The sequence below is a fragment of the Phaethon aethereus genome, assembly GCF_964289735.1.
Source record: "Phaethon aethereus genome assembly, chromosome: 4".
Lineage (NCBI taxonomy): Eukaryota > Metazoa > Chordata > Aves > Phaethontiformes > Phaethontidae > Phaethon > Phaethon aethereus.
In genome coordinates this window covers 9,625,491-9,697,579 of record NC_138578.1, presented here as the reverse complement: position 1 = coordinate 9,697,579, position 72,089 = coordinate 9,625,491, and the positions used below count along the sequence as shown (strand labels likewise).

The 72,089-nt window shown below is 37.2% G+C and overlaps 2 protein-coding genes across 2 annotated transcripts; one reads left to right on the top strand and one right to left on the bottom strand.

The window, feature by feature from the left end:
- Positions 1 to 14,469: 14,469 nt before the first annotated feature.
- Positions 14,470 to 19,459, bottom strand: LOC309404853 (UPF0462 protein C4orf33; the record flags this gene model as incomplete). Its single annotated transcript, XM_081999475.1, has 5 exons — positions 14,470 to 14,569; positions 16,244 to 16,443; positions 16,552 to 16,603; positions 16,764 to 16,824; positions 19,273 to 19,459. The coding sequence occupies 5 exons, from the start codon at positions 19,457 to 19,459 to the stop codon at positions 14,470 to 14,472; spliced, it is 600 nt and encodes a 199-aa protein (XP_081855601.1).
- Positions 19,460 to 23,704: 4,245 nt separating this feature from the next.
- Positions 23,705 to 66,639, top strand: SCLT1 (sodium channel and clathrin linker 1; the record flags this gene model as incomplete). The annotated part of the gene is made up of 21 exons (XM_081999193.1): positions 23,705 to 23,738; positions 26,735 to 26,802; positions 27,507 to 27,559; positions 28,471 to 28,540; positions 29,646 to 29,701; positions 30,075 to 30,207; positions 31,001 to 31,123; positions 33,132 to 33,197; positions 35,808 to 35,878; positions 41,844 to 41,934; positions 42,107 to 42,198; positions 44,181 to 44,358; positions 47,836 to 47,934; positions 49,591 to 49,662; positions 50,628 to 50,702; positions 51,179 to 51,324; positions 52,226 to 52,418; positions 53,812 to 54,008; positions 62,484 to 62,562; positions 63,662 to 63,757; positions 66,454 to 66,639. The coding sequence occupies 21 exons, from the start codon at positions 23,705 to 23,707 to the stop codon at positions 66,514 to 66,516; spliced, it is 2,055 nt and encodes a 684-aa protein (XP_081855319.1). The 3' UTR covers positions 66,517 to 66,639.
- Positions 66,640 to 72,089: the final 5,450 nt, after the last annotated feature.

The following is a 72,089-nucleotide window of genomic DNA, read 5'->3' as shown; positions in this document are numbered from 1 at the left end:
TTTCCTCCTGTGAATTTAGAGCAAGGCACAATCTAACCCCAATTCTCATGCAAGCTTTACAGAGAAATGCTGTACTTACAAAAATAACTATGAAGTCAGTGACACTGCACCCAATTAGCTGCATCTAACTTATTTATAATCCAGTTATTGTCCCCTATTAATGGAGGATTTTGTCAGTATTTTGGGAAATTGACAATCTGTTGTCCTGAACAGAACTCTTTTCACATGGATCTCAGCCGCTTCTAAGCACTAAGAACACAACCAGAACTCCCCATGACCTCCCTACTCATGTTTTCTCCATGTAAATAAGTACCTTTTTTTCCACATATCTAGTGGAAAATTATAAAAGAGGGGAGCATTGTCTACAGAAAGCTTTCTCCATCAGGATGCCTTTAATTCAGTAAAAGTTCAAGAATGCAGTCTGGTTTTATTGTGTAAATTAAAGGGAAATGCAGTTCCTAATTAACAAGGCTATGAAGATGTGAAAACAATGTGAATTGTGTCTTTCCAAAAACCTGATCATAACCATGAAGTTCTTTTCCCTGAAAATTCTCTGATCTCATTGATAAGAACACAAATAAGAAGCCCTTTAACTCCTAAGAAAATTAAATAAAAATAATAATACCAAGACAGGAAACAAGAAAGTTAGGTTCAGATGGCATTTCATTATCCTTGCAGGATACTACTCACTGCAAAGTAGTTTCCTCCAGAGAGGATTCCTCCCTATTCAGTCAAACAAAATCCCCTGAAAACGGAATTTCAATTATAATGTTAAAACAAGCTCAGAGTCACCATTCATTAAATATTTAGTTTAACTTCACATCTAACCTCTTCTTCAGTCAGCAACTTGGCTGATCTATCCTAATTCTCCATCAATAACAAAAACCACAGGCATATGCAGCAGTCACATAAAAGATGGTGGTCTTTTATCCTCATGAAAACTACTGCAGTAGTTACCAGTTCAAATTAAAATGGTATCCAAATTTAAATTATGCACAGACACACAGACGATAAATCAAAACTTCATCAGCTAACTTTTTTGCTCCATCAGAAGTTAATTACTAAACAGGGAAGCAAATTTAAGGACCAGATGTTTGTATTCATCTTATTAGTTGCTCATCACACTGTATATAACTGGTAAAGAATTCTATATACAAATTTTAAGTCAAGTGAAGTTTCAGCAATCAACAGCCTCACAATCAGTGCAGTGTCTGTTACAGAAGCTAAGTTATAACTTTACTTATTCAAAACTGAAGGGAATGATAATTTATATAAATTCCTATCGACAAAACTAGTAAAGGTATTTTAACCCTGGAGGTTTTGCAATGGCCCTATCTTTTGGCAGCTGTATGAACTTTTGTCTCATTTTCCAACAGTGAAGCTTATACGGTTGCACCACTCACTGTATCTGTCCTGTTCAAGTTACTTTTGACTCCATGGAGCAACCTCGTCTAAAACAGGGGGCAGAGGAGTGGGGTGCACCAGGCAATGCATTAACAATACACAAGCTTTTACAATTGTTGTGGTGAAAAAGAGAGTGAATAGGTAGAAGGAGGTTCAAGTTACTGCCCCTACAAAGTAAAAGGGGTACAATGTGTAATAAGCAGTTGCTAGTCAATCAGCTGATGCATGTACCCAGTGTATCAAGCAGATCACCCATCAGCCCCAGTAGCATGTGCATAGCTCCTGGAATCGTCTGCTTAGGATAAGGCATCAGAGGACAGAAAGGCACAGGGAGCACAGAAAACAAAACTAGAAGAAACTACTCTCTGGAAACTGTTTGTAAGCAATATGTTCTAATTATGTGACAAAGGACTCTTGGTTCGTAATAAAAATTGATGTATATAATTGGCATGTTTGTGGGTTTTTTTTAATAACATGGCTCTGATCCAGTCAGAAATGAAGCAGCCACAGTTCCTAGAATACTAGACTGGACTTCTCGCTAATCACAAACTTGCAGATGCAGCTTAGCAAATGTCAGAATTAGGCCCAAATTTGATTCAGACTACAGATGCTTATATACTTTAAATCCAGTCAATATGTCAATCATTATAGCAAGGCAACTCCAAGAGACTTTTCTGGGAACAACAGAGTTGATTTAACAAAGCTGGAATGGATGTCTGAAATTACAACCTTATCATATACCACAGATTCCCTCCTGCACCCCATGCAAACTGTGGTATGGTTTTTCTGGTTTCAGTTTTCAAATTTACTTGCACTCAAGACTGCTTGAGACCAAATGGGCATTCTGTGCTGTATGGTACTACTCATTGCAACTGACATATCTAATCGTAAATACTAATATTCCAGAGTGGCATCAGGGGATTTCTTAAAAACATAGCTCTTCCAGTGTGCAATGTCTCCTAATACCCAGCCTTTCAGACCCACACATCACTTCAGATACTGCCAACTTTTAACCATTAGATATAAAAACAACCTTCGATACTAGTGCTAATGGAACTTAAACAAATGTGAAAAGCTTCAGACTATATTCTGCTTCAAAAAAACCTTCTAAGATGTCAAATGAAAGCTCGTAGACCTTACTGAAAGCTGACGATATGCATGCAAGCAAACAGTTAATCTTTTCACCAAAAAAATTTCAACATATCCCTGTTGTCTCCATTTGTAAGAAACAGATGACTGATACGCAGCTCATTCAGAGTCTGACAGCAATTACAAGCTCCTTAACTGTCACTCTTCTAACAAGACCTAAGATTCTTAAGTGATTTCTAATGCTGATAGAAGGGCTCAGGGAACACAGAACACAAATCCAACGGAAACCAGGCTTCACAAAACAGCTTGTAATTAGTATGTTCTAATTAGATGCTGAAAGACACACAATCATCCACAATTAATTCTATCCATGATATAGCTTAGGGAACATCACAACAAAGTTAGAAAAGACCACAAGTGCCAAAAAATGTGAAAGCAATGCTAGGGGTCCAATTATGTGGCCTACTGAAAAACAAAAAACTTATCTTGTATAGTACCTGGAATTTATTTTAAACAATCCAGTCCTTATGACCATAATTAGTTACATTACAGTTGCTGAAAAAATAGACAATTAGTAGTTCTAATGAACTAGCCATTAACTTGTACCTATAAATGCCTGATTTTAGGAGCAGTATATTTAATAGTTTAAAAGAATCATTACATTTTTCAATTAGCACCATCTTTTTTTATTAAATCATCTTTCCATGAGTGGAGAAGAAAAAATACAGATGTTTCATGAAGTTTAAACAGAGCAGACAATTCTTCTGACTAAAATCCAATTTTTAAGGGCTGTAATGGCTAAACCAATGTTTTGAGCTGTAATTGTTGATACACAAGCTACACAGAGCAAGGAGAGAAGTTGCACAGATCTTTGGACAAAGTTCTACTTTAAGAAGGTTATTCTGGTCCTGCTAATCAGGCAAAAAAATGGATTTCAACAGAAAAAACAGACATTGTTGAAAACTATAGAGGACTTTCAGAATACATTTAAGAATCACAGAAGGGGAAGGTATTAATAACCAAAGAGGGGAATTCAGCATCTCACATTACAGTGAACACAAAATTGGGTGAATACAGTCAATGCTTGTGATGTAATCTGTGCAACAGTCTCCATTTTAACAGATAAATTACACATTTTATAAGCAATGCTATCATGATTTTAAGCACTTCAGGCATTGTAGACTCAGGAGGATGAAAATAAAGACTTGGCACTGTGATACTAACACATGCAGAATGTGATTACTTTTCCCTATATCATTTACTAAACCTGCTAATTAATCTGGAGAGTCTCACCCAAGCATCAAATCCACAGATTAACTGAGATGGAAAGCAGTCAATTTGCTTCTCTATTAAAACTAACTAAACAGGTGCAAAAATAAAAAAATAAATTTCCAATTCTCATTAGCTCAGATGGTCTTTTCCAATCCTGAATGCTAAATCTCAGTAAGTCTTGACACCACAGAGATGCAACATGCGGAAATGGTCTCATGCCTGAAGGAACACAAGTATATTAAAAAATCCTCTTCCTTCAAAGGAACTCTAGTAAGTTATTCCTTTTCCCTGACCCCTTGTCTACATCTATATTCTTTTTGCTATGTCAATACTCATTCAGCTGAAGTTTATTTTGGTTTAGGGTTTTTGCAGATGTTTTTGTTCTAGGTTTTTTCGCCCTCTCAGAGAGAGGACTTGGGGTCAGGGTTGGGTGGCGAAAGGGCTTATTTGCTTCTTTATAGACAGAGTTGTTATCTATATTGACTCATCTCATGGCTGGAAAAATTACACTGCAAGCACAAAAGGAATATCAAGCCAGAGGCACTGGCAAGACAAAACTGTCCCCTTATAAGAAGCAGCAGCCTGCACTTAACTTTCAAAACCATCTTTCATCCCAAAGACTTCACTAATGACCATGTCATCAACAGTATCTGAATAGATTAGATATGGTCACCATTTCCTACCCAAAGAACAATATTACTATAACACCTGACAGAGTTTGAAGTATGAGGCCCCTTAAACAAAGATTTGACTTTCTTCCTCTCTACACAGATTACATCAACAATTTAAAAATTCAAATAAGATAGCCAGATCTATTTGACAATATACGGAAAACATGATTAACACTAGTTTGAAGAGTGATTTGTGATATACTGAATAGTATCACTTTACCTATTGTCCTCAAGGCAAAAGAGCCTTTAGAACAGATGGAAGGGATCCATCAAACAATAATAAAGAAGCATAAAAAGCCACTGTGGCATAAACTACTCAAGTTCTGAAGTGACAAAGTGCTCCATAGCCTTAAATATTTAATATTTAGTTTCTTGTCTTTGACTGTATGATCCTAAACAACATTGAACTACATATACCACATGAACTACCACATTCTGTACTCTCATTTTACATGAGGGACAGCGTGCAGGGAATGAATCTGTTTACCAGCAAAATTTCTGCATTTATTGCAGAAGCTGGGAAGAATATCCAGAACAAACAAACAAACAAAACAAAACAAAAGGATGAAATCACAGTTCAGTAACTTGAATTATATCCTGGTAAATGGAATTGTATTTCGTCCTCTGACACAGAACTGCATGTGATATTTGCCAAGTCATTGAAACCTAACTTTTCACCACTGACCACTAAATGTAATCCCATCCTGCTCCACATTCCACCACTACAATTTTATTCATCAGGTTAAAATCTCCCATACAGGTTAAAAGCAATAGCAATGAGAGGCTTGTTATGTTCTTCATGGTCCACCAAATGACAAAAGACAAATTCAGCACTTGGCTTTCATGGTCATCTGCTAACAGCAATACAATGGGAAAGTATTCCTGGATCTAAAGAGAATATCCTGTAGAAGTCACTGAAATTTTTACCTTTTTTTTTTTCCTGGACCTATCTCCATTTACTCTTCTCCTCCGAAACACTTTCCCTGGATTCTCCTGGAGTTTTTGCAAGGCCAAATCTACTCTCTCCTACCTTCTCTTAGTTCTTCAACCATGTATCCCCAGCCATCCCCTTTAGTTTTCTTGTCCAGCTGCTTTTACATTTTATATCCTTTTCCCAGAATTAGTCTTCTTTCATAGCTTCACGTTCAACCTGCATTTACGATTCCCTTTTCATTTCATCGTTCACTCTCAGCCCACAATAGCTAAGACTGAGCTTCCAAATTTCCTGAATTTTAGCAGCTTTCTTCTTCCACTTCTCAGTACCTTGGTTCAGCATGAGATTTTGAGAACGTAAGCAAGAGGAGCTGCTTTGCCCCTCAGTTACAGTAACACACAGTTCTAGTATAACTTATTAGTAATGAGAAACAACTGCAAGGAATTACAAAACAGTTCCTTCAGCTGGGTTTCCAGACAGAAGAATAAATAGTGTTTCAGACCACGAATCCACCTAGGACAGTGACCTTTATCCATAAGTAGATGCCTATGGAAGACTAAGAACAGGAAGTAAAGAAAGCATGTGCTTATCTTACTACACGCCCAACCTCAAATTATTTTCAGCTGAGGGGATTTCTTGAACCTGATTTCATATACTTAGAAACCTCCACTTTATCTTTCCTCCAAGTACCTTTACCAATCTCCCACCGAGCCCACAGAAACTTCGCAAACACACAGTGGCAATACAATGTTATGAAAAGTACCACCTTTCTCTGCTCTGAGCATGGCACTCACTAGCTTCATATGACAGTCCATCCTCCCATTAGAATAAGACAACACCCATGCAGCTTTTCTTTGCTGCTACATGCATGCAAATTCTATACAGTAATTTGTAGCCCTCTATCACATCCTCAAAATACCTCTTTTTCAACAGATGGCAATCTTTTCCAGATTTCTTCCTCTCCAGAAGTAGATTGAGATCTTTTCCAGAGCCTAACCAGTAGATGCTCATAAAAAAAGAGTATTGCCCATCACATAACCTGTCACTGGGAGGCAGAAAGATCACTCAACATAGAACATGTTAAAGCCTGCCAATTCTACTTGCCAGTGGTGTATTCCCACTCCCTGCAGAATCTTCAGAGAATTCACCTGTCAAGATGCAAAAACACTCTTTTGAAGATGTACAGAATAGTTTTTGAAAGGCCATTTCACAGAGGTTACAAAAGACTCCTCCTGACAATAATACGGACCTCTCACCAAGTCTTAAGATTTCAATCTAGAAGTCGTAGGAATTTAAGGAGGTACAAGACCACATTTTTGTCTTCTGACATCATGAAATACCTTCCTCTGAAACAGAAGTATTTTGCTGAAATTAAAAAAGGTTTGAAGTCTATACATTGGCATAAGAGGTTACAGACCACCATGTTAACATTTAGGAAAGTAATATGCAACTTTAAAATAAGAACCAATTATTTAAAGTGCCAGGCACTATTAAATATAAATACCATGGCTTGTATAAGCTATAAAGCACTGAGAAAGTACCAGTTTCAAAATGTTTAATTGGCTGATAGAAGCAAACTCAGCAGTAAGAAGGAAGTGAACCAATTGCACTGCCTAGAATTAAAGAGATGAATAATTTTATGACAGCTACTACTGGCACCAAGATATAAACTTCATTGCCTGCAGTGACTGAGTTAAGAGAGTGAACTCATGAAATGAGAGACAAGATTAAACTGGCTAAGATTGTGTTCTACAGAGGGGAGTTCTGTATTTTAGAAAGATGGCATCTGAAAATTCCTTTTTTTATTTTTCCTCAAGAATCTGTTGCATATTCCAGGAAAGCTACTAAACTAGTTTGTCTAGGTTGGTTTTAAAACAGCAGTGAAGGCACAGCAATTTAGATTTTATTTCAGTGCTATTTTAATACAAGTTAGTTAGTTTTGGTTTATCACGTGTAAGAATACATTTGTATTTGCAAATAAACTACATAACTGGCAGAGGGTATTTACACATACGTGGTAGTCTATAGCATTATTTCTGAAAATTAATCATCAACATGTTTTGGTATGTTCATAGCTAGTGCAGACACAACCAGTGCCTCCTGAACCATTACTTAAAATCCTCCCACAGACCCTGCAGCTAAGGCTTTTGCTTGTTTTAAACCAGAGGAAAGAAAACAAGGAGTGCCCAGCAGTATGTTCAAATAGAACTAGCTTCTAGAACTGAATTCTCCTGATAATACTGATACTAGTTTCAACAGATAGACAAGTAGATGGCAAAAGGCATAATTGTGATACACTTTTATGTTTGAACCGTTGCATTGATCTCACTGGGACTATTTGTATGAGCATGCGTATAGCTGTTTATACAACCAGTGTAAATAAGGGTTCTATAATCAGGCTTAAAGCACTTCCCAGTACTTTTGCTGAAGCACTATTCAGAGACACTGTAGTAAACTAAAGCACTCAATGAAAGCAAAAGAAAGAAATCATCAATAAAATAAATGCAGGTTAACTATCAAACTTCAACAACATTATTATAAATGTATCATAACTAAATGCAATGAAGTCCACTTTAGAGATGGCTTCGGCAGCATAAAAGAATAGTTTTAAATTTTATGTGCAGCAAATTATGCACTGTGCTGTTCATATTTTGAAAGTATTTTACATGGTCAGAATTTAAAATACAACAAATGTTCTGTGCTGTGCCTTTCAGAGACACAAAACGCCTCAGCCTGAGAAAAAGGAACAGCAAGCAACAGCATACTTAACATCACATTCATCAGTATTGTATTATCATAGTGCTGGGCAGTACAAATATTAACTGACTCGCATTTCTAATAAGTTAACTAGAACAGATAATATAAAACATCTATAATCCAGCATGAAGTTAGAGCTTACTAGCTCTAACACCTGAGCTGGCATATTACAGAAAATTCTTAAAAAGTATACAAAGACATCAGCAAAATTTTAGTTTATGCAAAAAACCCCACTGTGCAGTGTTAGATTATCACCTACCATACTGGACAGCCTAAGTTGCTCCATTTTTGCATGTAAAGACACAAGTCACTTCTGCCAGCAGGACAAATGACCATTCAAGTTTTCCTTAAAGAAAACTGTCTTTTTGCATTTTTGTATAGAAGAACAACAATTTTCTGGCCCTCTTAAGCTACAGTTTTCACATTGTTTCACATTCTTCTCTAAGCTTCACTCCAGAGTGTTCGCACCACTCAGGCCTCACCCTTGAAGGGGTGCACCATCTCTTAACAAACCAGGCTGTATTTAAAAAAAAATCCTTCACAATTCAATATAGCCTTTCTGGAATGTTTGCAAGAGACTATCCAACACATTTGTTAAAAAAAAAAAAAAAATTCAAAAAAAATATTTAAATAATTTGCATATCACAACACTATCTTTTCTATTACATACTGACACCTCATAGAATTTATCTTCTGCTAATTTTGCCTCAAAATTACTTACAGAAATAGTACTGTAGGAAAAGAAACATTAGAACTGTAACTACACAGCATGACATAGTGTTCCTTTTGACAAAGATGTCTCAAAAAAATCAAAATAAGCCACCATCAGCTTGACTGAAACATGTTTTTTCTAAAATCAAGGATATAGTACTAAGTAATGGATCTGGTTAAGGATGACTAGGCTGGTAGCACCAAGGCATAGTTTTGATAACCTTCTTCTTCCACCTAGTGGTAAGAAACATAAAAAACAAGGTCCTTGGGAGTGCAGTCATATGATGTTTTGAAACACCAACTCTATAAATATTCACTGACATTATAAGGAGGACTGAGTCATGTAAAATTGTGGTTTTCATGTTCAAGTTCACAAGTCATAAACATACTAACACAAGGAGCTTAGAAATGCACTTACGAGATAGAATTGTGGAAACAAACCTAAATTCTCTTTACAGGTATATTTTTCATTCATGAAGCTCAGTATTTTTGTTTTCCAGGCTATTCAGTCTGATCATCTTATAAGAGGTTGCAACTATGCAAATCTGCATTCTGCCTCAACTGCTGAAGTATTTACTAAGAAGATTTGAAATAAAAATCAAAAAACATTACAGCAAAACTGCTCAGCATTTCATTAAACTTAGTAAATCAAATACCACAATAGTATAAACTAAGATAATGCTATTGCCCTATAGACGGGGGGGTGGTTGTAGCAGAATATAAGAACTAATTAAAAGTTTCTGTTGAATTATCTGGCCACAGTGGAAAAAACATGTCTATTGAGCACTATGTAAGCAATAGAAATATTTATCTCAATTGGAATTTTAAGAGCAGTGTTTTCAATCTCACATTCTGCTTCTCTTTAGGATCAACATTCTCACCACGGAACCTAGTGAATTAGAAAACAGATTAAACCAGAAGTGTATTTTCAGAGGCAGTGACAAGTTGATACCACGTCCTTGTGTTTTCAACTAACCTTGGCATTAAACTTGGGGAAACTCTAGCCCTTATACTTTGTGTAGTATCTTCTCCTGAAAAAGGACAGCAACAGGGGGATTATTTCCTCAAGTTTCAAAAGAAAATTTTTTTAAAAAAAAGGAACACTGAAAACATACTTGGATGTTTACCATGTCTGGCATCTGTTGGCAGTAGGACTTAGAAACATGGGGTCCTCATACATTTATATTCCATACATACACTCTGTCTCCTAAGCTTCATACCTCAACACAACACTAGGGCATAGGTCTAGGAAATCTAAGCTCACCTCTGTGACAGCACCTCATATACCCCAAGTTCCACACATTTCTGAGTTTCCTAATCAAAGTCTAAAGGTCCTACAGCTGAAGCTAAGCATGCACCAACTGCTTCAATTATTGGGCACTACAACTGCAGGAGAAGGGCTAAGAGATGATCCCTCCTTTTCCTCAGTTTGGGGTGCTATACTGAGGAACTGCCTCTAGCTGTTCATGTCAACACATTTTGCAAGAATCCAGTATCTTCTGAGACTGCCTGTTCTTCTGTCTGATTCAGCTGAAATTGGCTAATGGATTTAAAAATTGTTGTGGCAGTGGGGGAAAGAGTGATGACATTGCCAGAAAGGCAAGAAGGCAGAGATAACTCAACAGCCTCATTTCCTTACGGAATTCTGGCCAAATATGGTAAAATAGTTAAAAATTGCCACAACATTGACATTTTCACATGATAAGGTTATCTAAAGCATTTGCAAAGCTAAAAAAAAAACCCCAACAACAAACAACTACTGTGCACCTCCCCATGGGTATTCCCCATTTCCAAAGTAATAAAATTCCTGCATCTTAGACTCAGTATGTCACAGGATATAACTGGCACAAGGACAAATATTACCCACAGGAAACATTTATAAGACAGGTTGGTTTTCAATCCTTTTTTTTTTTTTTTAAGAGATCTTTTTTTTTTTTTTTTTTTTAAGAGAGCAATGGATAAGAAGTGCTCACAGGGTTGAAGTGTTTAAATCCATTTCAAAGTGAAGTTGATTGTGGATAGAGTGCTTTCATGATCTATGCCTTCTATCATGGAGCTCTGCTTTTTATCAAAATGATATCCTACATAAAGTATATCCAGTGTGACAATTTAGAGCATTTATCCATATTATTCTTGATACAAATCTGACATACAAAACGGCACAATGTTGAATGCTTTTATATATGTATGCATGTATATACACACATACACTGAGCTAGACTGGCGTGAATCACATTTCTTCTAGACCAGGATTAGCAATTAATCAATACATACTTAAATGGAACTCATGCAGAACAATGCAGAACAGAGTCTGTTTTGTCTTTTCCTCATGTCTACATGTCATCAAAAGAGAGACAATTCAGGAAAGACAGGCTACAACCAGACTCCACAGTGTAAAACAAGGCCTGGTTAAAAAGCAGATCACAGCAAGAAAGCTATGATCCAGCTAGTCATCTCAATGATCTTTGATACCCATCCCTGCAAAGTCCTGGGAGCTGTAAGTGATGCTGTCAAGCACTGTATTGTCCATTGATGAGCCATGAACTGTGCACCATGTGCCAAGACACTGTGCTTCCATCTAACATATGCCTTATGTAGACACACCCTCCTACAGTCAGTTCCTACCAAGGGATTAATTTAACTTCAAACCTTTAGCAACAAGTCAGTGCACACGTTCTAAATCTGCACTCCATGAACCCATATGGAAGCCTTCTGATGAAAGCCAGTGCTTACAGACTCTTAAAGCTTAGATACATGCAAGTGAACCAACTGACAGCAGTGTGGAGTACCATGTGCCTTGAATAAAGTCTGTAAGATAATTTCCATTTTCAGAAGCATCTAGCATTACATTTTGTACTGCAGAGAATTATTTTACTTTATTTATTTAGGGAAAGTAATCTATTTCCTTCAAACTTTATAATTTGCATCCAAAGTCAAATCTGAAATAGGTTGAAGTGGGAACGAGTATGAGATGAAGCCTCTGAATAAATGGTTTGATTTACTGTCCTTTACATACAAAACATCATTCATCATGTGAAAACAACCTTTGTGAGAAAAACAGTAAATTCAGTTTGAACCTTAGCACGCACTTTTTGACAAACTGTTTAAATGAAGTCTAAAAGTTTAATGAAATGTCTTTTGCTTTTGACTGAAATTTCAAAAGCAGCTTTGAGATGTCAGTATCTAGACAATGTTTTTAATCGACATTTATTGGATTATTCAATATTTCAGACTGATGCCATTCTTTAGAAAACTGAGCATGGATTGAAGGTAGAAAAGAAGCCAAAAAATTGAATGTACAATACTTATAATTTTCAACAGATGGCACTTTATAGCAAGGAATCCATAGTGTCTAATTAAAAGATAGCAAAAACAATTGAATGTCTGAGTGCATTGACATGCCAAAGTCTGCATCCGAAAAAGCCCAATATCCTTAAATTTGAAAGTATAGTTCTAGAAAACTGGAAGTACAGAGAATCTAAAGACAAACAAAAACTCTGAAGTAACATTCTATCTCAGATATTAATCACACCAAGGTGTTCTTCATAAAGGCAGGATATTCCCATCTTTTCTTCTCAGGCAGAATTTGCAGGTAGAGTTAAGTTTAAAGATTACAAGGAAAACATGACCATCAGACTATAGTTATTACTGCGTATGAGCTCAGAAGAGAATAGAGAAGCCTTTTAGTAATGTCTTGTGCAAAACTTTACAGGCATTTCAATGTCTAAAGCTACACAAAGATTTTTTAGAAGTATTTATGAGCTAAATAAACAAGAAAGGCCTGGGAGCATTGCTGCCTCTGAGTTACAACCCAAGTTACACTTTTAAATTGTCTGTCAGTATTATCTGAGTGGAATGTGCTTACTTATGGGAGTCACTAAAGGCAAACTGAGAATGACAACATTTTAAAGAAATCCATGGGGAGCTAACAGTACCTTCAGTTACCTAATTGGTAGTTACAGAGAAGAAGTCACACTTCTTGGAGATGCACAGAGAAAAGACAAAAGGCAATGGACACAAGGTACAGCATGGGAAATGGCAATTAGTTAAGTTTTTATAACAGAACTAGTTGGGTATTGGAAGAGGCTACCCGGGGCATTTGAAGCTCCATCTTTGGAGTTACTCAAAATTTGACAAGGCTCTGAGTAAACTCATCTAGCTTCAACAATAGCCCCGCTTTGAGCAGGGATGTTGGACTACAAGAACACCAGTCCCTTCCAGGAACTTGCAGCATTCTAAATTGTTCAGTAGAAAATGCTACACAAAAGGATAAGACCCAACACCACACCCTCAGGGCACAGCTTCTGAAAGATACTCCCTCAGTTATGACTGAGCCATAGTCTCTCAGACTCCCAAAACAATTCTTCTCACAAAACTAGAGAACACAACCACTTTTTAGGCTGTGATGATATTTCAACAGGATGCAGGAAGTCCTCTTTCTAGTAAACGACTGAGGACCATGTCTTGGTCTGAATCCTCATTCTGAACTAAATCAAAGAAGTTTGATTTTTAAGTTACCTCTTTTTCAAATGTATGATCTGGTTAGTGGGTAACCTTCCCATTTTCTAAGTTAATTTATATAGGATCAAGTCAGCAGCTACAATCAAGCAGCACTTACTATGCTAGACAAAAAAAGGAACATCTCGTTTGCAAATCCTGTGAGTTTACAGATTAGATGTTACCATCTAACAGTATTCAGTACTGTTAAAAATATTTATGCCCATACATAGAAAATGTAGGCTTATACAATTAGAGTATTTCCCATGCTAGGTGGCATGCAAACAAAATTCTCATATGTCTGAGCTGAATCCTTAAGGTGATGTGACAAGGTCTTGCAAGAAACAAGCTTTTGTAGGCATACAACTCTATCAAAAGGTTTTACTAAACATTATTTGTCCCAGAAACCTTTCCTGGAATACATAAAAACTTTTGTAAATCTATCTTCTGTACCTAAATATCACTAGAAATTCCACACATATTTTGAAGCAGAGAGGTTTGCTACTAAAGTAATACAGATTAAGTTCCCCCTTCAGCACTGTGCAAGGGAAAACTTCAGGTATAGGAAGGTATAGGATAGATATTGTTACACCTCCACAGCATCTTGCAATGCAAGTATTGGGCCACAAAATGCCACGATAACTATATTCTTATCTGTTCCTGAAGGAGGCATTCTTTCTCCTGATTGCAATCAAAAAATTTAGGCACATCAGAACCTGATTCAACAGACAAGAAACAAACAAGAAGCAGTGAAAAATACTGCAGAAATGCAGCAACTACAGGGAACTGAAGATTCCAAGATAGATAATTGGCCTTGTAAGGCTTAGAGTTCTTATGAAAACACAGCTATAGTTTTAGCACATTTTTCCCCTTCATTGGTAGGAGCAGATTCATCTCTTGCATAGATGAAAAACTCCATACCCAAATGAACTGAAACACAAGCCATTACATACTTCACACATTTAGAATCAACTGGCCTAGATACTTTACAGTTGATTTTAAGATTGTCAATGACTTTGGTGTCCAGGAAAGTCTTACTAATCTAGTATTTACAAACCCTGCTCAGAATGAAGAAGAAGTTTTCATACAGCTTCATCCAGCCTTAATGCTATAAAAATTTATGCCTTAATCCATTTAATTAGGGAGAGACTTCCATATATCTGATTCAGGCTGCTTCCAATCTTCTCCCATTAGTCCTTTCAGGTTCAAATCTTTGAAAAATTCCAGGCGATGACTGCAAAGGGAGGAGAAATAAACAAAACAGTTGTAAGTCTTGTAGTATGTATCTTAATAAAAGGCAGTATCGTCAATAGTTTCAATTAATCTTTATTTTCAGGTTTTCTTGGGCAAGAAAGTAACCAGCATTTCATGTGTTCATTTTCCAAAACTTGAGTTTATAAATAAAAAAACACTACTGTGTTTTTGAAAATCTTATACTGGAAAACACAGAGCAAAATACTCAGCTATTGAACAAGTATCACACAGCATAAAATGAAGTTAACAAAGTGCTCACCTTTTAAACTCCCTCAACTTATGTGGCCTGAAACTGCAGTCAGAGCAAGAGCACAGGAATATCCTGCTTTATGACTTATCCGCACTCCAAGAGAGAAAAGTTTACAACTCTTGACCAATTGAAAAATCGTATCACAGGGGTATCCTTTCTTTACAGAAAAGAGGAAGACTGGATAGATAATGAAGCTAGTAAATATATTTTTTCTGTAAGACTGGAAGTCTTGCTTTCTTTTGGACATTATGAATCAGTTCTTGATAAGAATTTCTCCTTTAGGTTACCACACAGAAACAATAGAAGGAAGACACTGAAGCCAAATGCTAATTAAACTGACATTAAACAACTGCCAGACAGCAGATAGAACATCTAATACTACACTAATAATTTTAAAAGGTAAATGGAATTCTCTTATTACAAAGTAATTTGTAAGAGTAAAGATGAACTAAGAGCAATGAAAGTAGCAAGGAGCAACCTCTTACATAATTGCATCTGCTACCAATGTCTGAAAAAGTCAAGGGTTTTTTTGGAAGGGATACTACAGAAAAATAGAAAGAATCCCTTCCTGAAAAATATTACAGGCATTCTCCAGTTTACCACAGAAAAATAAAAGTATCTATTTCTTATGGAACACTGATAAAGAGAATGTATTTTATTAGGAATAGCTTTGAATTTTTTTTAAATAAACAGTTGCAGAAGCTAAGATTTTTTTTAAATAAAGGCAAAAAAGGGTAACTTAGCTAAAATTTACCTTACATGGCTGTCACTGTATGTTGCATAACAAGTTTGCATAAGGACTATAGTGTACCCTCTAGACCTAGTTCATTTATCCACAATGCCCAGAAGTAGCAGGTTTCACCAAATCATCCCAGTCTCAGAGTCAAAGAAAATAAACAGGTCCAGAACACCATTTAAAAATCAAGATATTCTAGTTTTCTATTGACACTGGGTATACTTTTATTGTACTTCTCAGTTTAGTCTGCCTCTTCAAACTTTCCATAATATGGAGCCATCTGTAGAGGTGAAGTTGTTTAGAACAGTAGGGGAGAAGCAAAAGATATTTACTGGAAATGTATCTGGTGAAATTAACACTAAGTGGCATTTCAGGAGGTGCTGGAGGCAAGGAAAAAGTAGAACAACCTATCTATGATTTAGCTGAGAAGGGTTATAAAACAGATGCCAATGGTGTTGAATGCATCATTTTCTATGCACCTGGGGATAACACAGAAATCAAGCACTAATTACAGCTATCTGCCACAATGCCTTATACAAAGTACAGTGCCAACAGATCTGGGCCTAAGCAGTATAATTAAAATACTAGTGGCTCTGAATCAGAGTAGCTTTTTTAATTATTCCAAGAATAGTGCAACTATATTACAAAAGATCTAATTTCATGCTTACAAATCCGGTTTCTGTCCTTCCTGTAGTTCATGTCGAGGCACAGGATAAAGCGCTTCATATTTTCTCTCTTCTCCTGAGCCATGAATTGCAAATGCATTGAACTTGCTAGTATGTGGTGGAAAATAATTCCAAGGAAGATGAGCTTTACCCTCCCATTTGGTTTTCATTCTTGTCACCTCAACCTCTAAAGGAAGTTCTTCCTTTAAAAGAGGTTAAAAAAAAAGAGGTAGTGTCACCTTCCAGTCAGGCAACATGTACCAAAAAACATTTAGTTTTTCTGTACGTTATGACTGTACTTGACCACTTACCTTCCATACTCTTCTTTTGCCAGAAAGCAGCAGTACCAAGTGTTGTCCATGGCTGTCAAAAAAATCAGAGCACAGTTTTCTTAAAGTGATGCCAAGTTATTAGTGTACTGTTCTGCCACAAATGTGTACAGTCCCCATATTACAGCAATTTCTGTACCCAGTACTGGAAATGCAAATTAACATTTGTAACTTTTTCAGAGTGCTGTACTTACGGACAAAGTTCAACTTCTAAATACTGTTCAGTTCTGTCACTCAGGAAAAATGCTTCTACAACTGAAAAAAAATAGGCTGTCAGGATTTTATACTAACTATTTTGTAATATCCTGACACCTTCATATCCCACTAAAACAATTCTGTTCTCACAATTTTTGTCCTGTGCCACGCCAGAGTTTGTCTAGCTGCAAACATGCTAATGACAGCTTCCTAACTATTTGAAGAGCTATGCCATAATTGTAACTTCAAGAGCTTTTATTTTTAATGCCTATCATCATAAAGAGTTTTATAAAGCACTGTACTGATTTTATTTACTGAACCAACTCCAGCTTTGGAAATGCTCATCTTGATGTAGCAGAAAAATGGCAGGTCTACTAATGTTAGCTGCCAGTGCACTAAGAAAAGCATCAGCACACAGATATTGCTGTGAACAAAGCTGACCCAAGACAGTGATCCCAGTCAATCACACTCACAGCGTGCACTCCAGGTCGAGCACTTAAGTACAAAAGTCTGGTGTTTGCTGCTAACCTGAGGATCCAGAGCACCAGAGACCAGAAAAAAAAATGAAAAGTGGAACATATATTCCCAGCAGAGCACAGACCCCATAACTAAGACTGCTAAATCTCAGAAATAATATGTCCTGGTTTCGCTCAACGTGGGGCACAACAGGTTGAGATAACAACAAATCCGACCAGACCACATTAGAACATATTTGTTACAAGCATTCACTATATTAGTTTGATCGTTGCTGGTCACAATGTTGACTTATTTGCTCTCAAAGTTGTTGTGCTTGTTCTCAGGGGGTGTGTTATGCAACACCTTACTTGCTGCATATGTTTCCCATTGTGCTGTTTATCATTTCTGGGAACTGGGTCAAGGTTATCATTTTTCTGTACTTTGTAGCACATGCTTATGATATGATAAAATGTCTGGATGTGACACTAATCTGGTATTTTGTACTCAGCATTGCCATCATCTCTGTACTTTGGGAGCCATCTCTCAGAAATGATTAATAATTATACTGTTTACCTTTTCTCCTCAGAGAGCAAATTTATGGGGGAAAGACCTTCCTTCACCTTCCCCTTCTCCTCCAGGCTAGTTACAATAGTTCTTGAGAATTCTGAATATCCTTGGGATGTTCAAACCAGCATGTTCCTGTTGCTCTTACTCCTGAATGTGTTTCAGGTCTTGTTTAAAGCTAAACACCTATTTAAGAATATCACCCAGAGGTCTATTCTGAGGCTGCATAGTTATGAGTGGCAGGGTGTGTGGGATAGTATGGGCAAGTACATAGGGCAAGTAAGAAAGCATTTAGCTCTTAAATGGCTTTCCGCTGTAGATGGCTGATACTTTGGACAGGAGATTACTGTTCCAGGTGTACCTGAAAGCCATGTGTGACTGCTAAATCATCTTTCAGGAACACAAAGAAGAACTATAATGGTGTTTCTCACAGCAATAACATTATTAGAAAGCTGTAGGTAGAATTATAATTAGATATGATTGGTAACCTTATTTTATTTTTACATAAGCCTATTTGGTATAATGATATCAAAGAGGTGCTAATACTGTTCCAGTAGAGCTTTAATCAGAACAGCTCAATAATCAGGAAGTAAGAGAAACATTAAATTCTTGCATTATTCAAAGCAACAGGTAAAAGTGAAAGTATTGACAGGAAAGGAGAAAGAAAACAGCATTACACTAAGTACATTGCCCATTCCATTTGGGTACAGTTTTGAATCATAAGCTGCCCTTTGTTTCACATCTTCCTATTCTTCAAATATACTTTGGAAAAGCGATTACAACAGACAAATATTTTAGCTATTGCTCCCTACTTCTTAAAGCAAAAGTAGAACCTATCTTTAGGATTCCACTTCTATTTACCTACTGCAAATGCATTCTTATATACACAGCACAAAATTATTTTGATATTCGAATATTTCCAGCTTCTATTATCCCACAAGTTATATCAGTAACCCAGATCAGGAAGAGTCAACCTCACCATTCTTAAAATCAATCCAGCTCATCATACCCCATTTCTTTATGGACACCAAGTGACATATTTGCTTCTTTTCCCAATCATTTGTATTGTTGCACTGCAATAAAACAACCACTCACCTTGCGGCCAGCAGTGTTACTGATGAAAATCAATTCACCACCTAGAAAAAGAGCATCACTCTTGATACAGTTTGGGGTGGTTTACAGCTGACTATAATAGGTGGTTTATAGTTACTTAAAGAGCTGTTTAAGGGTAAGGCAGTGATTACAACTAAATCCTTTCCTTCCCCACAGAAAGGAAATTTTTTTACTTTACATTTCAAATATGATCTTTAAAAGCAGTACTGTGACAAAAGACCGAATTGAATTAGATGTTATATACTCACAACCTTTAGATCAGTTTGAAAAAATAACCATCGTAGACTCCTAAATGAAGACGAGGCATATTAACTACAGAGGAACATCAGTGTCTACACAAATCAGACATATTTGCAGCAGAACAGTTACACTTACCCTCATAGTCCCACAGTCTACTGAAAGGTTTCCCTGGCTTTCCAAGTGGTGCTGAAGGATCATTAAAGAAGGGAGCATTCACTTCCATTAGCAGTCCTGCATTGTCCAACTTCAGCACAACTGTCACTGGCTCATGGCTCACAGGTAAACCATCCCATGTGTATTTAATTGTAAATTCCATCTTCATGCACTGCGTAAACGAGAAAGGAAGTTTCTGTCAAAGATCTCAGATTCCATTTCAGCACCAACTAACTACACTGTTTGCTTGGCCAGGAAAAAAAGCACACTTTTGTACAAAGTCAATCATCAAACCATGTTTTTAGACATCAGAAGAGCTGGGATAGTTTAGCTTTATCAAGCAATGAAATAAACATGTTACATGAATGCTTTTCATAGGTTTTTATACCTGCATGGTTACAAACCACTCTGAAGTCTTACCAAGCTTAAGGTATTTCAAATATGTACCTAAACAAACACCTTCCAAAACCCTCAGAAATATTTATCAAGAGAAGAGAGAAACAAAACAAAGTCTCCACTACATGATCTTAGATGGTTTGGTAATATGAGAAAAATAGATTGAGAAAAAAATTCCATGAATCTGAGATGCAAGAAGATGAAACAATTAGATAAAACTTTCCTTTGTGGTCATTGCAAATCTGCCAAACTACAGGATTTCACAGAAAATGGCAAGCACGTCTCATTAAACACACTGAATGTTTGCAGAGCAACAAGAACAGAAAACACTAGATTGCAACAGCTGTTGTTACTTAGAAGCAACTGCACAAACCTTAACAATAGCTTAAATCTATTTAATAACCAAAAGAATCAGTGGAGCCCAGTTTCCAACAAGTTTATGGCTCCTTATCCCTCCCCTCCTCAGTATTGCAAGTTCCTTCCCAGGTCCACAAAAGTGATCCTTGGTTTGCTCCCTTACAAATCTCCTAGCCATGCAAAAAGGGAACTAGCACTACATAGCCTGACTGAGAATTCTGCACATGCTGCTAAGTCCTGTGACCAGAGAAGTCCTAGCTCAGTAGCTAAGTTGTAACCACATTTCCATCAACAGGGAACACTAAATTGTGTTATTTCATCTCTACCCAGATATCCATTTTCTTGGGACTCACAGAAAGGTAAGCATAACTTACCACATTCTGCAGGTGTTATCAACAGGTGTACTACATGAGACAGAATGTAACCGCATGCATCACACTTCCTCATGTGCCATAGCCTTGCTCCTATGACTACACATTAACTGTGTCTCACAACCTCTGCTAGAGCCATACCAGCCAGTTTCCATTCTTTGATGTTCATGCTGCAAAGCACCAGATCTGCCCTCTTTGAGTTCAAGTTGGTAAAATAGCTAGAATGATGTTAGGTAAGCATATACTCATCATCAAGGAGATGATGATGTGAACAATGAAGTGTTACAGATTAGAAAAAGTCTGAAGCGACAGATTTTGTAATTAGGCACCTTAATTTGAGAAATACAGTAAAAAAGGAAAGTCAAATATTGGACTATCGCTTTTGGCAAGGTTATATTTAAATAAACTGTAAACTAGTTAGATTCTTATGTCAGCATTTAAACTGCATGATATGCTAAACAAGCATCAGATGCGCTATATGCAAGAGACCTGGGATAGGCTTAGAAACTATGACAGACTCCACCATCATTAATGTTTCCTCCAACTCAAGTGGCAAGTTTCTGGAAGCCAAATGAAACAAGCTGAAAAAAAACAGTGTACAAAGCACAGGGACGGAAGACAGCCAATAGTGTCCTAACAGCATTCTTAAACCAGCAGCAACTGGCTCATAGTCCAGTATTTAGTAGTAACTCAGGCAAAGCTAAATCATTCAGCTTTAAAAAAAAGAGAGAGAATAGTAAGAAAAGGTATTCTAAGCAAGTACAGTGACAACTCTTCTGCAGTAATTATGAAGTACACCACCAAGTAAAAGAGCACTATGTTAAATAACAAGCCCTTTTCACAACACAAACAGCTGCTGAAACATATTCAATGGGCTATTTAGCCTTAAACAGATCTAGAAAATATTAATCCACAGGAAACATAGGCAAGTGTTGTGTGTTTAATTTCCTGAGCTGCAAACACCGAGCAGCAGGAACATGAAGTATCCACAGATGGCAAGACCCTTCCTAGACTTTTTGGAAATGAACAAGGGAATTCCTGTAAATGGAGTGCACATGCCTTTATGCATACTTACTGTGAAAGGAAACAAGGAGGAACTTACTATAGTTAAGACAAGCAGGATCAGTTACTCAAAAGAGTAAAGTTTAAGAGTAGATGGGTGCATCTAAGAAAGTGTTACAAACGCGTTTTATACTACACTATTAACAATATGCACTTAGAAGTCAACATTTCCTTCTATTATTCTATTTTCAGTTTGTGCTAATATATTTAACTATTTGCATTCACTGGTCAAGGCAAATATCTGAAACACCTATTTGAAAATACTGCCAGATTTCAATAGTGGTTTAAAATAATATAGCTTTCTAATAAAAGTAGGCTGGGAAGATCTTAAAATCCAGGGAGAATTACATGACTAGCTATTACAATTCCTGACTGAAGTAAGGGATGTGAAGCTTCTCCTTGCACGCAAGATTTTAAAGTTTGTCTCAGGAAAAAACACCATAGCAAGTTTAAAAAAAGAACCACAGTGAAATATAACCTGCTAAACTACTTTAGACACTGCTGTAACTGTCATGTCTAAAATGCAGATGAGACACAAGATGGATCACACATTTGCATCTATGAGAGACAGATGACTTTTTGGGGTAAAAACCCTAACTCCTGCAAGGACAGCTTACAGTGTACTGAAATGAAGATACTGAAGATTTATCCCACTGTTGTAAACCAATATTACTCATGAATTAGAAGAACATGCAATTTTAAAAAGAACCATACAGTAATAGGGAAAATTGCAAAACACTTAGTAGCTTTTGTTAGAGGTCTACCTAGTGCTAATGGTTACTCAATTCACAGGACCGCAGATCTAAGATTTTCCAAATTAATGGCCCTTGGTGCAAGTTTTAAGTTTATTACATTGCATAGACTTAGGTAAACCGGTTACTAGTATGCTTTTCAGTTACAAAGACGACAGTAACACAAAGCAATGGTGTAAAAGTAACTTAAAACAGCAAGAGGAGACCTTTCATTACCTTTTAACACTACACCTCAGCCAGTTGTTAATACACAGTAAAGATATGCGAAGGGTAAGTGAAATAGTTTTACAGCAAGTACCTCGCCAGCCATTTAAAAGCACTCACACTACATGGCTTCGAGCTACACAGAACTAACAGCACCTGGCTGGTAGGCTCAGACCTCAGCCACAGGAGCGTCACACCTCGCCAAAGGTATTGCTGCTTGCCGCTGTAATTACCTCACGTCTCTCCTAATCGAGGGGATTTACGTCGTCCATCTCAAGCCCTATGGACGTCGGTAACAAGGTCAAAAACAAGCAGGAAGTAATTACACTGGTGTTTTTCTTAATTGCTTCAAGAGGACAGGGGAAAAGTTGAAAACCGTGTGAGAAACAGCGGCTTTTACTATAGTTAAGACTTCATTACTAGATACAGGCACGAACTCCCAGAGGGCTCGACACTGCTCCCGGTTTCAGTTACCCCTCAGCTACCCCAGCCGCTGGCAACAACGGCGGCATTTCCTGAAGAGAAGTTTAACGCGTAAGCGCCTATCATTCACCTATAAATTCCTTAGAGAAGTTAAACAAGGGATTTCTTACACCTCCACGCATCCGCTGCGACTGTGAAAGGAACCTCGGTTGCCCCCTCAGCAAGCCGAGTGCCCCCAACTCCCGCCTCCAGCCGCCACAGAGCCCCACAGCGCGCATGCGCACGTGACCTCCCCCGCCCCTCCCTGCCGGCTGCTTGCCTAGGTTCGCGCGCCCCGGTGGGCTCGCTTGCTCTGCTGCCGCGTGACTGGCGCGCGGCTGGGGGCCGAGCTGGTCGCTGAGAGAAGAGTGGAGGCGCCTGCGGCTCCCGGGGTTGGTAGGTGGGCGCGCGCCGGTCCTAGCCGCCAGGCAGGCCCCGCCTCGGCCGGTAGCCGTCACGCGGGCGCGGCGCGAGGCGGGAGGTAACCGTCGCTGAGGCGTGTGCCAGCCGCGGCCCTTTACCGCAGGCGGGGCTGCTTCGCCGGGCAGAGGGGAAGGGGCAGGTTCGGAGCGGGAGGCTGTGGGTACGGCCCCCGCCCCACCGCAGCTTTACTTGACGATAGAAGCGCCTGGAAGTTCTTTCCTCCGTCTCTCTTCCGAATGGCTCTTGCCTTCTCTCCCCGCCGGTGAGGCGGAACCCCGCTAGGCACCGGGGGTGGCGAGCGGCTGAAATAACTGAATTTTCCCCGGGGTTTTTTTTCAGGCTTTCTGGGGGGGAAACTCGGCGGCGGTGAAGCTTTCCACTGGAAATATGGCCACTGAGCTCGGCAGTGGGGGAGAGCCAGGTGAGGTCTTTACGAGCGGTCGGCTTTGTGGTCTGGCCGCTTGCTCCCTATACATGGCGGGTTGGCCCGAGTGCTGCCCCGGGGCTGTTTGAAGGAGGGAGCAGAGCAGCCGAGGCCTGGATGTTGCCTCCCGGGACTTGGGGTCACTTTCTGCAGAGGGTAGAAACCTTTTTGCCTATGGTTGTAGCAAGGAAGATTTATATTCTGTAGCTCTTGTGGTGTTTGCTATAGTGAATAATGGCATCAAAACTATTTTTTAGTTAGCTGAAGACTAATAATGAAAAGCTGATAACGAGGGTAATAGCCAAAAACATATTTTTTGTGATAATATCTCTTTTCTCAAGTTGAGAAACTGCTGCATTTCCTATGCATGGCTTGCAACTAAACGGCAAAGAAGCTATCTTGCCCATTACTCATAAAACTTGCTTTAGAGACTAAAATAAATATTTTAATTATGTGTTATTTATTACAGTTTTTATCATTTTAATGTAAGCTGAACATGACTGAATCAGAGTACGCTTTAAATACTTACCAACAAAATACTGGCAAAAATTGCTCCTGCAAAGTTTATATTCCTATAAATAGAGAACGGGTTATGTGTAGTCCCAAGAATGTTGCTGTCCCTGTCACTAATTAGTGTTTCAGGAAAACTTGATAGCATGGCAGGAAGTCGGACAAGATCACAGTGCATAAAGTGCTATGGCAAAATTTCAAAATCTGCAAAATATGGAAAAATCAAAATTTCAACTGATACTAAACTTTGTATGACAGCTTTGTGTGGCGAAAGGTGAAAGATCAGTTCTTAATTCCAAGGACCTTAGTAGCAGAAAAGCTTTTCTCTGAGCCAACAGTCATCCTGACTCAAAAGCCCATATCTTTATTGAGCTTTGCATGAGTACTTACTATGCTGTGATGTAAACAAAACACGGCTTTTCAAATATTAGTATTTTGCTTTTTCATATGTAGTTAATTTGTCTGAGTGTAGCTTCTAAATTTATAAATCTTTAGGATGTAAATAGAGCTCAGACTAAGTTCACTGTGAAGTGGTAGGAGTTGCCTTTTCTGTCAAGGAGTTTAATTCTCCCTTTAAAAAACTTCATACCTTTTGAAAGGTGCCAAGAAACAAATTTCAAGTTGGCTTGTGTGCCTTCAGACCTAAGTTATTTGAGGCCTACATGGTCTGCTGTATGGATTGATGTTTCTTTTGTTTCATGAATGTGAAATCAAAGTTCTAAAATGCTGAATGACTGAAATAGACATAAAAAGAGATTTTCTAAGTACTGTTATGTTGAATAGCGCTACTATTTTGAAGTATCAGCAGCCAACCCTACAAATAATAATTCCTCCATTCAATTACCTATTTTTGTGATAATAGAACTTTTATCAGAATGTATTTAACGGTTCACTGTTGAAGGTGAGTACATCTGTAAAGGGGTGTTTAAGATATGTCCTCTTCTGCACCTATCGCATCTCATGCTTGCAGACTGCTTTGGCTGGTGAGGGCAGCTCCTTTCCTCTTCATGTTCCTTGGCATCCTTTTACTGTTACAGCCTTTCTGTCCCCTCTGTCTTTTTCCTATATCCTCCTTTAGAATATTAGAACCAGAAAAAGAACCAAGAAAAATACGCAAGAAGTTGTTTTAAATTGAAATGTATGCATTACCTTCCTGATGTCTTTTCCTCTTTACCCATTTCAGTTACATAGGTGTCACTCAGATTCTTATAAAATAGAATAGAACATTTCAGTTGGAAGAGACCCACAACAACCGTCTAGTCCAACTGCCTGACCACTTCAGCACTGACCAAAACTTAAGGCATGTTCTTAAGGGCATTGTCCAAATTCCTCTTCAATGCTGATGAGCCTGGGGCATTGACTGCCTCTCTAGGAAGCCTGTTCCAGTGTTTGACCATGCTCTTGGGAAAGAAAAGCTTCCTAATGTCCAATCTGAACATCCCCTGGCGCAGCTTTGAACTGTTCCAGTGCGTCCTGTCACTGGATACCAGGGAGAAGAGCTCAGCACCTCCTTCTCCACATCCCCTCTGGAAGCTGTAGAGAGCAACAAGGTCACCCCTCAGCCTCCTTCTCTCCAAATTAGACAAACCCAGTGTCTTTTAGCTGCTCCTCATAGGACATTCCTTCCAGCCCTTTCACCAGCTTTGTTGCCCTCCTCTGGACACTACCTTAAACTGTGGGGCCCAGAGCTGCACACAGTATTCAAGGTGAAGCCACGCCAACGCTGAATACAGCAGGATAAACACCTGTTTTGGCTGGCTGGTTATACTATGGTTTCGTTAGATCAAAGAACACTCCATGAACTAGTGGAAAGAGCTGTTATGACTCCCTTCCAACCTTCTTCTGGTTTTTTCATTTGTAGTAAAAGTAGTCTCTGAAATCCTAATAGCCAAAGTTAGATGAGTAAGGAAGAGTGATGCCTTAGTTGATGTTCCCAACTCAGTGATATCTCATTACTCATTATGCTTTGCTGCTTTCAGGGGAAAAAAAAAAAAAACATACTGACAGACTGCATTTTTTGTTCTTCTTTGGGTTTCTTCTGGATATATTTGAGTGCTCAGATCCATTTATTAGTGAAGCTCTTGACCTAAGTTTGCTGGAAGTTTATTGAGAACTGCAGGGTTGAGTTCCCAAGAACATGTTAATTGTCAAACATCTAGCTCATTGAATACACAGTGTCATTTGTTGCACCGAGACCTCATGAATCATTAAGATGTGTATGTGTCTGTAGGTTTTCTAGGCAGAAACTTCATTTTTTACATTTTCTAAAATAAAAGAGAAGGAATATGAAAGAAATTGAATTCATTATTACTACACAGTCTTTGTAGGCTTTTTCAAGTCCTATTTTCATTAAAACAATTGTGCTAAATAGAATTTTGTGAAGCATGTTGTATGCCTTCAAAGCACTACACGGTTAAACATATTTCTGACTGTCAGTTATGGCCCATGTTGTAGCTGTGATTTTCAAACTTTGTATTTTTCAGATCAGAGGCTAAATATGGCACTTGGACGGTATGAAACAGATGAGATTTTGAGAGTTACTGCTGAGCAGGTATGTGAACTCGGGCATGGAAGTAGTAAGAATTTCTGTGATGAGGTTTTGCAACAAACGTCTTTGCATACATAGGGCACAGCCCACTTCAGTGTGGCCTTTCTTTGGGTCCATCACACAACTCTAGAGTTGCTTGTTGTTTTTCCAGGCCGTAACAGCAGAATAAAACTGTCATGACAGTGAACTCTGATATTTTTGGTGCATTTTCAAAAGTTTGTCATATGCAGGAGAACATACCTGAAAGAATAACTTTATTTCTACTTTAGCAGACTCTTTCACTTCTATAGACTTCTCTTTCCTAAGAAATTACTCTCATGTTGAGCTAAATTTTTGTGCTGGGTACCATAAGCCTGTCTGAAAGTCTGTGGAGAAGCTAGGGCATCAGCACTTTCCAGATGCTGAGATGCATGGAAATGAACTTAACACTTACTCAAACTGAAGATCGCTCTTTTAAGAGCGAGATCAATCCTCCTCAGATGCAATTATGCTTTATATCAGAGCATCTCCAGGAAAAAAAAGAAGATAATTTTTTTTTCAAATTGGGCCAGCACTGAAGGATTTTTTAATATAAACCTGGAAGTGATCCTGTGGGGTATTGTGTATGATTACAGTACAGGCACAACAACAGCTTTGTGTTGCATATAAAAATTGAAAACTAAATACAGTCATGTGCAAGTACTAATACATAAAATATACCATTACAGAAAAATGCCCCTGGTGGTGATGGCATATCAGGATCCAGGATGATGGACCAAAGGTAACTGTTTCCTTGTGATAAGTGAGAATACTACAAAGTATTCAAAATAAATTGTCATGTGCTTTTAAAAGTGTAAATGTCCAGGTGAACCTGGTCTTATGTACACATGTTCACAGCTCTGAGAACTTGTGAATGGAGTCTGTAAAAAGTGTTCCTGTAGCAGTTGTTTTTAGATACTATTCTGCTTATTCAATAAATTAAATAGATCATTTTTCTTCTACAACCTGTAAAATAAAGGGTGAAAGATGAATGAAGGAATTCTCTAGTCTAAATAAGATAATAAACAAAAGTGAAGGTAAGATTGTACTGATCTAGGTAACACAGGTAACTGCTGTCTGTTGAGGTCAGGTGGATGTTTTTAAAAATGCTTATTTGACAATCTTCAACTAACAGTTGCCTAGGAGTAAATTGTTTAATAATCATTGTTGTTTCCTATTATAAAAATAACCTATCCTTTCTTGTTAGCTTTTAAGGCATTATTGGTCTAGACTAATACAGAATTTTCAGAAAATTACTATCAATTACAAAAATATTAGGAAGAAAAAAAGTATGTAAGTAGAATTGCATTATTTTACGTTGTCTTATAGGCCACTTTACTGTTGTATGTGAAAGCACTAACAAAGTCTAGTCTTTAATCGTTTGAGATTCTATGTATGAAATACTGATGTAGTATTAATGCTCATTTATAATGTCTCATGTTCTAGTTCTGTTATACAGGAAATCTGTTAATGATCGTACTTTAAAAGTAGTAATTAAGTTTGTTCATTTGATTCTGGTGAATGTCGAGCTTGGAAATCAAGAAGAGTGACTGTTTTGTTCTGTTCTCTAAGACTTCTTTAAAACTAGTTAATCATCAGAACAATGTTTCAGCATTTACAGAATTTATCTAAGCATGTTTTTAAACTTTTTAGCTTGTCATCTCTAATCACAGAGTATGATAAACACTTGGAAGAAATGAGAGAACAGCTGCAGCTTTATCAGGTATGGATGTTCCTAACATTTCAGACTCTATATTCTTAGTATTTTATAGTATTAACATCTAGGCCATTAGTTTTTGTCAAGAAAGGAAAGTATGCCTGCACCATGCTTCACAAACTTGCTGGACTGCAGTTTGCCTCAAATGGATGAACAGAGATCTTCCTATGAAAAGCTTGGGATATTGTCCAAATTGCACAGATTACTGTGTGCTTGGAGAAGTAGTGTTGTGAAATGAAACGTGCATGCTTTATTTCTGTAGGTGTTCTGATACGGTTGCAGGTATTTTTCTAGGTGACATTCAGGTGAGGCAGCTGTTTCCCTCTTTCCTTACACGTCTGATCCAGCTCAGTCCTGCAAGTGTAGATACACCTAGCCTTCTTCATTCTTAATAATTCTTCTGATTCAAATAATTCTTTAAATGTTTATTATCGTGGAGGCTGAGGGGGAAGGGGACTGCCCTTCTTTCAACCACAGAAAAATGAAACTTTTAAATGCTGCATGTGATCACTAAAAAGCGAAGTGATATGTTTAATAATTAAAACTTGTGGCATACAGAAAGCAATTTTTACTTGTGATCTACATGCAGAAGGGATACTCTGGTTTTGGTTTAATGCACTTGTTTGATCTGGCCATCATAAAGATGCTGCAAATACAGTCTTCAAGCTTGGCCAGTTTCAGAAGGCTGTAGAGGCACTATGGAATTGTTGCAATCTTAGGTAACAAAACAGTCCATTTGGCTCATGTAACTGTAGTTTCTCCTCATTTAATTCCTAAACTCATTTCTCAAGTGCTTACTGCATAAAAGATGAGGGTTATCCACTGTATCCCTAAAAGAACTTGAATTAATTAAGACCTAATGTAAGAGATACAAGAATTCCAAAAGGTAAGTTTAATGCTTATAACTTCTGAATGCTTAGGTATAACAGGACTTGGCAGCTGTGAAGTGGCATCCTGTGACTTTCCTTAAAAAAGAAAACTACTTTCATTTACTGCATTATGCTGAATTAAATTGTCCATCTTGCACAGTATCAGTCAGAATTAAAAGCTGAAAGAATTACCAAAGTTTGTGTCACTTAAATGAGTGTTTACTCTTGCATGTTTTTGTTAGGCACAAATGAGTGAGATGAGACTGAAATTTGAACAAGTCACCAAGGAAAATGAAAGGTAAGTAATTGCACTGCTTGGTTTCTACTGCTGTTTCTCTTGATTTCTAAACCTTAAAAAACATTGTTCTAGGACCTTGAAATCTTCTGAGTCTGCTTAATAGTTGAAGATTTCATACTCATGAGCTTAATGTTAACAGTTTAAGTGCTTCATCTAGATTATAGCACCAGGTTTAGGAGATTTAACCAGATCTCTAATAAAAGAATTAGACATTAAACTATTTCAAACTGTTTATTGTGTTTATAGAACATAACTTAATAGATTTAAATATGACTTAGAAGTAAATAGTATGTATAGATTGAAGATATGGTATACTTCAGTTATTTAAAAAAAATCTGTTAAACTTCGCTGAACTTAGTTCTTTGAATTTCAGGCTGCATGCAGAGTTGAAAGAGACTCTTGAAAAGCAACTGGAGGCTCTTCCTTTCATGCCTCTGGGAACTGATATGCCTGCAGATGAAGGCATAGTAAGAAACCTTCAAGAACAACTGCAACTGTCAAATCAAGTGTGTGAGATAAAACATTTGTTTTATTTCTCTGGTTGTGCCTTGGCAGATTAGGGGAAGCTGTTTTATTTCTGGGCTCAGAGTTCATTTGTTCAGAGTTTCTTGACACTATTTTGAGGTACTCGTGACTTTCTGTAGCTAAAGAAACAAGTACTTATACATTCAACTTAAAGACCTGAAGGAACTTCCCTGCTAGAGTTGTATCATCAGTGTTTAACATCAATTTATGCCTGTAATTTTACCTAGTTGACTTGATCTTTGTATTGATTTCGTGACCAGGAAATGAATGAAATACTTTGTTCAATTCCATTTTTTGTGGTAGCTTGTCATTTTAATCAGGAACATTGTAATGTGATACGAGGAGGCAAGTATATGTGGGATATAGAAAATAGTATTTAAATCTGAAAAGATAAGCAAAATTTTTTGAGCTTATTACAACGATGTACCAGTTCTGTTGCATATGACTGAGTTGAAGTTAAATTGACAGCTGAATTTTGGTATTTGAATATTATGCATACTGTAGGCCTACAGTAAATACCTGTAAAAGTTTGAGCTAAAAAAAAAAAATCTGGAAAACTCAGCTCACTTGTAGGTGGAATTTGAACTTGTAAGCACCTGTTTTTCTGTGTCTTAATTTGGTATTTTGTCTGTAGTCATAATGTGTGCAGAGAAAAGTGCAGGAAATGGCATTTCTTCAAAACAGAAGTTAAGACCTCTCTTTTTAGAGAATGATAGATGAAGGTAAATGTGCTATAATAGAATATTTTATACAAACCATTGTTCTGTGACTTAGGAAAAAGACCAAGCAATAGAGCTCTGGCAGACTGTATTACAGGAGCATGATCGACTCCAGCAGCAGTACCAAGAACGCATGACTGAAACGCAGATTCACGTGGCTGAAAGGCAAAAGCAGAAAGTAATTTTCATTTATATTTTTGTTAATTTTGGAATGTCTTTCTATACTGTAGAGATTCTGGGTCTGTGTGTAGTCACACTGAAGGCAGGGGGGGCAGGGGGTGTTCTACCAGTACTGTTAATTATTTTCCATAATAGTCATCTAAAGTTGAGTGGTCAGATGTGGTCACTGATTCATCAGCTAAATGCACTGTTACGATTGGAAAAATGCTTTGTTTCATATATATGGGTAGGAGCTTGGGGAATGCACTGAGTCTGAGTCTTAGCACATAGATCTGTATATGTGCACAAGACAGGCATGTATGAATGAATAATCTTATCTTTGAACTTTGTGGTTGGAAATTTTCAGTAGAGTTCAACATCTGAAAAATCTGCTAAAGATTTCTGAATTATAAAGTGGAGGTCTTTCACGTTTTCTCCTGTTTGAATCTTGAATTTTTTGTCTGTAAGATCACGGTGGGATAGTGGAAAAAGTACTCTCCATTTCCTGTTGTCATTCAGTAAAGAAGCATGTGTAAACAGATGAAAAATCAAGTTCACCACTGTGTAGCAGTATGCTTCTCTTCTGCTGTTTCTGGGGAGGGCCTTTCAGGATATCTTAGTTCAGAAAAGAAGCTGTTTTGCTCTGATGAGCTATATAAAGATGCCGTCTCTGAAGAACTAATAGAAACTTCATGCCTGTATGTACCTTGCTACAGGTATTTCTAGGTCTGTAAAGACATGCTACAAAACATTTTAACATTTGCTTTCCTTTTTCAAGTACACTAGACTTGTGGGCACAGTTACAGCTCACATATATAACAAATTTTTTTTACTGATATTTTTTTTTTCCTGTTGTGGTATTAAGTCCACATCAGCAATACGCTGTTTTCTGAGAAACAGGAAAAATACCTGTACAGCTATTGTGCTCTGCCAAGCTTCATAATTATTTCAAGACGTAGTTACGAGGACTCTCCTACCTATGTGTAGTTCCAACTTTTTGCTCTTGTTCCTTGTGTTAGTTTATTTCTTGTATTACGTTGTCAGTTACTGGTAATATACATGTATGTTAGTGTAATTGGTACTAATTGGAGGGTTCAGGGCTGTCAGATTCCTCTTTTCATTAGTAACTAAACTCTGGGTGGATTTTAATGTCATTGTAGCAAGAATGAGGTTGAGCTGTCTTGTATTCATAAATGCTACTGGTCTCGCACAGAAAAAGGCTTTTCAGTTATTTTTTTTTATTTTAGGTTTTGCTTTTAATAGATGAGCACAAACTAGCTGTCAGAGCTAAACAGAAATAGGTAAGACCAACTAGAATTAGAATTGACAGAAAGCAAAGATGAGAGAGGATATTGTTGTAAGTGTTGGACATAGTAAATAAGGGAGTTGTTGGAATAGGTTTCTGGCATATACTTGGCCTTGAGAATTTTAGATAAGCACAGCACCATTAGTAGTATTCCAGCTCAGGGACTTGAGTCCTCTCGGTGCTCTGTAGACACTTGGCATGCTGCAGATGATTCTTCTGCATTACGCTAGTTTTCCTAGGAAGACAGAGTTCATGTTCAGGGACTCGAGTTTAATCCAACAATTTTTTGTATGGACACAAGACATCCTGTATGGCGAAGAGCAAATTAAGCGTGTCCATACAGGCATTTTTTAATTAACGGGTACATGTCTGCTACTGTGCTTAGCAGAAATGCTTATAGTAGCATCATAGTCTGTGTGGCTCTTTTAAAGGCACTACTCATGTATGCTTTCATATTTTGATAGTAAGTGTGTATGAGTTTTGGAAGGAGGCAATTTGTAACTCAGTGAAATTCAGATACATTTTTCAGTGGTGAATCTAATTTTCCAGATTACTAGGTCAACAGCTAAAGGCAATCTAATTAAAATCTACAAAGGCATATTGTATTTCCTGCAGCATGTATAAATTTGTTTTAAAATGTTTTCAGTTGACTATGAAACTCTGTAATTATACACTCTTTATGATGATAATGATTATAAGAAGCTCTGAATTCTCTTTTTAGGATCAACTGACTGGCTTTCAACAGTTGACTCGGCAACTGCATATAGCCAATGAGAAAATAGAGTTGGTAAGTAAAACCTTCTGAACGGTGACCCAGTAAATTATTTTTTTCCTACTAGAACTTCAAATTATAAAAGAAAAGCATGAAGTCCTTCATACGTATCTGGTTGAAAGAGAAGTTATGCCACTCAGATTTGCAAACTTTTCTAGTGACCAGTCCAAAAATCAAGTAGTAATGGCTTTTTTCCTGAACTCCAAACACCAGGTCAGGATGGTTGAGAGGTTAGCTCTTAATATTTTGTGAGCTCTTTCTTCAAGACGTCAGTGGTCAACTTACACTTAAATTTTAGTGTGTGGTGAGTGTACATCAGTCACACATTCAAAACCATCTTCACAAAGGGAAAATTTATTTAAACGATGACTTTGATACAGACTAGCTCTGCCACGTGTTTATCAATTCCTAGTTTGGTGCCGCTGGCTTCAGCGTCTGTTGTTGACCTTTTCAGGGATTTTTTCTGAGCTCGAATCATCTTCTAGTGCTTCATCCATATCCTTAGATTGTGAGACTTCCTAGTCTCTAAGCTTTAACCTAGGACTTCCAGGACTGACAGGCTTTTTTAATACCGTAGAAAAATCAAGGTGAAAGACTTGGGGAAGTTTCTGGCTGAGCAGCTTTTTCTCTGAAAGACATGATTCCTGTGTGATTTTTTGATTTATTTGTCTTGGATACTGGCAGTGCAAGAAGACTCCTGACCTACTCTAGGCAGTCTGCTCTCTTCTGTCTTTATCACTGGAACCTTTTTTCCTTGCATCTGACCTCTTGTTAAAATATAAGCCTGTTTCTTTGGTATGGAGTATTGTAGGTATGAAGGAGAGATTACTACATTCTTTGTCACGGTGCCTCTGTTATTGAAAACTTCTATATTACCATCTTTTGCCTTTCCCAGCTTTTTCTGTGCCGTTCAAAGCAAGTCAAGTCTTCAAATATTCTTTGGCGATGCTTTTAAGATGTCTAATCATTCTTTTTGCTCACCTTTAAATTCTTTCCAGTTGTGCCATCATTCTTGAACTGTGGTGCTGGAAACAGTACAATTCTTGAATCGAACCCTTACCAATGTTGAGTAGTATGTTGCAGATTACTACAGGATTGTATCCTGCAAGCAGTTGTCCCATTTACAAGCTATTTAGTTAGTATTGATAAAAGCAAAATAACACACTTGGAGAGGAACTTTTGCCTTGTGTAGTCGGTGATGGTCTCAAAACTAGCTATTCTCTAAAACCAGATACCTCAGAGTTACTGGGGAATTGCTGTCTGAAAACAATCTCAAGCAAATATGATGATGAGCTTTTAAAGCAGTTTTGCGGAGGATTTGGAAGTTACAGACTGTTTGTGCTGTTAAAAGCAAATCAGTTATAGGTACCTCAAAAAAAATAGAATCACTGAACACTTAAAATCATAAAATTGGAAAGAGATTATGTGCATAGGAGTGAAATATATGAACTCTTTGAAAGATATAAACCAGACCATGTTAAGGTAATTAATTTGTTTGCGTTTTCCAAAAAACATTTGGCAAGGTCTGTTACCAAAGGCATGAAGATGTCATGGGATGAAGAAGCATGCCCTTTCTTGAACTAACAAACTGAAAAATAGGAAGTGTAGAGACAGTAATTAGTGAGGCTTTTTATTATGGTGTAACAGCTGTGTTTCTTAGATGTGCTCAGTTGTTCAGCATATTTATAAATGTTCTGGAAATGACATTCAGTATTGAGGCAACAGTGTTCACTACTGATATTAAACTATTTAGGGTCCTGAAAACTGAAGTAAACTGCAGAAATTTGCAGAAAGATCTCACGATGTTGAATATGTGAGTGAATTTTATCTGACATTTCAGTGGTATGAATAAAAGCAAAATAATGGATGTGGGCAAGGGGGGGGTTGCGCTTTGGGTACTCTGTGATGGTCTTGAAATTAACTGTTACCACTCAGGTATTTTAGAAGTAGGAAGTGTCTGAAACCAATTCTTAGCAACAGTCAAAAAACCAAGAATAGTCTCCAACTATTAGGAGAAGGGGAAAAGGAATATATTGAGCTTAAGTCCACAGTACAGTAGCATATTGAATGCTGCCTGCAGTTGAGTTATCTCTAGTATCTCAATGTAAGGTATATGTAATATCTAGGAAAAGCTAGTAGGATAACAAAAATATGAAATGATTCTCAAATGAGAAGACAGTTGAAGGAGAACACCACCTCCAGCATTATGGCTGGCATAGGAAAAAATGAAGGAGGAGCAATTTATCATTCTTTCTTTTCTCTCAAAAACAGGGATTCTTTCCAGCAATATGTGATCCACTGTGGTACTCATTGTCACAAGGTATTCTAGAGACCTAAACTAGATGGGAACGCAGATGATAGGTCTGAGCTATTACAGTTCTAGTCTCAGGAGGTTATTATACTACCAAAATATGGGGAAAGAAAGGGAGGATTAGATAAAATCTCTCTGTGTTTGCCTTTCTAAAATACTGTACCTAAACTGCGGCACTTGGAAACTGGCCACAGTTTTAAATAGACCATGTTGGCTATTTTTATGGTGTTACATTCTGTAGAAATAACAATTCTGAGTATATAACATTTTCAATACAATAAGGAGCATGTTACAAATATCTCTTTATTTTGCAGAGCAATCAACAGTTTCTGAAAACTGTAACAGAACAGAATGTGGAACTAGAGCAGCTACGAAAACAACTGAGGTATAAACCAGGCAATTTAAAAAAATTATTAAATATCTTTTCTATAGCTTTTTCTAACCTGCTGCTGTATCATGGGTCTTGTTTGTACTGCAAACTGACTTGCTGTTTATAGTTACAAGGGCTTCAGTTAAAGCCTCTTAAGTTGGTTAGAAACATGTGCATTGTTAGTGTTAGGGTAGCATGTTTCCAGTTAGTTTTGTTTGGTTTAGCTGTTTCCTGAAATAGTCAACATTTGACCTCCGATTTAAAAGGAACAAAGTGTCAGTATCACAGCCAAATTGACTCTCGAGGTAGGTTTTCATTAGAATGCAGTTTGCTCAAACTCCATTTACATAATTACTCATTACAGTTCTGAAATTTGAATGTGCACAGTAGTTTCAAGTTTTAATGTTTTTAATAAAATTTCCATTCCCTGGTTCTAAATAAAGAGCTCTAAACCATAGTCTCTTTGGAAGTTAGAGGTAAGAGAAGCATTAATTATATTCCTGAAGTATACCAAGGAAAATGAGAAAAATACCTGCGACACAATTTCATGATTATTTGTATTTACAGCCAAAGTCTGGTCAATGCCAGTTTACTGTATCTGTTAACTCTTTTAATTAGTGATGGTTGAGGTCAAACTAAAATTTAATTGCGGTAAACAGTTGATTTGTGGACTGACAATAAAAAGAAAATGTATTCATTATCAACCAGTGATTTACTTTTTTTTAGCATTACCTAAAGCTTTAAATAAGCTTTTTGGAAAATAAACTTTTAAGTTTATGAGCTTAAAATTTATAATTTACTTAAATTTTGGTTTAATTATTAAATTTTATTTTTATTTTACTTGCTGTAATTTCCTTTGATACTATGATTAAAATATTTACTATGGGTGGACTGCTATGATGTTTTGTTCATTTTATCTTTTGATTTTAAAGAATGTCACCCCAAAAATGGTAAAAATAATTGCCATTTTTATGTAAACAGTTAAAAGATGGCTCTGGGTTTGTGCATGCACATGTGTTCATGCACTCAACTTTGTATGCATCTTTTGGAGGTAATGCTGGTATTTAGAAACCTATGTTGGCTGAACACATGCTGGTACTGATTTTATCCCTCCAAGAAGGAATGGCAGCATCAGACATTCCCTCTCCTCTCTTCCAAACCCATGCAAAATACTACATAAAGAGCAGTTGGTATCTGTTGTAACGCTAAGTGCCTATCAGTGTAAAGATGGGTATTACAGAAATTTCCACATCTGTTTAATGAGTCTAGTTGTACTATTCGTAGATACTAAAATTACTGTGTCACAACACCCACAGTAAAAGATACAGGTTTAGTGTTGAATATTGGTCATTGTTGAATATTTATTAACCAATTTAAAAATTGGTCTTTTTCAGAATTGATTGTATCTAAACTTTCTTGCCCTTAGAGCAATGAAAATTAGCTGCTTCTACTATTAAGCTTTCACTCCCTGCTTGGTACGTTATGGTTTACTTACTAGAAGAATTTTATTTGTTTTAAACAATGTTTATTTTTACATTTGCTTTGTGCAATAAACTTAGGACCAGAACCTGCTTACAAATGACAAGTCACCTCAATCACTGAAGAAGTGTTTCTGAGGGGGGCTTGTTAACACTTCTCATTTTTATTAGCCAAGATTTTTCTGTGGAAAAACTTATTTTCAAAAATAGTGCGTTTTGGAGAAGGAAAGTGTTGTGACAAGCGATCAAAGATTAAGGTGGTATTCAGGGTATTTGCTAAAATAAAGTATTTCCAAATGCAGTCATCACTTGCAATTTGCTTGTGCATGCTATTATTTCATTCCTAAAAGGGAAAGAACAGCACTTCATATCCCTACTTTTTTGGAATTTCTTTCCTTGCTGAGGTTATTAGTATTGACATGCTTACATTGACTCATGTAATAAGTGAGTATGAAAGCAATTAGCATTAACTGAACCTATTTTAGACATTGAATAAATGCCATCAACATTCTGTTTACTACTGCATTTCTAACACTATCAGTGGCTTTCATTAAAAAAACAACCAAAAAAACCCCCAAAAACTTAAAAGAATTCAGATTGTGGTTGAGCAGCCAGTTGAGTATTTTTTTTCAAAATTACAAATGTCATGATTTCCTTTGGTCTCTCCTTTATTTCTTTTTTTGAAAAGGAAAATCCTTTTTAAGGCTTGATCCTTGGAGTTACATGAAATTCTTCAGTGATACCACTTTGATCAAATAATTTAGAACATGGCATGACAACCACAATGGCCAAACTTCTGGATTCATAGCCATGCGTACACACAAGGATCTGTATAATTGTCTATATGACAATAAGCATGGATAGTAGAAAGCAAGTGCATGTTTTCTGCTTAAACTACTGCTTCAGGAGGAAGATACATTAAAAGGTAGAAGTCCTGGAACTGGCTGGAAAGGTAGTAGATAATCTTACTCGTACATGCCCAAATATATGTGCATATTTTTTATTTTTTGCTGTTTTATAAATAGTGAGATTGAGTGAATTCAAACTTCCATCTATGTATCCACAGGGCTGGAGTAGTCATCTTCCTTCTTGTTTCAGAACACTAGATTTCTGATTTAGTATGTTCTAACTGGGCAAGACTACTCAGTCTACAACAGATGTGGCTTAAGTCAATCAAAGCAGTAACTGCATGCCATTAATCAACAAATGGACAATCAGTGGCCTATACATTAATGATCAATATTAATAATAGAACAGATAAACCATGATGCTAGGCATTTGCAATATAGTAATAAACACAAATCTATAAACAGGCTTCTGTAATCAATCCCATGAAGTACTAATCTCACACACTGTTGCTTGCTTGCTCTTACATAGGTACACACACCCTGTCCCACAGGAAGCATAGATTAAAAGTATGTGCACAGATACTCCCTTTTTGGGGAAGTACGTGTTTCCCCCATCTGCACCCCCCTCGTGCTGGAGCTTTACATGTACCTGTGCTGCTTCCTGAAGTCTGCTAGTTGTGCCCTGCTGAGAAAGCACCCCATGAGTTCCCACACACCTGTTATGTTGGTCCCCATTCATTCCACCTGTGCTGTTGGCTTGGTGGAGGCTACTCCTGGGGTGTGGTGGGGCAGCTGCTCCCAGGCATACGGGAAGGTGGCAGTGCCCATGGGGCAACTCCTGATAGGGTCAAACGCAGCTTTGCTGCTGGGCTGTCACTCTAAGCTCTGTCACCCACAATCACAAGTTTTCATGTTTCCTTTCAAGCTGTCGTCTTCACAGAAATCTCTTTGTAACTGTTAAATCTGGCTGGCAATGATCGTGAGTGACCTTTGTCATTGTTACTCTCCTATAGTGTTCTCAGTTTTGGGCAAAGAGTCTCTCAGAGGAATTTTGCATCTCTAATTATGGGCACTGATTACACTCATGTTCTTCTCAGATCAGCTAAAAATTACTGCAACCCTGTGACAGCAGCTCTTTGTAGCTCTAAAGCAAGTGCTGCAGTGATTCTCGAGTCTGGAATCTTTTCACCAGTTGTCTCTCTAACATGAAGTTACATAGATATAGTTTGCATGGATCATATCGCATATATTGCGCACAATTCTAATCGTTTTGGATGTTTGTAATAGATTTACATTGATTTATGGTGATAGAGTAACAAGTTTAGAGAAGAGAAGTAGATTTAAAAAACCAACTTGTGTATAAGAGAATTTAGGTTTGATTTAGGTTTGTATGGCCTAGATTGAGTGTAATTTTGGAGCTTTTGATATTGCTAAGCTTATAAATATTGATAAATTTTAAGTATTTTAAGATTAATATATAGCAAAGTGTACAATCTGATACATGTATCCATCAAGCACTTCAAACACACTCCTGACACATTGTCGTCCTGTATCTCTAGTGTGCATGCCTAAAAGAAGACTGATAGATTAAGTTTGGCAAGTAATCTGGGAAAAAGAAGACAAAATTAAGAGTTCTGCTGGAAGTTCTTTTCAGGTCGATAGCAGCTTTTTTTCTTTAGGTCAGAAGCTGACCCTAACCAAAATAAAAAATTTAAATTTGGGCAAAAACTCCTTAAGAAGTGTTTGAGAGCTGAGTTATTGCTTCTTATCAATGTTGACATAAACTCAATATAAAATGTACAGTTACACTGTACGATTTACATATTATTTATGTACTATTATGCTAGGTATTAAAGGGTCATGAGACAATGTAATATTTGATGTATTTCTGTACAGAACTGAGGTTTGAACAGATTTCACTTTTATGCTAGAATTTTTATTAAAATGTTTATTAGTGCTTTAGTGTTTCAAACCTCTGTTGTGTACAATTAATCATTTAGTTCATTGTATTACTGTTCCCTTGAATTAACTACTAGTGGCCATCTCTGGAGGGGGGATGCCTAACAGTTGGTGATCAAATGGGTTTCTCCGGTGATGTGAACTGTTGAGTTTAGCTGCAAGTATTAAAAATGTTTTAATCTATATGCTAATGAAATATTTTTAAAAGATCTGTAGATAAAGCATATCAACTAAGAAACTTGGCATGGCTAGGTCCTGTATCTACATTTCAGAATCTTAAAGCTTTTAAACAGAGATGACTTGCCAAGATTATAGTAAAGATATATTGCACAATGAAGAACAAAAGCTGCATCTTTAGAATCAATTTGTTCCCTGTTAAATACACACCTCTGAATTTGATGTGAATCTGAATTTGGTCATTAAAATGCATTTTTAATACTTAAGCTGTTCTGAGTTTTATAACCTCTTCATATTTTTCTTATTTTTCGCTGCTTATACTGGGTTTTGAGGTTCTGGTTTGTTTTCTTTTACACCACATTTTAAATATTTTGGGGGAAGCAACTTAATGTCCTCATAAATTTAACAGTACTTTTTGTAGGAGAAAGGCGCATGATTCAGTTGGAGTAAGGTCAAAGGTTTGGACCTGCAATGAGGACTGTGTGTCTGGGAATAATGTTTTTATCATTGTTTTTGCTTTATAAAGAAATTCTAACAAAATCAGCTTTTCTGATTAAGCTGAAATTAAGTATTTGCTGTAGAATTGCTGGGATTGTGTATGTTTTGCTTCAGATTTTCATACAGATATAACATGTTCTTGTCTTTTACGCCATTAGATAAAAATTACTATTTCTATAAGGATTTTTTGCTTGAAGTTGAGTCTTAAAAGTATTAAATATTTTCTAGCTTCTTTCCTGGCTATTAGTGCTCCAGTTTGCATTAGCTTGTCTACTGTTTGCTCTTTTTTAACCTTATCATACATTCAGTCATCGGTCTTTAAATTTAGCCTAATATGCAGCCTGAATAATTGGGTTACACCCCAAGTGAAGGACTCCGTATGTCTTTCCGTTCCCAAGTCAGAGGAGGAGGGTTGCTCATTTCAGTGAGTTTTTGTGCTGAGGAGGAAGTCTGATTCATTAACTAGTCCATTTATTTTCCTTTCCTGCTTCAGCTTGTAAATCCTTTTCAGATTACAAAGCACATAAGTTAAATTCTTCAGAAGTGCTTAATGTTTTTTTTTTAATTCCCAGTCAAATTCTTTTAAATGTAAAATCGAATTCTGAGAAGTATTTCTCTATTAAGTATCTGTGGCCAATTGTATTTCATTTTTTGAATAACTTAAAGTTTTTGATTGCCTGGTCCTCCCAAATATTTAATCAACATATACACCTTGCTGTTAAGCTATCTTTAAGTAGCCATTTCCACGGGACAATTGTTTCATTAATTTGGTATTTCTCGCTCATCATGAATGTCTATGCCACATAGTAGGAGGAAGAAGGGGGAAACCTTTTCTGTCGTGTGGGAACTGTATTATGAAATCTGACTAGGAGGAAGAAGGGGGAAACCTCTTCTGTCTTGTGGGAACAGTATTATGAAATCTGACTGCCCTTCACAGCTATTTCAGCAAGGTTGTAATGGAGGCGGTTTTTTCCCCTATAGTAATTGAAATGTAATTCATAGACTGTTTTCTTTTTACAGGCAAGCCAAAATCGATGGGCGGACAGCAAATGCTAAGGTTGATGAAATGACCAGATTGACAGAGAAGCTTCAAGGCCAATTGGAGAGAAAGGTATTCTAGAGAAAGGAATAATTTTCTGTTGGAATTGAAGGGCTAGTACATTGTCTGAATGCTGATTTTAAATTAATCGCAGGTTGTTCTCTAACTTGTTTTATGTTCGTATATCTTCATTTTGTCCAGGGAAGCTCAGATGATGTCTGGATAATACATATATTCTTTCTAGGAAGAAGATGTGGTATCTGCCCAGCAAAGAGAAACAGCATCTGACAAACGCTTGCAGCAAATGCAGTCTAGTATAAAACAATTAGAAACAAGGTAAAGATAGCTCATTGGGTGTTAACAGGATACATGCAAGTGGGATAAAATACTACATTTTTTTTCAGTCGCTGGGTTTTGTGTTTCTGAGCAGTTCTGTTTTCTCAAAATACAGATATCTTATGCTTGGCTGCTCTCTTAATTTGTTCTATTCTGCAACCTTTCACAACGGCTTCTGATTTCAATGTATTTAATATGATAAAACGGACCACCTGATTTTATTGACTGTAACGGAGAAAAAATGAGGCATATATTTCTCATTCTAGTGCATAAATTCTAGTTACCTATCTCTTGTTAGCTTTAGGTGGAGTTCTAAAGAAAAACATTCACACTGAAATTTGAAAATGTTTATGTAAACTAGCTGTTTTTGAGGTGAATACAGATTTTTCTTTCTGTGTGAAATAAGATTTGGTTTTAGGTCTTAGTTCAGCAATCTTTATACAAAAAAGATAATTTAATAAAATTGTTAAAGCACACTTCTAACAATGAATGCTAGTTACAAAAGTAGTTTGAATACCTGCTAAGGAGTAGAACTTTAATTCCAGCACTATCTACTGGAAGATCTGAGACTCAATCTGTTTTTTTGCATGGATTTCTTTTTTCCCCCTTCACTCTCCAAGGATATGACACTTACCCTTGGCTGAGCACAGTGATTTTTGAGTCAAGTATCATGAACAGTTGTTGAATTATTAACATCAGTCAAATGACCTGATAGTACGAAAAATTTGTAAGTTTATTACTGAAATAATTCTGTGACTGTTCATCCTCCCTTCTTGGTCACAGCATTGTGAGTGTGATTTGCAGACTTTTTAATGTCTGTCTCTTGGGGACAGACTTTTTATCAGGGCCTGTTGCAGTAGGACAAGGGGTAATGGTTTTAAACTAAAGAGGGCAGATTTGGACTAGATCTAAGGAGGAAATTTTTCACAGTGAGGGTGGTGAAACGCTGGCCCAGGTTGCCCAGAGAGGTGGTAGATGCCCCATCCCTGGAAACAATCATGGTCAGGTTGGACGAGGCTCTGAGCAACCTGATCTAGTTGAAGACGACCCTGCTTACTGCAGGGGGCATGGACTAGATGGCCTTCTAACCCAAAGATTCTATGAAATGAAATAATTATTAGGGAACCAACCTTGTTACTATATGTGGTCAAGTACTGCCTGAGGAGTTGCACAGACTTGTGTGGCTACCTCTGCTTGATGAATTTCACTGGCCTAAGCAGTGTGGAGGCTGCTAAGTTTATTTTAGAATGTCTTAAGGAATTAGCTAGTTTTATTATTTTCTGTGGGTTTTTGGTTCTACAAAAATTGTGCTTTTGTTCTATAAAAATAGAGTGGTTGTCCTTCTTTGTATGTTTTATTACAAATATATTAGCAAGTAAAAAAGCATCTGCAGCTTGAAAAGGCAGCCCAAGTGTTGCCAAAGTACTCACTATGGATATTTAGAACCGTGCGCTTTATTGAACCAGCAGCACTTGTGGAACTTTCTGAGATTTTTTTTGAGGATACCTCTGAGGCTCTCTTGCCCTTTCTCATGCCTACCAATACTGACAATCATAATTAAACAATAAGAATTTCTGAGCTGTTGTAAAATTACCAGTGGTTTTCTTTTTCTAATAGTGTAGCTGCAACTTCATTGCCCACATCCAATTATTCCATTTCCTCCACAGAGGAAAACTTTATTCCTTCTGGGGCTGTTCTATTCTGTTTTAATATAGAACATTTTCAGTGATGTATCCCAGGATAGCAACATTCTTCTAGGGATCTTCTGAGATTAGGTATCTGAGTTAACTCCTTTAATTCTGTTTCTTTCTAACACTTGATGAATACTAAACTCAAATACTCCGTCCAAAAACAAGCAGAAAACCAAGAATGCAGTTTTGTCAATTTAGGAATAAATACTCCCTATTATTTTAGTTTGAAAGAATTAGTGTCTTAATTAAGCATCTTATTGTTAAATGAGTAAAATTACTACTGTCTTGTAGATTACGTGTTACTGCCCAAGACGCTGAACAGCTGAGAACAGAAAGAACAGGCCTGGAGAGTCAAATCAGAGAGCTTCAGACAAAGTATGCTAATCTAGAAAGGGAGAAGTACGATGCTGTTGCAAAAGTGCAGGATTGCATACAGCTTTTAGAAGAAGCTAACCTACAAAAAAGTCAGGTAAGGCGATGGATGAAGATACTTCTTAGATAATTAGAATACTTTCATCACTGACAGTTGTGAAGTGCATGATTATGTAGTCTTACAGGCATACATGCATACACAACCAAGCTTCTTTTATGTCTGTTGTACTAAGATTAGTAATGTGTACGATAGCAAACTGTGATATGACCATACATTACTTAGACTTGTCATACAGTATGAATTTCAAAGAATATGTTGAGTGCCTGGATAAAGGTGATCTAAGTGATAATACTGTACCAGAAGCTTGAATTTTCAAAAAATGTTGACAGAGTTTCTATTCAGGTACTTATAAGCAAATTGGGCTGTCAGAATAAAAAGGAAGGTCCCGTTATAGATCTATAACTTATTAATTATTAGGAAAGAAAACTAAAACTAAAGGGACTACTTTGTTATATGATGGACGTAGGTTACCAAGAGAGTGAGTTCTATGTTCAGATCTCAATTATTCAGAAGAAATCTGGAAATGTGACTGAGTAATGAGTGGGTGAAATCTGCAGTCAGGAAAAAATTGCAGAGGTGTTTATTGTCTATTGTAAAATGGCAAAAGACCCAGTGCTGTACTGGATGCTGAATTTCGTCTTATCCATTAAAAAACAGTTAAGGAGATGGTGTGGATGTCACTTAATACATTCACACAATCCGCAGTGGTACTGGATAGAAAAATAAATAGAATGTTCAGAATGAGAGTTAAAAATAAAGATGCCTTTAAACATAGTGCACCTTAATGTGCAGTTTTAATCAGACTATTTCAGGCAAGACAAAGGAGAATTAGGAAAGTGCAGGAGGAGTCAACAAAGAAAACTAGACATGTGGAGAGACTTTAAAACAATTTTTTATATACAATATATGATTAAACTGTCATCGATAATGTGTATGCCAAAAGTATAGATATGAAAATAGTCAAATTCGTGACAGGACGATCCACCAAAACTTCTTAAAGAACGGGGTCTAATCTAGCAAATCTTGACGTGTCTATTGATCAAAAAAGATAGTCACCCTGTTTTCCCAGTTCTTAACTTCCCTGAAGTATCTGGTGTTTGCCTCTTTGGGAGATAGGATACAGGGCTTGGTAAACTTTTGTCTAATACGGGCTTTTTGTGTTTCTAATGCTAAGCTTCAGTTCAAGTCAAGGTTTTAGGGATTTAATGAATTGTGTTTGCTGGCAAGACAGAACTTGAATGCACATCTGGTCACTGTAGCCATCAGTAAGTGAAATCCAGTTCAGTTATTGTCTGTGGGAATAAATGGAGAATCTTAGAATTGACTTTAGTTGGGCTAACATGTTGAACTGTTGAGCAGTTAAGGAGATAAATGCTCTCTTTTAGTCTGAAGTTGCCTTTCAAAATTGAGCAGCCTCCTGAATATTTAAACTAGCTTTTTACTTTCAACTTCTGGAATATTAAAGTTAGTGTTGCGCTTGCTAATTTCAGTTCAGTGACAAAGGAGGCAGACCTGCCTCCTTTTTTCTGACAGAAAAGGGAACTAACTTCTTTAAAGTAATCCTGCTACTTTCTGGCCTGCTTCCAGAAAAGATTAAAATACTGACAAAGCTTAGGGTTCTGGTCATTACTGCAGTTAAACTTCGGTGATTCTTCTTGTTAATACAAAAGAGGATTATCATCTTGTTATAGTCTTTCTTCCCATATGTTTATAGTCATTTAGGAAACACTTTGGTAGCATCTTCTCATAATTTCCTCATAACTTTCTGCATCTTACTTGCTTTATGAACTGATCTTCTACAATTCCCTTTACCTGTTAGGCTCTGGTTCAGAAAGGGGTGAAAAATGAAGGTTTACATCCTGCAGCTCTCGATGGCCACCTTTGGACTTGTCAGTTCCTTTTTCGTAGTTATTTTGATCCTCAACAGCATTCTTCTGCAGCCCGATAGTGGGGAGAATATGAAGAATGAAAGGTAAAAATAATTTTTTTCATAGTTCAAAAACCAGAAAACACTCTTTCATTTGAAAATTATTGGTAAGGAGTATAAATCACATTTCCAGTCTACCAAGTATTAGTACATCAGAGAAGTGTTAGATCACCATTTTGCAACCCAAAAGTAGTTCAGCAGATCATTTGATGCCACTTGCTATGAACTCACATGAAGGTGACAGAAAAAAGTGGCCCAGTAAAAATTACTGTGATGTAAATTGTGTCTCTAAGACAGTAACTGAACAGTTACAGATAAATAAGTGACTTGTTACAAGTAAGTTAGATTTATGCTGTAGTAAGAATAAACTGGAATTTGCAGACACTTGTTAATTTACTGCTCTGGGTAGAACATCCTGAATTTTTCAAACTGGGAAGTTTATTAGTGAACAGGATAGAAAAAATGCAGCATAATATACATATCAGTTAACTCTTAGCGTCTTAAACTGTGGCCACAGAGGTTTCTCCCTGCTTTGTAAGAGATTTGGGGGTGGGAGTAACAGGCTGTGATAATAATGCTGCTTCTGTAATGTTAACATTATAAAGCACACAAAGCTAAGATTACAAAAAGACACCAGAAGAATTTTAAAAGAGTAGCTTGAGAAATAAAATACGAAGTTGAATTGAACGGGAGCAGTGAAACAGAGTATGGCTGACTAAGTGGCATGTTACTGCCTGAAGTGAGTAACCTCCTATAGGCTGAATTTATATCATCCATTAGGGACGTTTTTATGTCCGTCTTCCTTTATGCATCTACATATTCTCTATGTGCCATCTAGGATTTTTCATCTCGCCCATCAAGAATTCTGTGTTCTTCTGTAATCTTTTCACACCAGTATCTCCTACTTTAACATCAGTAGCTTTCTTGCATCCTCTGGAGGAAGGATTCCTTGCTACACCTTTTTCTGTAATTCTTGCCATTCTTCTGTGCTGAAGAGCTGTTTGGTTCATTGTTATCCACCACGAAAAGGACTGCATACACATTCCTTAGTTGCTTATAAATTTTTATTCCTTTACTTTTAGTTTTCTGGGAGATGAGTAATTTAGTGTATCAAGCATAAAAAATGCTTTGCTATATGTAGGAGCACGTGTGTGTGTATACAGGTATTCAGTTTCCTAACAGGGAACTTTCTATGTGTCATTATTGGCATTTTTTAATGACAGATCCTGGCCCCAGATGAGAACTTTGGAGAGTAGCCTTGCCTTTTGGTCTGAGTTCCTATGCTTTCTTCTGTATAATTCCATGCTCAGCCAAAATCTGAAAGTCCCAATAATAAGTCCCAGTAGAAAAAGGCATCTACTGACACTAACTTTTTGTGTGGTTCTGATTTACAAGAATGTGCATTTAGTGCAAAATGTTCTTGCTGTTGTTGTTTTCTTTTTGGGTCTCGGTGTCAGCTACTCCAAAGTAAAAAGGAAAAAAGGTTTTTTGAACAGCGACTGTGTGTGGTTTCTTCCCTCAGTGCTAAATACTATGTCACCACTGAAATACTATCAGTAGTATTTCAAGTTGTTATTTTTTTGTAGGCACTCTTTGGGGAGAAACAAAAGGAAGAAGAACTAAAAAAAATGAAAGATGAAATGTCTCAACTTGCAGAAGATACTGCTGCAAGAATTAGAAAGGCAGTAAGTTACCATGTTTAGAAAGAATGGGAAGATACTTTGGTTTTCCTCAGCAAGAAAAGCTGTTGATGGTGCATGGTCATCATAACCTGTTTTCTTATAAGTGTTTTGATAATATAGGTAGCAAGGCAGCATGCTGACAGTACTGTACTCTTCAGCTTTGTTGTCTAGACATATATTCTTTTGAACTAAATGATACTCTTAAGTCTCTCAAGAACCAAAAGTGTTGATGTCTGTGCAGGCACTGGTATAGAGAAGGCAGCACTGTGAAGATGTAAACAGTGGCACTTTGATTTCAGAGATTCTTCTCAGTAGCATGTCAACAGACTGAATGTTGTATTGGTATCAAGATATGTAATTAATGGTACAAGATGTCATCTTGGAAGCTGCTAATGGAAGCTTATCATGTATGATAAGGACAGATGATAGGACCTGTTAAAAGTTACATTATCACGTTTTTGGCATCTCAGTACTTAAAAATATTCCCCTCTGTAGGCAAGTAAGACTCTTCTACCAAGTACAGTTAATGACCAAAAGGCTCAATATCACAGCACACTTAGAAATCAGAATTTGGTAGAGAAATTACTAAAAAAAAGTTACAGTCTCTTTATGATTTTTGTTATTGTTGTCATTAGCAGCTGAAAAATTGAAGCTCTTCTAGTAAAAGACTAGTCACAAAATTAATTTTCTCCATGTTGTGTCCCATCTGCAGTTGAAATGCAGACTAATCTACCTGGAGGTTCTCAGTTGACATCTGCATGTCAAAGAGACTTGCTTTATTTTAAGGCAAACTCCAGAGGAAATAAAGGCATGTTACAGGCATGTGTTGGCAGTGTCTTTTGTTACAAGTGGACAACAGTGTAAAGCAATTATCTTGTTTGTAAGTTTTCAGTGGTGTGATTGATTTTGTTTGCCTCCTTTCACTTTCTTCATTGTGACACAATATGTACTGTGTAGGGATGAAAGGATTCTTTTTCATTCCAATCCTTTCATTTTGAGAGGTTTCAGGAATATATTGCCTAAATTTTCCAAGCCTTTAAAATGAGGGTAAAGATGGTTTGTGCCTTCTGTTTGGTGATTACCTGGAATAATCACAAAAATTGTGTGTATTTCTTAAAACTGTGATATTTAATGTCATACATGATTTGCAGAAAGTGCAAGAGCAAAAGCAACTAGGATAAGCAGAGAGAAAATGATTTACTAATCAGAATTTAGAAATGCCCTATTATTTTGAAATTATCTCAGCAAAAGTGAATCTATCAAAAGCATAAAAAGTAAAATTTTAAACTATGAGTTGTCACGTTTCTCCAGCTATTAACAAATACTGTTCTGTTATGTGATCTAACAAATTACAAACAACTTGTAGCTAATGGACAGCAGCTTTCCTTATAGTCTTACTGTTCTTTTTGTAAGGCCTTGTTGTGATGTCTTCCTTTCTGCTTTTTTTCTAAACACCCTTAGTTAAAGTAGTGCGGATTGATAACAAACATTCTTTCTAACATTTGCGTTATTGTAAAATTTGTCAGTTATTGCAGTTCCATATGTTTCCATATTTATACAAATGCACCACATACAGACACTATATATATATATAAAACGAGGATGGAAAAATAGTTCACAGGACTTCGTTTGTTTGTTTTATTTTGGTTTTGATCACAGGTAGACTCTGCAAAGAAGCAATATAATATGCAGATTTCTCGACTAACAGAAGAACTTTCAGCTCTGCAGATGGTATGGTGTTGACTGGTGAAAGTATTTTTGATAGCAAAGCATTTGAGACTTACAGGTTTTGTTTATCAAATAAAATAATACATTCAGGTAAAAGTCAGTCAAGTAAAATATGTTTAATGGATAATTGTCTAGGACCGTGCTTTATTACTGTATAGCACTTTAAGTCTTGCTTGTCTCCAGACATGAATACAACATACAGTGTCTTCCATGTTACTTGACAAAAGTAACTGTGTGCGGTGCCTTATCAATCAGTGCAGAGATTCATATTTCGGTGTAAAGGATATTTACTTAGAAAATTCATTTTTAATGTGCAGATTTGCCTTACGTGTATGCAATCATATCTTACTTTTACTGAGAATCTTGCCTGGCTCAGCGTGAAGTAACACAGTTCTGCAAATTCACGCATTTCTTTGTGTAAGTTTATGCCTTGAGGTATGCATATTCTTGTCATAGTTCACAAGCATCTTGGCAGTGAGATTCTGTGCTCTAGAAAACCTTTCCCATGTGATGGCTTTTATTTGCTTAAGCATCCCTGTTTCTTTCAGGGATAAATAAAGCATGGAAGGCTGAGTATTGCATACCTGTAGTTGGGTACATAGAAATGAAGTATATGGACGTCGATAAAGTACACTAAGAGAAAGTCTGCGCATCACAATCATCATACTCCTGAATGAACCAGGAACTTGTGACAAATTATGTGGGAGGCCAAAAGAGATCGGTGCATATGCAGCTATTTATGGATTAAATTTGTTTTAAAAAGGTTTCATGTTAGGTGTTTTAGTCGATACAGTGAATGAGACTGATCTGATAGAGACAATAATGAGCAGGTAAATATAATCAAATGCATACACACCAGCAGTAAGAATTATGTTTTAAAAGGCTGGGTTTTGGCTTTGACACTTCTTGAGTTTTTATTTTTACTTCTTTTTTTATTAGATTTATTTAAAAATTACTTTTTAAAATAGGAATGTGGAGAAAAACAGGGTCAAATTGAACGAGCCATTAGAGAAAAGAGAGCAGTGGAAGAAGAACTTGAAAAGGTAAGGTAATTGCATGCATTTTTACATCACATTTAAGCTCTCTTTTCCGAAGGAAAAGATATATTGATTTTTTCCCATTTCTTACGGGTTTTTTGTTCCCTGAATTTGCTTATTTTATTTTTTGATGAGATTTTCTTAATTGTAAATTTTCGTGTAATGTAGTATGTGGGTTTTTAAATCCAGAAATTGTTTTAAAGCTGTGATGCTAAATTGAAAAAGAAGGTTTTTTAAAAAGTGCAAAAATAGAGAGGTGTTCGACATATTCAGTTAAACTTAAGCTCAGTAGACAGAAAACTAAATGAACGCCAGATCTTTGAAAACTTTTTTCCTAAGTAGCAGCAACAATGATAGAAATTCAGTTTTGTTTTAAATCACTGGAAAATAGGATGCACTGAGGAGTAGCCTCCTTGTCAGTACTACACTGCTAACCACCAGTGCAAGGTAAAGATGATCTTACATGTAAGTTTATTCTTCAGGTTTACAGGGAAGACAGAGGACATGAATCTGACAATAGAAAACTAGAGCAACTGCATCAGAAATATTTACTTGCAGAAACTACAAAAGGTGACCTTCAGCTAAGTCTACAGACAACACAAAATAAACTGAAACAACTGGAAATGAAGTAAGTAATGGATGTTACAGAAATTGGAATGGAAAACAATAGAAATTACTTCTGACTAACTAAATTGTTGGTTATGTGTTAGGTTTTTGTCATCTTTTTAACCAGTAGCAGGAATAGTATCAAGATACCATAATTCTGAAGCAAGGGCAATTATGAATCGCTATAAAAAAAGAGGATAACATGCTGTAGAATTAAAGATTTTTTTTTTTTTTTTACAAGATGAGAACTGCAAGCAGGTGTTTGACAAAAAAATGAAAATAGGATTATATTATTTGGAATCCTATGGCGTTTTTAAGTACTGTTTGTAGGAAAAGTTACTCTATGAAATATTCAGGCAGAATTTATTACTTCATAAATTAATTTACAGTGTGGTATCTCCTAGTACATGCAGAACGCTATGTTTACATAGCATACTGAATTTCAGAGCTAATAGACATTGTTGCAGTTCCAATAACAGAATCGTAAAAAGTATGGTACACATTTTTGGACCAGGTTGTTGTTTTCAGCATGAAAAGTGTAAGATTCTCGTGAAGCTTCAGTCATTTCTGTACTCTGATGATCATAAATCCTGTCACTTTGCCAGAGCAATCCTCAGTTGGGAATCTGGAAATGTTATAAAAATGAAAATCTTCTGTTTTGCATTGTCATTTTACTAAGATTGCTACAATATTAGATTGGTTTTATGAATTCTGTCACCTTGATAAAATCCTGTGCGGACTTCTGCATAGCTGTAGCTGTCAAGCCCATTAAACATGCTGAGCTGATGACAAACTTGCAGGAAGAAACAGGGGAACAGCTGTACTGGGTCAGACCAAAGATCTGTCCCAATACATTATTTTTTTTCCCCAGTACGGTACTTGTTCAACTCTTGAGTTCCAAGAAGGCTTTTCTTCTCTTTCAGCTCTGAGGAAGAGATATCTCGATGCCAGGAAGTTATCCGTAAATTGCAAAGCATTCTGGATTCAGAAAGAGAGAAGACTGCCTTTGTCAGTGAACAAAGGCTAAAACTTCAGCAAGAGAACGAGCAATTGCAAAAAGAAATGGAGGGCTTGAGAAAATTGGCCGTAGAGGCTCAACAAAAAGCTAAAATAAAGGTACGGTTTATATGTTATTTTTTTTTTAATGTTAAGACTGGTATTTGCTTAATAAGGCAGCAGTTCTAAGAGAAAATCATTGAAAGTTTAAATTAAGGATGAAAGTTTCAAAAAAGCTTCCTGGTTGCTGCTTAAAAGTAATTTTGCTGAGCGGTGTGTGTCCTCAGAATCTATTGGGTATCTCAATCTCTGCTAATTCAGTTGTTTTTTTAACGTGTTAAATTCTGCTTTATAAGAAGATCCCAAATGTTCTTTGCTTTTTATAAGATGAATCTATTAAATAACATATTTTCCTTCAAGGGATTTCACTTGTTCCAATTCCAGATCTTCATTTATCTCTTCTCTGTAATGTGTTAGGAATCTCTGTATGACGTTCAGTCCAGAGTGTTCCTGTACTTGTATGTTGACCATGCTGTCAGAGCAGTGTGTAACTAATAAATAACTTAATAGTGTGGTTGTGAAACATCATATTTTCTGGACAGAGAACATTTTTCTATATGAATTGTTGCAAACAAGATAATTATCTGAAAGATGGATGTCCTTTTTGAACATGTACCATTAAATGCACCTGAACAGACTGCAGGTGGCATAATGAATTAATAGTAACCTCAGCAGATTCATGGTTCCTTTAGCTTCTGGAGGGAGTAACAGCTTTGATCCTTGATGTGCTTCAAAGCATATAAAGCTGGTACTTTCCCCTCTGCTCTTAACTCCATGAGTGTAAAGATATTGAGAAGGGATCTAAGAATCTGCAGCAATGAAGAAGACTTCAGTAAGCAGTTTTACAGGTTCTGAATGGGGACCATCTCAAATCCAGTTTCCGCTTTGCACCGCAAGATAAAGGAAGCAGTCAAATTAAACAGGAAATTCCATTCCAACTCCAGAACCCTTTGGTCAAACGTAGTTTAAAAACAAAGGACACGGTCCTGTAACAGGACCTGATAGGTAGCACTTATAAAGCATGTACCAGATCTTTGTCCGTCTCCTTTTTAATCAGACAGGCTACCATTATAGTCACAGATGAGATTTATTGCTTGCTTTCATTTTCCTCTGATGTACAAAGGTTTCTAGATGCAGTTAAGAAACTCCTAATACCTTTTTGCTAGATGAAAAAGAATGTGTTTCTGTGGAGAAAACATAAGGGAGAAGGATAAAGATTATGTACAAAAATGAGCATACACAGCTCGTTATCCTTTACTGTCAGTTGTACTATTTACTTAAATTGGCTTTGGGAACGTGTATCTATTTGAGCATATAATTACAAGTTTAATTATTGTATGTTAACATGTTTTCAGCAAATGTTTATAAATTTAACCCAACTGTTGTTAAAAAAAAAAAAAAGAAAAAGTAAAAAGTGAGAGACTTGATTGTACCCAATTTGTGTTTTTTCTAGATAAGCACAATGGAACATGAGCATGCTGTGAAAGAACATGGGTATGAAGCTCGACTTCAAGAAATGGAAGACACCAGTCAGAAATCTACTGCTGAACTTAGGCGTCTGTTGGTAGCTCAGCAAAAAGCAACAAACCGATGGAAGGAAGAAACAAAAAATCTTACTGAAAGTACAGAAGCCAGGATCAGTAAGCTCAAGTAAGTGCAATTTTGTTCTTTTGGAAGCTGTTACAGTTTTAGTTACTGATTGGTGTGTGGCAGTAGACCTGTGGTGAAAAACCATGAAGAGCAAGCCATCTGGACTAGATTACGAGCTTTTGGTAAAACAAGAAAGAATGTTCTGAAGGGAACTTTGATGCTCTTTGTGAAGTTAGCACAAGTAAAAATTTTGCTTCTTGTTGATGTGTGTGAATTTTGTAATGACAAAAAGTAAATGGAATACACTACTTTTAATTTTCTCTTTCAAGATATTGAATGCTCAATTTGAGAATTTTAGCTTTGGATTATGAAAACCTCTATATTTATAGCTATTCAGAACAGTCACCATAAAATCAGTCGTGGAATGAGTCTCCAGACTTCTAAAATAAACTGGAAAAAAACTATTGGGACACACATCTTACATTCTCTTCAGACCAGTTGCTGTCATAAATGAGGATACAAATAAGTTGTGTGATTGCCCTAAGCAAAACCATGATGCAAACTTTACTTTTCTCTTAAGTCATAAGGTTGCCAGGTAACTAGCTGATACTTGTCTTCCCAGCACGGAATATAAGAATATTTTCAGTTTTGAAAGGGCATAGTAACAAAGGCATCTCACGCAGCAGACAAAGCTAGAGATTACATGTCATTCCTGATGGTGGGGAATACAAGCACCTATGGTGCCTGTGAGCCATCAGGCAGACATCATCTGGTTTAGAGAAGACAGTGGTGGTACTGGAAATGAGTGAGCAGAGAAGGAAGTATTCCTGTGAGAAGTTAGACACTGGCAAGTTATGTCTGAAATAAATTCTACAAATTTACCTTTGTTTTAAATGTATACTGCTGTAGATAGTGTTTGCTTTTACTTGAATGTTAATATCCATTAAAAAATGTTAAGAATCCACACAGATCAGTTTATTACATAAGCAGAAGATATGGCATCTACATTCATCTTGGTTTTCCTTTTCAATGTGTGGATACATGGCCCAGTGTTAAAATGTAAATTAATCAATCTGAGCACAGTGGATTTGTAGTGTCTTTCCTTTTCTGGTGTTGCCTTTCTCCACCTCAGCTTCCTTCCATGTCTTGTTTTTGGCTGGCAAGTAACAGCCAAACCGTGGCCAGTTGTGAACTGACGCACACTCACTCACTGACTCTGGTTAGCCAGCTAGCCGATGCTTGTAGGAGGCCAAGTTTGAAACAGGCTTTCTCTCAACAGAGGCAAAGATACATGTTTGCCTCATGCTTTATTTGATTTCTAAGCTCAGGAAACGCTGTCAGTTAGATCAAGTAGTCTATAAATTAGCCTGATATTTTTATAGAGCTTCTTGAAGTTTATGTTCTCAAGAGCTCTTCCTCTTCAAAATTGGTTGAAAATCTGAGATGATTGACAGATGAGTACACAGTAACTTCTAAACTAGGAAGCCTGACTTCATAAGTCTCATTTCTTTAAAATTAAAATGGTTAGAGAAGAATATAACATTACATAGATCATTATCTCTTAGGAAGTGCATTCAATGGTTTTTAGAAGAAAAATTCAGGGTATGCAGCTCTGTTAATTTGAGAAATTTGAGATGACCCTTTAACTTTAGTCCCTTAAAGCGTAGGATGCACTCATGTATAGTTGTTTGCTCAGAATTATTTTAGAAGTTGCTTACGATCATGTTAAAAAGGAAGCAAAATTTTTTGCCTTATTAAAACTGGAAACATGTTAATTCTCGCTTTTATTTGCTTTGCAGTAATCTTTGGGTTTTTCATGTTTTACTATTGTAATGGGTTACATATTCTCAAGTCAAACCATTTTATTTCCAGTATCCTATGCGATTTTTGGAGTCACAACTTCTTAAGCATAGGTTGACGTTTCTTAGTGGTCAGAATGCCAACAATGTGAGTGGAATTAGAACTCAAGTTTCTAAACCTGAGCAAGGAAAATAACTTCCTGAAAGTTGCCTACAACAAATCCACCCTACTGCTACTCTAACTTGGTTTTCCATCTTCTTTAGAGAAGTATGTGAATTTGAGTATGTGAAGTTTCATTCCTCTTTAAAGTGACGCAGTGTCTATCACGACTAGTTGTACCTATTGTCTGCCCAAATAGAGGAACGCTATGAGTTCCATCCTGCTTGAAATGCAAGAATGATTGATAAAACATTTATTGAGGAGCTTTCTGTTTTACTAGCAGCTTCACCGATCTGCTTTTCATTTTTTCAAGTGCTCCTTTTCTGAGTGTTTAGAACACTTTGTAGTGGTAGTGAGTTATTACCTATGATAATTAGTTCAGTTTAAATTTTTCAGATAGTTCAAAATCATACTAAATGGTAACATTTTTGCTCATTTTTCTAGAAAAGCAAGTCCTATGTAGTCACTCTGGTCACTTTTACCTCTCCTAAGTAAATGGTTTCAGGTTTTTTACCGTATCTGTCCAGATGTAGGCTGGCTTTATTTTGCCTTAAAATACACTGCATTTTGCAAAGATTACTAGACAGTTTAACTTTAAAAAGGCAAAAAGTCTCTTTCAGAAGACATCACAAGTGTTGAGCATGTCTGCGTGACAGTGGGAGCTGTGCTTATTCACTGGCAGTTTTAGTGGAAATAGGTTCACTGTATATAATTAGCTGGGTCTTACTAAAGCTTTTTTGACATCTTTTTGTAAATGCAGTAACTAGAGAAGAAAAGTATTTTGCAGTGTTTCAGGCTAAGGTAAATTTTACCTATTGAACTTGTAGTTTATTTTCTGTACATGAAACTACTGAAACTGTCAGTGTTGAGCATCCAGGTTCATAACCAGATCCTGAATGTAGTTCAGCAACTTCCGATTAAAAGGGAAAAATTGCAGACTTCCAGAACAATTAAAGTTGTCTGTGAAACAGCTGCTTTCCTTCTTCAAGCTTTAATGTTAAGTGTTAAAATGTTGTTACAACAGGCCAAAAGCTTTAGACCTTATTTATCTGCAGCAAAATGCTGACATAGAAAATATAACAGACGTGAGAGGAAGCCTGTGATGTGAATCTGCATCAAAAATGGGTAGTAAATTTTGAAAATGTCCTTGTTTATGTGAAAGACTGCCTATGTGGCATCATCTGGAAAACTCCTGCAATAATTTAACATCCTGTATCAGAGAATACTGCCTGATGAGCAGAACAGAAAAAATGTTCATCTCATTAAAAACCGTAAGTCTACACTAAGCCCGCAAGATTCTCACTTACTCTATGTGAGTAGGTATTTTGGTGCAAGTCTAAAAGCAAAGTTATTTTTTAAGATGATTTCATAGGTGATGCTTTTACATGCTGTATAAGCTAGAAGCAGAAGTTTTTATCAGACATTTGCTCTACCTAACAAGGAAGTTGGCAATAGAAATAAGTTTGTTCTCTGCTGGAAGGTTGTAATTTAAACTGACATTAAGAAATGTTGTAATTAAATCTGTGCAGTGATGCTCTGATGTTATGGTGACGCGTGGCTATAACAGAACCTATAAGTATTATCTAGAAAATTTAAAACCAGCTTATTTGTCATGTTATATGCATTACCAGATACCTAGCTATATAGTGCAGAATGCAGCTGGTGTGAAAATTAGCTCCTGGGTTACACACTACTAGTTACTCAATGCAAAGTCACAGAAATATCAGCAAGACCACTAAATAATAGGCTGATACTGGGTAAGCAGGATCTACTGAATTAAATGCTCTGTTTGAAAGTCCTCTTGAGGCTATTGCAGGACATGATATCGCCAAGCCTTATAGCAGGGTTCAAGTAAAAGGCCGATGTTCACCCAGCTTTCCCATATACACACACTTTTAAGTTTACGTGGTTTTGAGAGGGTTAGTTAAGCTGTCAAACTGTAAGGAAAACTTAGTATCTTCCTTAGAAACTTCGTCTTGTCTTGACTGGGCAGCAAGGCTGTGAACTTAGATGAAGATCTCAACATGCCCTTTTTGGATTTAAATAGAGCGCTCTCCAAGTTCAGCAGCATATCATGGTTATTTAGTGCCATTCCTTGGCACTTCATGAAGTTACTGTTTGACGTATTGTATTCATGTAAATATATGAGCAAATACAGAGATTGTGTTGCAGACATGTAGCAGAATTTCAGCTTTTAATAAGAATTATTACTCTTACAGCATAGTAATGTGCTTTATAAGTGAATGTTTTTCAGGAAGTTATAAACTTCCTAACAAAGTCATATACGTGTATGCTGGGGAGGTACTTTACATAAAAGCATTTTATATTGCATTTCACCAGAAGTTTGCTCTTAGTGCAGCTCTCTGAAGCATTGAGTCAGTGTCCCGTTTGTTAGTGTAGGTGTTTCCCATTCCTTTGCCTTAAATTCATGATCTGTTGCTGTTTTTCAGTTCTACCCTCATTACTTTCCTTTTCCATGTGAAGGTGTCTGAAACATTTTGGCTTCTTTACTAACTCCCAGCAGCAGCTGCTGACTTTTCCACATTCTGTACTGCTCATTTGTCATCTTTTAAGTCTGCAGTGTTTTGTTTGTGAGGTGTGATACATATGCATAAAGGAAGCATTAAGTAAATACTTTCAAGAAATGAAGCAACATCTGTGAACATTAGGTGATTTTCAATTTTTAAAAAATTAAGGAAAAGTAAATTTTGCAACCTGTAACAGTAAAGCAGAGTGATGTTTTTTTTAAATAATATGGGAATCTAGTAGATCAGTGAAAAACCTGTAGATAGAAACGTTGATAAATTAATTGATACTTTCAGGCTTCGCTGAAAGTTATTCTGTGCTTTCTTGGATATTTGTGTCTCAGTTCAAGTTAAACATGTAATTATTGCATGTAAAACTGAACTTGGAATTAAAAACCAGTGCTGAAACAGTAGGCAATGCCTTGAATACTTGGAGACTAAATTCCACCGTTTTCTTCATAAAAATACATTACAGTCTTGATTTTTGAGGAGAGTTTTCTTCCCTCTAAGCATCTTAAGATGCTGTACACTTTCAGAAGGATTTATTGGTAATAGACCTCACCTTCGCCTTGCAGGAGGGCAGGGAACCAGTTTTGCTTCAACATACTTGTGCCAAAAGTCTATCTTGCAGGTAACTAAGGAGGTCAGTGCTTCTTTCAACATAGGTCATTGCTCCAAATAAAAGCATTGCTTTTAGTAGCCTGACTAACAACTCATGACTAGTGTTTATTCTCTTTATTCCTGCAAAACGTCTAGTCTGGCAGACTGTGAAAGGAAGCTGTCCTGACTTATCAAAAACTGCATCGATTTTAGATGTACTTTGAGTTCTAATGACATTTACTGAAGTGAACTTAGACAGCAGATACTTACAATTATAAAATAGTTATGCAAATGAATGATTACTGTTAAAGGCTGTAAAAAAGTGGTGTAGCACTCATATTTTTTTAACGATGAGTTGTCCCAAGGCTTTTCCATTGAATTTAAGTTGTTTCTTTCTCTAAGAATATGTTTGTATGTAAAAAATGAATCTATATAGAAAAATCTTAACTCTAATAAAATAATACAGTTTAATACTAATACATAGTATGAACAAACTGGTAAATTAGTAATAACTCTCTGCCACTGTTGTCTAGTAGTAAGATGCAACTTTGGGCAGGGGGGAAGCAAAAATGTTTGTTGTAACCAAAGCGTTTGTATTTGAACAACTATACTGAATGGCTTCATTTTTTAATAGTCACTTGAATTATAACTGTCACTACTTACAAAAAGGGAGTCCTTGCCACGTTGTTTTTAAATTTAAATATTTTGCTTAGCTTCAGTCATCTGGTCGCAGCTATTTTGGGTGTCTTTGTTCCAGTTTCTGCTTCTGAAACATCTCTGTGTCATAGTTAAGAGTCCCTGACTCATCGGTACCCTTGTGTGTTTTTTGGAGTTCTCGGTTTTAGCTTTTCTGTAATTGAAAAGAATCTGCCTCTGAAGAATGACCTTTTTTTGGTGCCTGTGTATGTAAGTGTTGGCCAGGCCTCCTTCTCCTTCTCCCTACATCCTGTACAGTGCGTTGGGTGAATTGCACAGCATCTTGAGATGAAAAAGTTTCCTCCATTTCTAAAACATTATTCTTGGCTGTACTTCTGTAATGTTTGGCAGCCCTAGCTGCTAATTTTAAGATGTTCATTAAAGAAAAGAATTAACAGGATGAGAGACAGCTGCAGGTACTGGCAGTATACAAAATTCATAATTACTAAGAGTAGCTGAGGCATATTATAGTATAATTCAACTGAAAAAACAGCTGGCACGTGCTATATTTGTCATATGAGAGCTTTGCAGAATGTACTTGCTACAGCTGGCGGATTTATCACCCGTCTGCCAAAATGCTAAAAGCTCACCTTTTGTTTCCTACTCACTTAACACAGACAATACAGAGTAGGGGCTGATTCGATTATTCAGCAGTTGGGGTTACTGCTCAGTTTTAATATTAAAATCTCATAATGTGTATTTGGGGGAGGGTTAACAATCGGAATGAATCAACTGACCAGCTGAATAGCCATCACATTTCCTTATACTTACAAGGTTAAATGGTTTTCTTTAAATACATATTCAGTGTGATCTAATTATAAAAATAATTTCTTGATATACAGCTGTGTATGAGCATGTAAACTCTGTTTATGGCCTGTGCTACAAAAAATGCTAATTCCACATCTCAGTACAAGTATAGGAGACATATAGATTGTTTTCAGTAACTAAGAATTTTTAGTTTAGGAAATTTGGATATTTGGATAGTCTTCTAAGATGATGCAACTATAAAGATGGTTTGTCAGAATTTAAGAATTTCCTTATTTTCAAAGCCTTTTTTACTAGTGTAGTTGAGCATAAGCAGTCTAGACATTGTAAGGAGTAGTGTTTGAATAGTTTTTTAGGGAGTTTATTTTGAAAAGGTGTGTATGAAGAGATATGACAGGAATTGTATAAAATTTCTGTTTTGCTAATAAAACAGTTTATAAAAACTGAGCTTTCAAAAAACAGCTGTTCATTAGAGCTCTTACATTGAAAATGCTTCATCTGGATGCGTGGTATTGATTACAGAGGACAAACTGCAATACTATCTTGATCCTGCAATTTTAATCCATCTTTAATTCTTATTTTATATAAGATGTTCACATGTGGCAACATGGGTATAATCTATATATAATTTTAATTGTTTAACATTGTTTAAATATCTGCCTATGTACTCTCATTCTTACAGCGGCTAGTCAAAAGATGTTGAACTGTTTTTATGGTATTGACCTGGTTAAGAACAAGAGAGTGGAAACTACCAGCCAGGTATACTAGCAACCTTATGTTAACAGATACATTGTAACCTTGTATTTCAAGAGCCATATAGCAGTTTTCAGCCAAACTTTTATGCAATACTAAGTTAGTAGTTGTTGAGAACTAAGTGCCATCATTAAAATAGCAGAGGCTTTTTAAAATGACCATCTGAGGTTAAAGTATCTCCTGCCTTACCTCTGTTCCTCCAGAAGGAATAAAGGCTTTAGCTTCCATTACAGTGCATATAGCTTCAGTAATAGGCAGAGCACCTCAAGGTTAGGTATAAGCTTTCTGAGCGTTGTCAGTGTGCTACATATTCATGAAGGTGATTGCATTTCAGCATAGTTTCAACTTGGGAAAGGAAGGTAAAGTGAGAGATTTGAAATAGATTTGAAAATTCCTCTTCACAAATATGTTTCACCTCAATGTACAAGGTGAAACTCGTGGCCAGAATTTTGATAACACCGTTTTTTTGTGATGGCTGTTGCTAGTGGAGTAGAGACTGGTCAAAAGTTAGAGCAACTCGTTTAGTTTTGCATCTTCCTCTGGCTAAAATAACGGAGGTTCAGAGATTTGTCCATCTTTGGTCATCTCTTCAGTGGCTTGTGATTACAGGAGGCAAGAACTGTTTCCTTTGAGCACCAACTCAAAAGATGTCTGCCGTAACCCACATATTTTTTGTCTTCAATACTATACAAATTCAGGATCGCTAAAACTCATTCGGTATAAAAGTAAAAAGACCACCTTCGAAGAAGGTGGCATTTTCCTTTCCCTCATGAAGTGTTGCATTGTTGTCTGTCTCACAAGTATAGAACGATTTGTCTTTAGGTACTTCAAAGCACCTTCCAAAATGTCCACATTGAAGTCTGGTTATGGGAACCTAATTAGAATGTTTATCTAAATACTGAATGCACTGTGCAAATGCAGCTTATATTTATAGCATATTTGATAACATGCCTGCAAAACAGGATTCAATGAAGAGGGGAAAAAAAACAGTAATGCTCTTGACAAGGTCCTGTTGATTTAAACAAACACATCTCATTCCTCTGCCATTACAATTCTGAATACACGTCTCGAAGAAGTGCTAGCTGTGTAGTGCTTTCAAAATCAACATTTTAAGAGCAACGCTGTAATTAAAGATACACCCTAGGCCCCTACAATGCAGGAAAGTATGTCTGAAATTATATTCTGATAACTGATGCACTGCTGTGTGTTAATCAGCATCTTTTCTTCTGATTAACAGAAGTGAGCTGAGTCAACAAAAACTTCGTAGCCAGGAGCTCATTTCTCAGCTGGAAATGGCAAATGAAAAGGTAACCGAGGTAAGATAATGAGTGATACAACAACTGCTTTCAGTTACAACTCGATGCACACACACTAGGATCTTAACAGAAACCTATTTAGATAAGTTACGTTGCTGGTTTAGAAGAAACTAAGTTTTTTTGAGAGGAGTAGTCATAACTGGTAAACCTCACTGTTTCTGCTGACTGACATGTTCAAACGGCAAGAATACAAATTAACTTTACTATCGAATTGCAAGAAAAGGTAAAGGAGAGATCATTTTACAAGGTTACTAATGTAGCAATTTTAGACAATTTAGGAAATGTTTCTGAAGTCACTTATGCCTGTGTATGCATGCATACCTCTAAAAAGGAGTAGGCATTGTGTTACGGAAAATGTAGCATATGCAGAGATACCAAATTCTCGGCATACTATGTGTATAGTAGAATTTACACTGTATGTGCATATATGCATATAGATAAAAGCATTATCCATTAAACATTAAGGGCAGGGTTGTTTTGGAACGTGCACTGTTGAATAATTAATGGCCACTTTAGAAAACGGCTATCCTGTCAGCCTCATAAATCTGGAATAATATCCAATTCTATCTAGGATAAGTCCTTCTGTATTGTTTTTTTGTAGTGCTGTATTATTTAGAGGAGAAAAATGAGGGCTGATGCAAGAATAGATTTCTGTAAGTAAAGGATGGTTAAGAAAGACTTTATGCATACCCTTTGATGAAGAGAACAGAAATCTGTAGCAAGATTATAATCTCATTTGTGTTATCTAGTATATTCTTTTTCCCTGTGAGTATTGCTAAAACATTTACATTGTAAGATTGTGTGAATTAGATTACCTGGATTAAAATGCCAGCTTTTATGCATCTTACTTCAAGATGGTGAAATGAGTAAACCTTCTTCTGCAGATTACTCTGATTGGAAAAGTCATATGAGTCATATGATGTCGTATTTGTGCTGGAAATTCTCAATAATGTGTCAGCAGTATGTCTTCAGTCTTAGACTCTAAGTGGTAAACAGTTCCGCTTCTTAAGTTCCTCTTGCTTTAAGCTTTTTCACTACAGTATGTATGGATCCAATAAAAAGAACTTTGCATTTGTAATGAGGTGTTTTGTTTACACAGGATGAAAAATTAATGATGGAATATCGAGAATACATCAATAGGCTTCAAAGGCGACTGAGCCAGGCAGAACAGAGGGCAGCTACAGCATCTCAAAAGGTACAAAACTAACAAAAAACATATTCTCTAACTGCATTTTAAAAATTCCATTGAATATTACAAAAAGACTCACTTTGTAGCATTCCTGAGGCAGAGGTGATCATTTACGTGCATTGTTGCTAATATAATTTTACCAACAAGCATGTATTTTGGGTGCCTCATCAAAAAACTGATGCATATTCAATTAACTAACTGCCACCTTCTGACAGGACGCTTAAGTGACAGTATAGATTTGTTTATGGAAACAAATTCAATGCGAATTAAACTTGTGTGCTTCAAAGTGTGTGAATGAAGGTATATGATCATTTCCATCTTCAGAAATAGCAAGTTAACAGCGACAATAAAAACTCAACTGCAGCTCCTGTTTACATAAAGCAGGCTTTTTTAGCTTGGTGTAACCTACTGCAGCAGTCACAAACGATGGCTTCACATGGTAAAGATCAAATGTTGTGCTGATTCCTACACCTGTCTCCTGGGGAGTCTGATTTAAAACAAAGCCTGTCTTGAGTTGATGGCTCGAGAACTGCCTTTGTAAGAATTGCTAGGCAGCGTAGCTGATTCGTGTTTTTTTTCAGCCAGATAAGTTCCCTGGTCTAATTCATTGTGTAGCTGTACAAAGAGTGTGGGGAAATGGTTGCAGGACAGAATGGATAGTGTGGACCTGTTTGGTGTTGATCAAATTCCAACCTTGACTACCTTCCGCCATGTCATGTGAACTCCCAAAATTGTTAACTTCTTGTCTGTCCACCTGCATTTTCATTAGTGGCCTCCAGTAGCTATGTCCCCAAAGATTGCTGGAGAAGTACACTCCATTGCAGTTATCATCAATAAGTCCCGTAGTGTCAAAAATACTGAAAATTGTGCCGACAGAATAGGAAATAGTTGGTTTTTTCCAGGCCATGGGAAGGGGGGACAGAAGGGATGGTGTGTGTATCTCTCTACCATTGTAAACATGCCTAGTACATGCTTCAGTGATTCTGAAAACTTCAGACGAGGTGTGTCTAAGCCTAAGAGCTCGTCGTGCACCACTGTGATCACTTAATGAGCTGAATTGTTGCTGCCTGCTTTTTCCAGGTATCTTACAACTCAGTTCCAACTCAATATTCCCAGGCCTTAGGGATATTGGGAGAAATGGTTTTCTTCTGAGAGAGAAACTTTGGACTTTAATTGTCTAAACCCCATGCTACCTGTAATTCTTTATTTTCTCTGCTGAACAATAGGTGGGTTTTTTCTATCCAGTGTTCTTTTTTTCCATACTATTCAAGCTATACAGCTTGAAGCAAATCCCATGCGGGGTTTATACCCTGGCTTCGCTTCTTTGCCAAGCAAATTTGTTACTCAAGTTGGTCTTTCTGTCTCCTAATGTTTTTTACAGTGATTTAGGAAACTCATTTGCAAATTCCAGATTTTTGATACAGGTGATCCCATGTGAGTTGCAGAGAGGAAACGTTTGTTTGATCTAAATTGTCCAATTAGGACAAAGGGCATTTTTCCCCCAACAGCAGTGAATAACTGGGCATAGCTGCCAAGCTATCATAACATAAGCTGTGTTTCCTGGCTGCAAATGCTCCCTGTCATGATGAGGTCTACCCAGCTGGTGAAGATTTTTTTTTTTTTAACCTCTTGTTTGTTACATGGATCTGTTCAGCTCTAATACTTCTGAGATGCTATCTTCCCTTAAAAAACATGGTCACACCACCTTTCAAGGGAGTAAATTCCGGGCCTCAGTGCCCATACAGGCAGCGGTCTCGCTGATCCGGAAAACACTGATAATTAACTGTTGCTCACCAGTCTCCCTCTGAAAGGTAACAAAGAGATTGGGTAGGATGTTTAGCAGCTAAATCGTTGTCCAGATCTTGCTGACAGTCTTTAGAACTAACTGCCTTGCCCATTTCAGGCTTGGCAGAGGTTACTGCTGCCAGCTGTCCAGGATGGCTTCTTTGTAGTGACTTAACGACTTCTGTGCCAAGCTCCTACCTCTCCTCCCTGCCTCCCCCACCACCCAAAAAAAAAAAAAAAAAAAAAGGTGTCCCAGCCCTGTTCTGCTGAAGGCTGGAAAAAGTGGCCCCCAGTACTGCTGCGGGAACGTCTGCTCTTCTGACTCTAAAGAAATAAGGTGTTTATCCTCTTCTAGCTCTCAGCAGACTGAATGTTTATGTGTGTCCTTTCCCAGATTCAGCATGGTAATTCTTCTCTGCATTCTGAACCTTGAGATTGAGGGCTACTTTCTGACTTGACTTAATTCTGTATTCTCATTACATTATCCAGCTTACTTGTAAAGTTAAATCCAATATAGGCTGCAGCTGGACTACTAGGGAGTCTAGAAATTACATTATTGTGGTTAGTTCAATGACTGTAAATCTTAGCTTGTCATTAAATAATAGTAATTCACGGAGAAACATAAGAAATACAGGCTAATGTTTGCACAGGTTTAAAATGTGTGTATTCTGTGTAGATGTCTTTAAAGTGTACTCCTGCTACCTAGTCTTTCATCATCTTGAATTCTTTGGGATCTGAAATCAGAGAAAAGCAGTAGTCATCTATATAGTGCATTGTAAATTCTGCTGTTTACCCCAAATTCCCACTTATCTCTGCTTGTTCCCTCTCCTTCATGACACCTTCCATATTGAAGTTCTACTGATACTTGATCTTACAAAAAATTATGTAAGAAACTATCTGCTTGTTTTTAATTACAGCTCAGCCTGATAACTACACAGAAGAAAAAAGCCGCTTCCCTGAAGGATCTGGAAAATATTTAAACATATGTAGTGTTCATTCACACCATGCTGGAGTTAAGAAGATTGCTGGGGAAACTTCATACCAGAGCATTAAAGTCAAATGCAGAGCAAGGCTTGTAAAACTTAGATGAACATTTTCTGGTTGATTCAGGTAAGAAAGGGAGCGGATGAAGATACCGTATGTGCATAGTAAGGATTGGAAGATGACTGCAAAATGATGTAATTTAAGTCCTTTAATGTGGCAGATGAAACAGTCTGATACAATGCTGTGGCATGTTGGTCTTTTTTGGTCTGAAAAAAAGCAGCTCCAACTGTGACAAGGCTGTGTACAGGCAATGGAGGTACCGTTACATTAAAATTCATGAACAGCTTTGTTCTCACGCAGTCGATACCTTTAATTTTTCTTTGTAGTGCAGTAACTTGGGAACATTTTGAAGATCTTTTATGAATTGCAAAGAAAGATACACTAATTACATCATGAATGTCAAATAGTTGCTGTTTTTGTGGTAGGCGTTAGAGCTGCGGAATGCCTCCATTGCCTCCCCGTTCTAAGAATTCGGTTCGGTTTGTTCCGATGCCCCTGGGAAACAGTGAATAAATAAAACGCTGCGATGGCTACTCTTAGAGCTCATTTCTAAGTACTCTTAGATCGTACTCTTTCTTCAGTTGTGCTTTTTCTTCTGAGTTACTATTGTACAGTTCCTCACTTTTCTGTTGACCTGCTCTCTTGGTTTGTATGCGTCTGGGAGCATCAGTTCTCGATTACATGAGTTTGCACAAGGCTGGTGAAGTCACTCAGCTTTTGGGCATTTTGAAATAGGGCATTTGTATTCCGCAGGTGCCAGTATGTGGGAATCCTCTTGTGTACATGTTTTTCTTTTGATAGTTGAGAAACTTCATGTAGAACATTCTAAAATTAGAGCTGAACTCTGTTTCTCTCTCAGCACGTATGATAAACATTTGATAGGTGTTAAGTGATTTTGAGGTGCTCCCATCTTGGACTTAAGTGATGTAATTTCTGTTCCTTCTTCTTAAGTGTGAAGAGTGTAATTGTGGTTTAGCACTTCTAATTCAGTTGATAGATAATGCTTACTCAGTGCTTGATGAGAACTGTTGTTCTGGACTAACAAACCAACCCACGCGTCTGTCGCAGTGAATCTGCACCATATTTGCGTTTTAGAGGACAGACCTAGGTTCGTCACCACATGGAAGTAAGAGTTTGTGCCACCTCCTGAAAACCTGGCTGCTCAAGTAGAGCCTGCACAGCCTCGAGAAAGACAGTCTGCTTACCGCAGAGGAAGGTACTTCTTTGCTAGTGCTTTGATACGTGCCTGTATCCACTGCAATTTCTCATTTTGCTAAAAGGCTTCAAAGACTTTTTGAAAGCAACACAGATACATTGTGCAGAAGCTCACAACGTCTGTTGCGGTGAGATTTTCATCAATCAACTGTGTATAGGATACAAAGGGAGGTGAGTGCCAGGCACCTTATTTTCATTTGCATAATGCACATCTGAGATGGTGACAGACCACCTGGAAGGTTTTGTGGGAGCCATTAGTCCCATTCACTCCTTAAAGGGAAGGCTCTAACTGTGAGTGAAACCGGGCTGAAAATGGCAGGTCAGTGTAAGTTTTTGAGCAACTCCATTTGTGTATTTGTTCCTTGAGGCACAGAAGGACACCTGCTTGGTTCCCTTTTAGTTATGGGTATATTCGTTTCAGCTTGTGATGTAGTTCTCACTACATTACACATTTCAGCTCTTGTGTAATGGGTATCTGCCAGAATATGAATTGCAATTACGATGCAAGCACCTAACAGTGAAGTTTGGGGGCAGCAGAGCAATTATGGCAGATGATGCAGGAAAGAAACAATTTCCCATTTTCACCTGTCTGCCTGATCCTCTGAGCAGCTAAAAACTGACCAAATACATCTGCCTGAGCTGCAAAAAAAAGGGAATGTGGTCAAGTTAATCTCGTCCTCCTAACACCGCCTCCTTTTGTTTCCGTTTGGCTTCTAGAGGAAGCTGCCGGCGCATTGCTCACAACCTGGCTGTCAGAGGAAGGGCACTTGCTGACGCAATTAAAATTTGAGTCCTGCTGGTTAGATTAAGTTTTGCCCTTTCCCTCGTGATACTAGGTTGTTTCACATTCCTTTCTACCACCATGTTTCTTGTCACTCTTCCATTGCAACATTTTTGTTTCCCCTACCTTCCTTTCCCACCCCAACACCTGTTTTTGAGTGTTTAAAGACTCGCTAGTGTGATATTAATGCTTCCCATTGCATAAAACTTTGTTCCTGACTATGCTTTTTTAGGATAACTTTCTAGGTGAATAGTTACTTCCATTCAACAGGTGAGAAAAACTGACTACGCAGGTAGTACCAGTTTCATTTGTGGGTCTTCCCAAGAGCCCTGTACCTTCTGGCACAGGCAGATCTATCACTGCATACAAGAAACATTTTAATAGCCTGTTGAAGTGGCACGCAAGCTGCCCTCAGCTCTTACTCGGGTAACCCCAGCAGTGTAGTACCTGTGAAAGGCTGCTGCCAGAACCTTTTTCAACCTTTTATTCACACCTTGAAGAGCTTGTACGCATTAACTCTTACGAGGGCCATCCTTTAATCTTCATTCTTTGAAATATGTTTTTGAGGGGTGCCCTCACACGGTTGCCCACAGCGTGAATGCAGGTACAGATCTGAGAAAAATTACTTACCTGTCGCTGTTTTTCAAGACATATTGCTAGACGTGCGTCTTCACAGCCTCCTCCTTTTCTTGCTCGGCTCCAAGTCCGTTGCATGTTTCCACATCCTGAGTTGAGAGGAAGCAAGAGGGAAGGACCTGCTGTGTCCTTCATGCTTTGTGCCCTAAAGATCCTGCTATGGCAGCAAACGTTCTCTGTCAGTATTGCTTGACTATAGGCAGTTCATAGGGCGAATGTACATTCAGCGTACTTACTTGGAAGATCTACAGTTAGGACACCTCGCATCCCTCTTCCAGTGGAACATGGGCAAAGATTATGGACTGTGGAAGGACGTCATATATCAACAAATGGCAACTATTGGAGGTAAGCAACATCTCTTTGAGGATCTCATGGGAAAAAGCATACGGTTTTCTGTTGACGGGATAGGCACAGCTGTCAGTAACAAGACATTACACTATTCTTCAAAAAAAAAAATCTTGCAACCGCAGTGTGCATTTTGATACCTGTAATAATCCAAATTACATGCTTATTTTAGCCATGAAGGTTGTTCAGATCATTGCAGTGAAGTCTTTATGTAAAAACCCAAGCACAGTAACTGCTGCAAATTCTAAAACACTGCTGGCAAGGATACTGCAAAAATGTACAGCATTTATTCACATACAGACAAAAAGGCACAATTCTACTGAATATTTTAACAAAAAATACAGCTGTCTTCAACTAGGTCTTTATAAATACTTCAAAAAAGGGAGAAAATAAATACAGGATTGGGCCATGTAATATAAAATAGTCATCTCTACATATACTTTTTATTTCTATCTGTTTCTCTTCATGCACCTTCTTCAATTAATTTCAGCTGAATGGACACCAAAGCTAGGCACATAGTGAAAAATCTTCTGTACAAGGTTTTACAAATGTAATGACAATTTCCTCAAATTTCTGAAATTAAGATTTATACAGAACATGTATAACCCTTCATTTAGGTTGTGTGAGTTCATAACCTAACAAATGGCATTCCAGACAGCTTTACAGAAGTTCAGCTAGCCTACAGTTTTGACAGAATACACCAATCATAATCAAAGATGTCTTGGTCAGTCTGCACAAGGAAAGGTAATGCTTAAAAACAGAAATTCAGCGAATGGTTCTATCCCAATAAAATACAGGGGTGGGCCTGTGTTCTCACTGCTGTACTTACGACACCTCTTCTGCTGAGCACTAAGCATGGGAGACAAAACTAACCTACAGAGCTGGTCCTACTGCAGTCGTCTTACAGCTTTTTTGGTTTTGGTTCAGCTTAACTTGAAACATTAGAAAGCTTATTAACCTAAACATCGGGGAGCAAAACAGATAAGGCATTAATTCTGCACAACGCTAGCATTCGCAATAGTGCAAATTAACAAGGTACCCCTTCCGAAGTGGTGTGAGGTGAAACGTTTACTTCTTAAGAATCAAAATTTAGATTATTCCATCTATGGCTTGACAAAAAATTCCCTATGTGGTCATAAGCATCTTTCTTAGAGAAAACAACAGTGCCTGTCTGGAAAGTCTTGCTGTGTGTCAGGTAGAACTTACCTGCATTTACCTTTTTCTGTCTGTTGTTGCTTGATCAAATAAGTACTTTTCTTTTAACACAGCCCCAGAGTGACTATGTGATTTCAGATTCACCAGTGCCCTGTTTGGCTTTCGCCTCTGTAAGTGATGAAATTAACTTCTTGGGACCAGCAATGGCATTTTAAAAGTACGCTATCTTACACAAAATGCCCCTTCCTCAACATCATCCCAAAAGGTACCAAAACATTAAGACTTCTGAGCTTTAAAACAAACGATAGGGATGCATTCTGTTGAAATAATACTTAAGTGATAACTTGCATAGCAAGATAGGGTGTTAAAAAGCCTTTTTTTTTCTTTTTTTTTTTTTTTTTGATTGAATCCTCTGGAAGACTCAGTTATGGCAGAGTTCTACTGTGTCTTAGATGTTCCCTGCTCAAGAGGCAAGGGTCTAACATGAACAAGTGAGTGGATGTGCTAATGGCAGGCTTGGAGGAGAAAAGGGGGGAAAGGGGTTCTTTATGCCCGTCTTTCTGCAGCACATTGCTGCTTAAAACTCTGACCAGTACATACCTGACTGACTGACATCTCTGCAGAATTCCAAAGTTTACAGGCTCCTAACACTCCCCTGTTGTATGTGCACTCTACTTGGTACAAAACAGCTTCTTAATAATCTGGTAATATTATTGCTCATAGCTTACTAGTTATTGCCATTTGCAATTATTTAAAAAAAGTTCCCTCTTCCATCAAATCTAGTCCAGAATAGAATGAAATATTTTTTCTTCATTTGACTGTGAAGAGCTAATCACAATTTATTGCCTTTCCATTTTATTCTATTTAAAAATATATATTCATGTCCATTTTAAAGCAACCCTTTAGTGTCCTAAGCCTGGCTTTCCCAATACACACCGTTAGTGCATATGTGGTGGGCTTTGGGAAATCCTACTGACTAGTGCCTTAGAAAGTTTGTTTTCTTGAGTTGTCATCATTCTGCCGGGGGCCAGTGACTGACTAAGCAGTAGGGAGTTGTTCCCCAGGGTGCCTGCCCCCTTCTCAGAACTGGGCCATTTGCAAGTGTCCTCTGTGCTCAGCCTGCGTCTTTCCAAGCTGTTGCACTGTAAGGCAGCTGCAGCCCTGCCCTGTCCCTTACTCCTTCTCCAGTGTAGCATCGTGGTTAAATCTGGTCATCTCGTCGGTCTATTTACATGTAAAATCTGGAGCTGCGGGAGGGTTCTGAGCTGCCATCTATGCTCAAACCAAATGCAACAGAAAACATTCTGCAAACAGAGGAGACAGACCTACCACCATCCAAGGGAAGCGACCACTGGCAGTGGGGTTGCACAATGCAGT